This window comes from Aquarana catesbeiana, linkage group LG04 (genome assembly GCF_042186555.1).
Source record: "Aquarana catesbeiana isolate 2022-GZ linkage group LG04, ASM4218655v1, whole genome shotgun sequence".
NCBI lineage: Eukaryota > Metazoa > Chordata > Amphibia > Anura > Ranidae > Aquarana > Aquarana catesbeiana.
Window position 1 is genome coordinate 26,875,458 of NC_133327.1, and position 72,089 is coordinate 26,947,546.

Here is a 72,089-nt window from a genome sequence, read left to right on the forward strand (position 1 = left end):
AGCAGGAGGGAAGAAAAAGTAGGTATGGAGAAGAGAAAGAGTAGACAAGGGCAGGCCCTGAGGTATGGAGGGGGGGGAGAATCAAGGAGACCCTACAAGGGACCTCCTAAGACTTATGCTTAGGCCAGTCAAGGGAATAATAACATTTCATCAGCTTGGAGGTAACAAGGGGGGCCCCAGATCCTGCCCCCTATGTGAATGAGTATGGGGTACATTGTACCCCTACTTATTTACCAAAAACAAGCATCAAAAATAAATGAAGACAGGAGGCAATTTTTGAAAATTCCTTTATTAAAAAAAATTAAAAAACAATGTTCCCCGATGTAGATCCATCTTCAATCAAACACCCACCACACCGCCGGACCCGAAAAAAAGAAGCCAGTGATGGAGGCAAACTGCCGAATGCCTGCTCCGCCGTTTGTTAGTTCTTAAAAAGGTATAGGCGGGGCCATCTGACAACATTACCCGGTGGCACCACCCCTTGTGATGTCACCGACCCAGCATGCACTGGGGCGATGATGTCACAAGGAGGGCGGGGCTATCAGGTCGCCCCACTCCTTACCTATTTAAGAACTCTCATACGGCATTCACCGGTTACCCTTCGTCATGGGTGGAGCTTTTTTTTTTCAGGTCCATCGTTGTGGTGGGTGTCATGATTGACGATGGATCTACATTGGGGGACAATTTTTTTTATTTTTTTAAATAAAGGAATTGTCAAAAACTGCTTCCTGTCTTTATTTTTGACACTTTTTTTTGGTGAATGAGTATGGGGTACAATGTACCCCATACTCATTCACATAGTGAGGGGGCCAGGATCTGGAGGCCCCTTTGTTAAAGGCCCCCTGCCCGCAGACCCCCCCAACCACCGCCCAGGGTTTTCAGGAAGAGACCATTTTCCCCATCAACATATTGAGGACATGTCTCCTGGTATGGTTCGGTTGGGGTGCTCACTTGTACCCCCCCTTTCCTGACCTGCTGGGCTGCATGCTCAGATAAGGGTCTGGTATGGATTTTGGGGGGACACCACAATAATTTTTGTGTGGGGTTACCCTTAAAATCCACACTGTTCAGGAGTCATCCGGTCACACCGTAGCACGGGACAGCCACAGGTCACTATTGAAAAACAAGTTTCCTCTTTTTCCCAAATTATTCAAGGATTTCCGATCTGCAAAGTTTTTCACCTATTTGGATCTACTCAGGGTTTTTAACTTAATTAGAATCTAAGAGGGGATGAATGGAAGATGGAGTTTCTGACACAGCTTAGGCATTTCGAGTACCTTGCAATATTCTTCAGGCTTTGTATCGCCTCCGTTACTTTATACCATTTTGTGAATTACTGTACATCTTTAGAGACTTCATTGAAGTCCTCATAGTTGTGTACTTGGATGGCATCATTTTCCCATTGTCCTTGGAGGTACATAGGAATCATGTACAGAAAGTCCTAAGCCAATATAGCCAATACGTTCTGACACATATGGTATATCTACTTCCAAAGGTAACACACTCCAGTTTATTTGGAATTGGAGATACCAGAATTTCATATGTGTACTTGGTCGTGCCAGCCAGATTTTGTTGGACAGGCTGGTGTTCACATGAGCCGAATGTTGGCCCGGTTTCTCTGTGTGTTCCAGGCTTAAAGCTCCATGGAGTCTACTTAACTAGTCCTCACCTGGCCTATAGCAAAATGATGGCCGGACAGGACATTCTTCGATCTGAGTGGACATCATATGAGGTCGACGGATCACACCTCGCTCACTGATTAGTGTCCCGGCCCGTTGCTGGTACAATGTGACCACGGTGACCAATCACAGCAGATTACATGACAATTGTAAACAATGGAGGGCTTCCTTTCATGCCATCCATTGTGTACAATTGTGTTGCTAGATGTGATTTATTACAGTGATCACATGGTACAGACAGGGCCAATTACAGCCCATCTGTACCAAGTGATTAGTTGTGATAAATCACATCTTACCACAACAAAAATCACTGAATTAGGCCCTTTTAACCCGGGCGGATAGAATTCAGCATTTAGCTGCGGATAGATCAAGTTATCTACTGCAGCTAAACTCACACAATGCTTTCCTATGGCCCCATTCACACACTGCATTTAAAATGGAACGATTTTGTTACGTGGGGTTTGGTGCAGTTAGAAAAAATAAATTTGACTGCGTCCTGGACCGATTTATTGCAGCTATCTGCACATAACTGCAAGTAATCGCAGTGTACTGATTCTCCTGCAGATAGCAGCGGCAACAAGGAAAGAAATACAACAGGAAGCACATCAGAAATGGCAAGAATGTTCCAACGCAGCTAAACACAGCTAAACACAGCCGCATGTAAACACAGCTAATCGCAATGTACAACTGCAAGTGAACGCTGTGCCAGGATTCTCTGAACTTCAAAATAAAAAAACATGCTTTTAACAGTGGAAGAACAGCCGCCCGTGTGAAAGGGGCCTTAATCAGTTTCATTCAGTAAAAATGGTTGCTTATACCAGTGAAATCCATTGGTACTATAAACAGTCATTATGTGTAAAAAAAACAAAAACAAATCCTGATCACTTACCCTGAGTAGTACAGTATTACTATTGTTACACTGTATTGCTCTGGTCAAAGTGTTAAAAAAAACATAAACAATTTTAAAAATAAAGAAAACAATAATAAAGAAAACAAATTAAAAACACTGGAAAAAAAAATTCAGTATTTTTTTTTATTTTTTTACATACTGTCACCAGTCAGGGTTCCCCACACCTGTTATATGATAACGTTGTACTGCACTAGTGACAGTATGTAAAACAAAAAAAAAAAAAATTGTGATTTAAAAAAAAAAATTACAACTTCAAAAAACTCATACTTGGACTTTCTACTTTCCAAAAAGGAGTAATTTGGGGATATTTGTACTGTCCTGGTGTTTTTGAGACTCATGGATATCTATGTCCATAAAGACATGGTGGAGCGAGTTTGGGGTGGAGGAACTTCACTGACCTCAACCCGACAGAACACCTTTGAGATGAATTAGACTGCGAGCCAGGCCTTCTCGTCCAACATCAGTGCACAAATGCACTTCTGGAAGAATGGTCAAACATTCCCATAGACACACTCCTAAACCTTGTGGACAGTCCTCCCAGAAGAGTTGAAGCTGTTATAGCTGCAAAGGGTGGGCCAACTCAATATTGAACCCTACGGACTAATGCCCCATACACACGGTCGGATTTTCCGACTGAAAATGTGTGATAGGACCTTGTTGTCGGAAATTCCGACAGTGTGTAGGCTCCATCACACATTTTCCATCGGATTTTCCGACACACAAAGTTTGAGAGCAGGATATAAAATTTTCCGACAACAAAATCCTTGGTCGGAAATTCCGATCGTGTGTACACAAATCCAACGGACAAAGTGCCATGCATGCTCAGAATAAATAAAGAGATGAAAGCTATTGGCCACTGCCCCGTTTATAGTTCCGACGTACGTGTTTTACGTCACCGCGCTTAGAACGATCGGATTTTCCAACAACTTTGAGTGACCGTGTGTATGCAAGACAAGTTTGAGCCAAATCCTAGGATTTTGTGGTCGGAATATCCAAACAAAGTCCGACCGTGTGTACGGGGCATAAGACTGGGATGCCATTACAGTTCATGTGCGTGTAAAGGCAGGCGTCCCAATACTTTTCACAATACAGTGTATAAAGTGCTATGTCCCATAAGAAGGTATCCTGTGTTTCCCATATCCAATTTCTCAGTTGTTCTGGTAGTGGATTTCCTGTGCTGGAAGATAAGAATTAAAAAAAAAAAACTGTTGCACAATAATTATGTTGACACAACAAAAAACAGTAGCGCTGTCTCATCAGAAACTGTAAATGTATGTAACTGTTCTTGTAAATTTACCTAGTATTAAAGGAAGATTCCCTATGGTAGAAAGCTATTCTTTCTTAGGTATGTTGTAGTAGTAGCAAAAATGATGATAATAATAATAATAATAATAATAATAACACTAATAATGATAATAATACTAATACTAAGAACACTAATAATGATAATAATAATACGAATAACACTAATAAAGATAATAATAATACTAATAACACTTACAGCATAATACTAATAACACTAATAATGATAATACTAATACTAATAACACTAATAATCATAATAATATAACAGATAACACTAATAATCATAATAATAATACTAAAAACACTTAAAGCATAATACTAATAATTATAATAATAATAGTAATTGTAAGAATAATAATATTAATAATAATGCTAAAAATAAAACTACCTTATTTGGAACGATCACATTACAGCAATTGCTGATTCAGTACTCTTTGATTGTCCTAAATATTTTTCTGTACATTCTGTCTAAACACGTCGTTTAGGAATCCAGATCATTCTTTGTAAATCAGATGATTCTCTATATGTATCTTCAGTAGATGAACATACACAAGACACTAATCACACAATTTGTTTAGTTTTTAAATTGACGCACTCACCAACAATTACTTCTTTAATTTTTTTATGTTGTGCTGTTTCTACTGACAGTAGCAACATAAATGTATATTTTGATCTAAGTTTTTATTTATGGTCTCAAACCTTTTTTTTTGTACTATTGGGTAATGTGTATACTTGTTAACCACTTCAGCCCCGGAAGGATTTACCCCCTTCCTGACCAGAGTGTTTTTTGCGATTCGGCACTGCGTCGCTTTAATTGACAATTGCGCGGTCATGCTCCGAAACAAAATTGACCTCCTTTTTTTCCCACAAATAGAGCTTTCTTTTGGTGGTATTTGATCATCTCTGCGATTTTTATTTTTTGCGCCATAAACAAAATAAGAGCGACAATTTTGAAAAAAACTCATTATTTTTTACTTTTTGCTATAATAATTATCCCCAAAAAATATATAAAAAAACATTTTTTTCTTCAGTTTAGGCCGATACATATTCTTCTACATATTTTTGGTAAAAATAAAATCGCAATAAGCGTTTATTGATTTGTTTGCGCAAAAGTTATAGCGTTTACAAAATAGGGGATAGTTTTATTAATATTTTTTTTTTTTACTAGTAATGGTGGCGATCAGCTATTTTTATTGTGACTGCGACATTATGGCGGACATGTCGGACATTTTTTACACATTTTTGGACCATTGTCATTTATACAGCAATCAGTGCTATAAAAATGCACTGATTACTGTGTAAATGACACTGGCAGTGACTGGGGTTAACCACTAGGGGGCGGGGTTAAGTGTGTCCTAGGGGAGTGATTTCTAACTGTCAGGGGGATGGGCTAGTGTGTGACGTCACTGATCTCTGCTCCAATGACAGGGAGCAGAGATCAGTGACACTGTCACTAGGCAGAACGGGGAGATGCTGTTTACAACGGCATCTCTCCGTTCGTCCTCTCCGTGAGGCGATCGCGGGTACCCCCCGCGGCGATCGAGTCCGCGGGACCCGCGACCCGACTCACGGAGACCGCGGTAGGCGCGCGTGCACACGGCGGCAAATTCAAAGTAACGTACGGGTACGTTACTTTGCGCAGCCGTGCCATTCTGCCGACGTAAAAGTACAGGAGCTGGTCGGGAACCGGTTAAAGACAGTCCATTTCAGATAAGGTTCACATGCAGTGTCTGCTGTGTAAATAAAAGGAAAGCTGGCATTCATTTTTTTTTTCAATCTGACAGCAGAGTATTTTATATTAGTAATATGGCAGGCAGTGCTGGGACAAGGTCCCCCAGCACCCAGGGCAAACTTTTCAAACTGCGCCCCCCCCCCCCCCAATCATCTTGCCTACACATGATCATTATACCTACAATTGGAGTGCAGAAGTCAGGATTGGATAAATTACAAAGTGCAAGGAGCACAAAGAAATGTGAGTGCAGGAGTCAGGAACAGGGTTATTTTTAAAATAATAAATTGGGTCCTGCTTCTAGAGGATGCGGCTTTCACTGTGCTGGCTATTGGGTGAGGCTTATAGGGATGCGCGGTGCAAGGGTTCAGTAGCAAGTGATGCAGATTTCAGGGGTCAGTAGTGATGCAGAGTTCAGACCTTTATGACTGTGGAAGGGGGTTATTCAGAAGATCCAGGGCAATCTTTAATATTGATTGGACCTTGGGCAAAACTTTTCTTGGGGCCCCCCCCTCGATGCAGTTTCACTCTCCACCTGCTCTGAGACATACAATAAATAGCAGCTAGACTCAAAATCAGCTTACTGAATCAGATCAGGCAGCGATTGCGATTGGTTGCCAGAGGTTACAGTGTATCATTACCGCTCACTCACTGGTTGCTAGAGGTTACAGCACACATTACGGCTCACTGATTAGTTGTTAGAGGTTACAGCAAATGATTTCTGCTTGTTGATTGGTTGCTAGATGTTACTGTGGATATGACCTCAGGGGGGCATGATACATATCAATGCTGCCAGCCGAGGCTATTTACATATGAATGCCGGTAATTTACATGTAAACACAGAGTCTGTCAGGTGAGTCATCTGTATACAACAGTAGGGCAAAGCTGGGCAGCATTAGTAGCAGCACTTCACACTGAGTTATTGGGACACAGCATGGGACTCAAACCTCGAGGGACGAGGGAATTTGTATCAGGATAGTTGGCAATTTGAAGCAGCTGCTTTGGGCCCCACAAAAATGGCAGGGCCCAGGGCAGCTGCCCCTTTTGCCCTGCCTTAAAGACGGCCCTGAGAAGATCCAAATGTTTTTAGGGTCGGGAGGGTCTACTTTAAAGTACTTTTGCTGTTTTTGTTCAGAATATCTACAATACTTTAGTGTGCATGAACTGGGGAGTGGTTCAGAAATATTAACCTGAAAAACAAAAATGTAATATATTGCAGCTTACCAATCATTAGATGTGGTGGCTGCATTTGTTTTCTTTTTTTTTTTAGGCTTTAGGCCTCCACTCTGGATAAAGGAGCACAGGGGGCACAGCAGACAGCAGCACTATCAGTCTGGGGGGAGGGGAGTGTTCATTTATCTAACAGATTTAAATACACTAACAAATTGAAGTAAAACTCCAGTTCACACTTTATAATTTACTGTAACATATTTTTTCCCCCTTTTTAGTAAAAAAATTTTACCTAAATATATACTGACCATTGTAAGCACCCCCCTGTCAGTGGTAAATGGTTTGTCTCATCTCTGTATCTGCAAGTGAGCTTGTTCTTTTGAAAAACAGCAGACTTGCTGGCTGGATCACCAGATAAAAACAAAAGCAAGCCTAAAAAAAGAAAACAAATGCAGCCATCACATCTAGGAATTGGTAACCTGCAATATAATAAATGTTTGTTTGTGGGTTTAATGCCGCTTTAATGTCTATTCCACGCTTGTGACCATGTTGCTGGTGATAGGTTTGCTATTGAGAGCAGAGAAAGTCATCCCCTGACATTGCTACCATGCTGACAGGCTAGTCCTGCTGCTGGCTAGTTGACACCAACAACTGGATCATAAGGCCCCTTTCGCACTGGGGCGGTGGGGGCGTCGGCGGTAAAACGGCGCTATTTTTAGCGCCGCTTTACCGTCGTTTTAACCCCCACTGGTGGCCGAAAAAGGGTTAAAACTGTTCGCATAGCGCCGCTATAGCCGCGGTATAGCCGCGTTGCCCAATTGATTTCAATGGGAAGGAACAATGAAGGAGCGGTGAATATACCGCTCCTTCACCGCTCCAAAGATGCTGTTTGCAGGAGTTTTTCTTCTCTCCTGCCAGCGCACCGCTTCAGTGTGAAAGCCCTCGGGCTTTCACACTGGAGAAACAGTAGCGGCAGTTTTAGGTTGGTTTGCAGGCGCTATTTTTATCGCAATAACGCCTGCAAACCGCCCCAGTGTGAAAGGGGCCTTATTGTGACATAATGTACTTCAAGTCTGGTTTGCTAGGAGTTGGGTAATCCTGACAGTTTTATCTGTTACTATATTCCTGATAGTTCCTAGGCCAAGTTAGAACATACTGTTCATCACAAGCCTATGGAAAACAGGATCTACCATACCACACTTCAACACACCTCTACTTTCTGCTCACCTATTCCAAGTGGACCTGGAAAAGAGAACAAAGAGATCACACTCTGACATGGGGGACTCTGATTCCCAACGAGGTTTATGGCAAATAATGTGTTTGTACAGCTGGAATCTCCCAGCGCTGCCCCAGTCTGCACATACACAGAGCTCTGTACTTAGACCTCAGGACTTCTCCTCCATCTCTGCTGACAATGTGGGGGGGCTGTCAGAGCAGCTCTGTACCTTTTCCTGTGCTTGCACTGAGCTGTAATTTAGAGGCAGGGGATGAATGTAGCAGAGCAGCATAGAGCGGTGTGAAAGCCTGACTATTCTACACTTTATTCTACACTTTATTTTTTAAACTTTATTGCTATCACAAGGGGGTGAACAAGCATGGACAGATGAAAGATACTTATTATTATGGAGGCACTGAGGGTCTAGCTGTATCCTTGGCCACACTAGCTGAGCTGTGACCCCGAAAGTGACGTAATACATGTTGTGCTTCCAGGGTCATTAGTCACAGGAGGGATCAGGGAACATGTGATCACTTTCAGAGCCCCATAGAAGTGATCGAGCAGATCTAGATCCCTTTTATTGGAAAGCCCTTCACTGGCTCCTAAAGCCACCACCAAGCTCACAGCTTGATTTAGCTTCTTGTCTACCATGCCATTTTTAAATGTACCTTGGTATATAAGTGGAAAAGATATTTACCTTTACTTTTTGTCCTGCTAACAATGTTTTACCAGACACAAAGTAAGGGAAAGTCTGCAACAAGGACTCAGATAGCAATTGAAAGGTTTTTCTTTAGTAGAATAGGCTGGAATTGTTTATGCATATTTTTCCTCACCTATTTCTGATTAAATCGTTGTGAAATCTGGAGACAGCACCCCAAAATTAGGGATGGACACTTTTTCTCTGAGGACAACATTCTAAAATCAGGTATGCCTGGTCATCCTATTGTAAGCTGGGTAAAGTGGAAAGCAATGACATCAAGTCACTGGCCTTGCTTGATACAGAAAAACAATTGATTCTGTAGGTTGGGGCTATATGCGCTGTTATATAAATACACTAGTATAATCAATTAACATTTGATGTGCCCTATCCATTCCTTTTAGTCACAGTGCCTTGCAAAAGTATCCCCCCCCCCCTTGGCTTTTTACGTATTTTGTTACATTACAGCCTTTGGTTCAATTTTTTTCTGAATTATATGTGATGGATCAGAACACAATAGTCTAAGTTGGTGAAGTAAAAATAGAAAAATATACTCACAAAACTATTAAATAAAAATAAAAAACTGATAATTGGCATGTGCGTATGTATTCACCCCCTTTGTTATGAAGCCCACAAAAAGCTGCAACCAATTACCTTCAGAAGTCACATAATTAGTGAAAAGATGTCCACCTGTGTGCAATCTAAGTGTCACATGATCTGTCATTACACATACACACCTTTTTGAAAGGCCCCAGAGGCTGCAACATCTAAGCAAGAGGCACCACTAACCAAGCACTGCCATGAAGACCAAGGAACTCTCCAAACAAGTAAGGGAAAATGTTGTTGAGAAGTACAAGTCAGGGTTAGGTTGTAAAAAAATATCCAAATCTTTGATGATTCCTAGGAGCACCATCAAATCTATCATAACCAAATGGAAAGAACATGGCACAACAGCAAACCTGCCAAGAGTCAGTCACACACCAAAACTCACAGACCGGACAAGGAGGGCATTAATCAGAGAGGCAGCACAGAGACCTAAGGTAACCCTGGAGGAGCTGCAGAGTTCCACAGCAGAGACTGGAGTATCTGTACATAGGACGACAATAAGCCGTACGCTCCATAGAGTTGGGCTTTATGGCAGAGTGGTCAGAAGAAAGCTATTACTTTCAGCAAAAAACAAAATGGCACGTTTTGAGATTGCGAAAAGGCATGTGGGAGACTCCCAAAATGTATGGAGGAAGGTGCTCTGGTCTGATGAGACTAAAGTTGAACTTTTTGCCCATCAAAGAAAACGCTATATCTGGCGCAAACCCAACACATCACATCACCCAAAGAACACCATCCCTACAGTGAAACATGGTGGTGGCAGCATCATGGTGTGGGGATGTTTTTCAGCAGTCGAGACTGGGAAACTGGTCAGAGTTAAGGGAAAGATGGATGGTGCTAATTACAGGGATATTCTTGAGCAAAACCTGTACCACTCTGTGTGTGATTTGAGGCTAGGATGGAGGTTCATCTTCCAGCAGGACAATGACCCCAAACACACTGCTAAAGCAACACTTGAGTGGTTTAAGGGGAAACATGTAAATGTGTTGGAATGGCCTAGTCAAAGCCCAGACCTCAATCCAATAGAAAATCTGTGGTCAGACTTAAAGATTGCTGTTCACAAGCGCAAACCATCCAACTTGAAAGAGCTGGAGCAGTTTTGCAAGGAGGAATGGGCAAAAATCTCAGTGGTAAGATGTGGCAAGCTCAAAGAGACTTATCCAAAGCGACTTGGAGCTGTGATAGCCACAAAAGGTATTGACTTTAGAGGGGTGAATAGTTATGCACATTGACTTTTTCTGGTAGTTTGTCCTATTTGTTGTTTGCTTCACAATAAAAAAAAAAAAGTTGTGAGGCAACAAAACACAAAAAATGACAAGGGGGGGTGAATACTTTTGCAGGGCACTGTATGTAAAATCTCTCCAGCAGGGACTCAGAAAAAAAGCACATTTTTAATAGAATTGATGGGTTTGGACTTTCAAAGATAAAGGTTTTGATTGTTTTCTGTATGTATACCTTTAGGTGTATCCACAGCATCATAAGAATGATATTTCTACAGTCTGCTGCCCTCTTGTGGACCTTCTTTGGAGTTACTGCCGAATGTAAGAACCAAGTATAATATACAGTACAGCTATCATTATAGTGACTTTGTCACTACCACAAAGTCATAAGAAAGACCTTTTCTTACCTTTCTGATGGCCCATGTCTTGATACACTTCATTGTTACCTCTCCCCGGCTTCTGTAGGTATTCAACCCTTCTGTGTAAGTTGAATACTTATGCAATGGGCCTGTCTATTACTCTTTGTTGAGAAAGTTGTTCTTATTGTTACTTGTGGGATATTTATTAGTTTATCAAGTATGTTAGAGGGATACAGGTGCTATATTGGTATATTTATTTAACGGTAACTTGTGGGCTTAGTGTTGTAACTTTGTCTTTTTTTTGTTGCTATTTGTTTACATTTATCTTTTTTTTTAATATTTATGTCTCTGTGCTATTCTGTAATTGTAAAGAAAAAAATCTCTAAATAAAATTTGTAAATAAATACTAATGCGCAAACCACCAAAAGCAAGATAAAATCAAATCTAAATACAGTAGCTGCCAACAAAATAGGTGTTCACACACATAAACATATTAATATAAAAGAGAATGTGGCACTTACTAAATCTCAAGGGTAAACTACAACTAATTAAAGCAGCTAAAGATAAATAAATAACCACTGAAAGTGACTGTGCAAAAAATGTGCAAATAGTGCAAAAATAACAGCTATGGTAAACAATGTGCAAGCTAATGATACAATCTCGCAAACAGCAAATATAAGTGCATATAAGAATTATGCAGTGATTGTGCAAAATAGGCCAAATAAAGTTAAAAATAACAATTCAGGACTTTCAATAGTGCAAGCAAATTCTTGTGCAAGTAAAAACAAAGTCCAATGTGTAACAAAACAGTCTTTTAAGAAGTGCAATAAATCCAAATAAAGTGCTGAATCCCAATGTGCATGACTGTTCATCCAATATATCAAAGTGCATGTGCCACACTCCAATTAGCGTACTCCATCCAATGTGAGTGATACCGTTTCCCCCAGCCTCTCACCTCATATATCAAGTAAACAAGCCAAACTTGGACGATCCACACTGACTGATCAGTTTCTGGCAGATCGATTCCCCGGTCACTCAGGAACAGTCAAGCTCTCGGGCTGGCAGTGCTCAGTAACATAAAAAAGCAAGAGGAGGGCTCCATGGTGTAGTATTTAAACAACACTTTAATAAAAAAATTAGTAGTAAATTACAGTAGAAGTAACGAACAAACAGCATATAAACAGGACAGACTTCTGATCTTGGCCGCGACCGGAAGTGACGTCACCATGGCTCTTTACTCTGATGTGTTGCGTCACTGTCCACGTGACTTTTTGAAAGGGTTTAGAGCCGTGAGTGTGGAGGTGACTTATATAGTGAATCGCTGTCATGGAAAACAACATTACAATAACCTACTAGAATAATTATCCAAATTCCTAAATGTTCCTATACCTCACTATCTAAAGAAAGAATCTAAGTATTTTCTTAAAAATATAATTAAAATTCATCACTGAAGGACAAAATTTACATAAGAACATGGTCTCTATTGAGAAATCACTCACGGTGCTCCATCTAGTGGACAGTTATATAATAACATTCCTCGAAACAGGAGGAACAGCAGGGGCTTCACATGAATAAATATCTGGCGACATCTAGTGGATAATTACAAGGATGCGATCCAAACTAAAGAATGATACTCTGTGCAAGATAAATGATCATGATTCCTTTTAACTATAGGGAATCCAATTTAATGGCCAGTTAAAAATTACTCCTCAACAACTGGGAAAAAAAACACAGCGGGGCCATCTAATGGTTAAATAAGTAACTGCCAATTGTGACAACAATAATTGTAATAGGTTAAAATTATGTTAAAATGCAATGCATTGGGTCGAAGGATGCATCCCTCAGTACAGGAAATGCATCATAGTAATGGACAATAAATAGATAAAAATATTTAAAATATATAAAGCCCCAGCATCTATTAAACATCAATTTAAAAATATATGAAACAAAGAGAATAAAAATCAATAATTGGAGATAAAACAATTTAGGTCAAATTCCACATCGTGTCCTAGTGGTACTAAAGTAAGGCGCTCATGTATCCATTGAGATTCTGCCTGGCTAAGTTTTATGATTTTATTATACCCCCTCCAGTGAGGTTTATACTTTTCTATCCCCCATACTAGCAGGGAGGAGAGGTCTCTGTTGTGACACTGATCATAATGCCTGGAAAGACTATGCTTTGAAAATCCATTTTTTATGTTTTGTGTATGTTCTCTAATGCCCTGTACACACGGTTGGATTTTCCGACGGAAAAAGTACGATCGGATTGTGTTGTCAGAAATTCCATCGTGTGTGGGCTCCATCGGACTTTTTCCGTCGGAATTTCCGACACACAAAGTTTGAGAGCAGGATATAAAATTTTCCGACAACAAAATCCGATCGGTTAAATTCAGATCGTGTGTACACAAATCCGACGCACAAAGTGCCACACATGGTCAGAATAAATTAAGAGACGAAACCTTTTGGCTACTGCCCCGTTTATAGTCCCGACGTACGTGTTTTATGTCACCGCGTTAAGAACGATCGGATTTTCCGACAACTTTGTGCAACCAAGTGTATGCAAGAAAAGTTTGAGCCAACATCCGTCGGAAAAAAAACATGGATTTTGTTGTCGGAATATCCGATCAGTGTCCGATCGTGTGTACAGGGCATTAGTCTTTTCCAAAGCTCACTTTTAGTTCTTCCAACATATTGTATCCGACAAGGACATTCAAGAAGATAGACCACCCCTTCCGTCTTACATGAGATGAAATCTTTAATCTGATACTCCCGGTGACTGTTGATCTCAAACTCATTTTTTTCTTTTTGCTCTCTTTCGTGTGTCTACAGGTGTAACAGGTTTTGCAGGGGTAACATCCTTTCCCTTCAAAAAATGTAAAATTCCTTTGGGCGGGTGGTTCCAACACATTTTTCCCAATAAGATCTCTGAGGGTTGGGGCCCTCCGATAAATAAATTTAGTTTTTTCAGGTTACACGACTCCCAGATGTCGGTCGGCTTTTATGATGTTCCAGTACTTTTTGCATATTTTCTCGATCTGTTTGTGCTGGATATTATAATCCATTACCAGTGGGACACCATTCATACATTCTTTAATCTTAACTGAATCTTGTATCAGTGTTTCCCTATCTACGGCGGAAACATCCTTTATTTTTTCTTTGGTGAAACTTTGTTGGTACAAAGTTTGCACAAACCTTTCACCAATGAATTCTACTTGTTCGAGGAACACCTCCTTCTTTGTGCAATTTCTCCTTAGCCTAATCAGTTGGCCTTTGGGTATATTATCCAACCATGGAGCGTAATGACAGCTATCTAATGGGAGGTAGCTATTCCTGTCCACCGACTTGAAATGTGTTTGTGTCACCAAACTTCCATTCTCTTTTGAAATCTCCAAATCTAGAAAATTAATTTTCTCATCACTTATTTCCCAAGGTTAATTTGATATTTTTATTGTTCGTGTTCAGATCAAAACCAAAATCTATCAGACTTTCTCTGTCCCCTGCCCAGATTACGATGATATCGTCAATAAATCGTTTGAATTGCAGGAGTTGCTGTGGTTTGTTATATAGGGCCTCCTCCCATTCTGCCATATATAGATTGGCCACAGTGGGTGCGTATTTAGCACCCATTGCTATACCACAGATCTGTTTGTAGTAATTTTTCTCATACCAAAGATAATCGTGGTCCAAACTGTATTTCAGGCAATTGACGAGAAATTTCCTTTGCTTACGCTTCAGTCCACTGAGTTCTCTTAGAGCCCATTCGGTTGCCTGTATTGCCTCTTCTAGATTAATGATCGTATATATCGACTAGGGATGAGCCCGATGTTCGAGATGAATGTAAGTTTGACTCGAACATTGGGTGTTCGCTGAATAGCGAACAATTTGGGGTGTTCACAGCAAATTTGAAAGCCTGCGGAACACTCTTTAAAAGTCTATGGGAGAAATCAAAAGTGCTAATTTTAAAGGCTTATATGCATGGTATTGTCATAAAAAGTGTTTGGGGACCTGGCTCCTGCCCCAGGGGACATGTATCAATGCAAAAAAAAGTTTCAAAAATGGACGTTTTTTCAGGAGCAGTGATTTTAATATTGCTTAAAGTGAAACAATAAAAGTGAAATATTCCTTTAAATTTCGTACCTGGGGGTGTCTATAGTATGCCTGCAAAGTGGTGCATGTTTCCCGTGTTTACAACAATCCCCACACAAAATGACATTTCTAAAAGGAAAAAAAGTCATTTAAAAGTACTTGCAGATATAATGAATTTTCGGTCCCGTCAATACACATAAAAGTCATTAAAAAAAACGGCATGGGATTCCCCCACAGTCTATTACCAGGCCCTTTGGGTCTGGTATGAATATTAAGTGGAACCCCGTACCAAAATAAAAAAAAAAAAAAAAAAATTGCGTGGGGGTCCCCCCAAATTCCATACCAGGCCCTTCAGGTCTGGTATGGATATTAAGGGGAACCCCGTGCCAATTTTTAAAAAAAAAATGGCGTAGGGTCCCCCCAAAAATCCATACCAGACTCTTATCCGAGCATGCAACCTGGCAGGCCGCAGGAAAAGATGGGGGGATGAGAGAGCTCCCCCCCTCCTGAATTGTACCAGGCCACATGCCCTCACCATGGGGAGGGTGCTTTGGGGTAGCCTCCCCAAAGCACCTTGTCCCCATGTTGATAGGGAAAAGGGCCTTATCCCCACAACCCTTGCCCGGTGGTTGTGGGGATCTGCGGGCAGGGGGCTTATCGAAATCTGGAAGCCCCCTTTTACAAGGGGACCTGAGATCCCGGCCTCCCCCCCAAATGTACCCCTACCATTTCACAAAAAAAGTGTGAAAATGGTAAAAATGACATGACACGGCTTGAGGACAAGTCCTTTATTAAAAAATGAAAAAAAAAAAAATGTCCAACGAAGTCCTCTTCTTCTTCTCTTGCTAAGCCGATGGACCGAAAAAGAAAAAAAAAAAACCTGCACCGCCACCGATCCACCTTCATGGGAGGCACCCGCCATAATGACCGTCCTCTCAGGTGACAGCTCTTTTATAACTAAGGGTGGGGCCACATAGTGACGTCACCAGATGACTCTGGCCCCCTCTGACGCATGGGGACATCCCTATGGCTTCCCCGTAGCGTCAGAGGGGGCGGGGCCACTCGGTGACGTAACCAGGTGACCCCACCCCCCTCTGACACCACTTTACAGGCATACTATAGACACCTCCCAGGTATGAAATTTAAAGGAATATTTCACTTTTATTGTTTCACTTTAAGCATTATTAAAATCACTGCTCCCGAAAAAACTGAAGTTTTAAAACTTAGTTTTGCATTGATACATGTCCCCTGGGGCAGGACCTAGGTCCCCAAACACTTTTTATAACAATAACTTGCATATAAGCCTTTAAAATTAGCACTTTTGGTTATTCATGTTCGTGTCCCATAGACTTTAACGATGTTCGCACAAATTATTTTCCTGTTCCCATGTTCTGCTGAGAACCGAACCGGGGGGTTTAACAATGCAACATCGGCTGTAGTAAGATACACAGCTCTATCATCCAGTTTAATGTTGTCAAGCAGTTGGAACAAATGTTTCGTGTCTCTAAGATATGAGTTAGTTTTCCTTACTATTGGCTGCAAAAAACAGTCAATGTACTCCCCAATTCTTGCTCTCACTGAGTTTATTCCATTCACAATCAGTCTTCCCGGGGGGTTTTCTTTGTTCTTGGGAATCTTGGGGAGGGTATATATAATGGGGATCTTACATCCCACAGGCTGAAGATATCTCCCTTCTTTCATGTTTAGCAGACCTTTTGCCATACCCTTTTCTATCAGGTTAGCCAGTTCGTCTTTATACCTCACTATTGGGTTGCCAAGTAATTTTAGTTAAGTATCTTCATCACATAATTGGTGATCAAGTTCTTCCTTGTAAGCTTGTTTCGATTGTATTACTATGGACCCTCCTTTGTCTGCTTGTCTTACTACGACATCTTTTCTCTCTTCCAATTTTTTGATGCCATGTTTTTGTCGCCGGGATCGTATACCTTCTTTATCTTCAGATCATGTAGATCTTTTAAGACCATCCTTCTAAAAACTTCAATATGTCCCTCATTGCCGATTGGGGGGTTGAACAGAGATTTATTTCTCAGGTTACTGAACTGGAGCTCATTCTCCACAATGTTATTTCTCCTTATGTTTTCTCCAGGTTTCTTCCTCATATATTTCTTTATATGTAGACTCCTGGCAAATTTATTAATGTCTACATACGCATTGAATTTGTTCAGGTTCCTTTTAGGGGTGAATTTCAGTCCTTTATCCAATACTTTAATTTCCTCTTTCGTAAGTTCTACCCCACTAATGTTAATAATCCTTTCTCCTATCACTCTCTTCTTCTTCTGTTTCTTGACACCTGCTCTGCATCCTCGCCTCTGTTTACATTTCTTCCTGATCTGCTCTCTGACATTCTTCTCGTGTTCCTTTTTTCTCTTCCCTGTCTTGAATTTTCTGGGGATCCTGATATCTCTCTTCTTCCTTTCTCATTTTCCTTCCAGGTTTATGATCCGGGCTCCATCTGGTTGATCTCCTGGGTCCACTCTCTTGTAGATAACACCTTGGAGAGTCTCGGTGTCTCATCTCTAAAAAAAAGGCCACAGAGTTCTGTATCGCATTTATCTTTCATTTATCTTTCATATTGATGAGGCCGTTTCGGAGTTCTTCAACTTTCATATTGGTCTCTAGGTATTCTTCATCGTTTCTTTTCAGGTGTTCATATCGATTATATCTGGGGACATTATACTGATTTTCATATCCTCCTCGTTCTTGTCTTTCATCATGGTCTATCCTTCCTTCTTCCATTTTCAAACTGATAGTTTTCATCCCTAGTTGTACGATTTCTCCATGGTGGTGTAGGGGATCTTCTTCCACAGACAGGCTGTTGAAACGGTCTAGGTGAGTTATAGGAATTATTATTGTACCAATTGTTTTTCCAAAAGGGTTTTTTTCCAATTATTGTTCCCATTCCATCTTTGTTTTTGATTTGGAGTGTTAAAGTTATTATGATTTCCATCTGTGCCATTATTAGGTTGATTCTTCACTCTATTCATATCGTCTTTTGTTCTCACTTCCTGCTCTGGAGAACTATTATTGGATTTTAGCACAGGTTCTTCCAATGTATTCTGCCACTTAAAAACAAGGTCATCTTCATAATCTTTCATATCTCTTTGATATTTCTTTTTTTCCCCGAAGCTGTTTCTTTATCTTTTTGTTCCATATCTCTATGTAGTTGGTTTGACAGAGCAATGAATTCAGGGAGTTCTTTTGATGTTTCCACATTAGCTTTTAGTTCAGAGATAGTTTGATCAAATGCCCTAATGCCCTGCTCTAAATAAAATTTGATTAAAAAAAAAGTATACTTGTTCCCCAAACTGCACCCAGTGGCACTGATTTACTAAAGGAAAGTAAGCTGTTAATTTTGCAAGGGAGCTTTCCCTGAGGTTAGTGAATGATATGAAGGTCGGCTGGCTCCTATCATCTAAATATTTATTTTCTCTAGACTGGAATGGATGACTGTACTGGTTGGGCTGTACTAAGGGGTTAGGATGGGGGGGGGTTTGTACCAGGAGGTGCCTCCCCTCAGGGGGAATCTGTATTGGGTGGGGGGTCTCATCTCAGGGGGTCTGTATGGGGTGGAAATACTGTGCTGAAGGTTTAGGCTGGGAGGGGGGACTATACTTAAGGGGGTCTGTGCTAAGGGGTTAGGATGGGAGGGTGGTTTGTACTTGGTGGTCTGTACTGAAGGATTAGAATGAGCGAAAAGTTGTACCGAGGGGGGGGGGCTGTACTGAGGGTTAGGATAGGAGGGGGGTCTGTATTGAAGGGTTATAATGGTAGGGGGGTTTGTACAAGGGGTCTATACTAAGGGGTTAGGATGAAAGGGGAGTTGTACTGGGGGCTGTACTAAATGGTCAGGATGGGAGGGGGATTTTTACTGGGGGGGTCTGTACTGAGGGGTTAGAATGAAAGGGGAGTTGTATTGGGTGCTGTATTGAGAGGTTAGGTTATTAGGGGGGTCTGTACTGAGGGGTTGGGATAGGAAGGGGGTCTGTACTGAGGGGTTAGGATAGGAAGGGGGTCTGTATTGAGGGGATAGGATGGGAGGGAAGATCTGTACTAAGGGGTCTGTATTGACAGGTTAGCACCCTTCTATTTTTATCTAATTTACACTTTAGCGGCTCACTAAATAAGGACCAGAACCTAACACCACATTATCATTCACTAATATTTTAGGCACAGTGTTTGCGCCCCCATTTCTTCTTCTGTACTGAGGGGTTAGGATATGAGGGGGGTCTGTATTGAGAGGATAGGATGGGAGGGAAGATCTGTACTGAGGGGGTATGTATTGAGGGGTTAGGATGGGAAGGTGCTTTACTGGAAGGAGGGTCTGTACTTAGGGGATAGTAGGGATGGGAGGGTCATCCTGGGGAGGTGTACTGTGGGGTTAAGATAGAAGGGGAGTCATATTGCACTGGGGTCTGTACACTACATAGGTTAGGATAGGAGGGTTTTTCCTGAGGAGGGTCCATACTGAAGAGTTAGGCTGGAAGGGGGATCTGTACTGAGGGGGGGGTCTGGAATGGTGATAGACTAGGAGTTGGGGTCTGGACTTTGGTTGGTATGTACTGAAGAGTTAGGTTTGGAAGGGAGTCGGTACTAAGGTGGTGGGCTGGATGGGGGGATTCTGGGCTGTGGGGGAGGACCTGTACTGGGGGGCATTGGGGCTTTTGTTTGAGATTTGTACTGTGGGGGGGGGGTATGGGCATTGGGGGAATTGTACTGGCAGGAGGGGGGTAATTTTTGGGTGTATTATGTGCAGTGGCCTGTAAGTTACACTTTCCTGAGCCCTAAACTCTGAGCAATATGCGTTCCTGGGAGTGTGGGTACAAGTACTGTGATGTGTGCTGTGTATACAGTGAGTAGGCTCAGATTTAACCATAGTTTTTTAAGAACATCTTATTGTGCAATTTGACCCCATTTCTGGTGCTTTACTCCTTTACTTATTTTTTGTGTCTGTGCAGGAGGAGTTGTAAAAAAAGATCAACCCCAGGTGCCAGATATACTAGGTATGCCACTGCATGATTGGTATTCTTTACAAAGTGACATTTCGCCACATTCACTAAGCTCTAGGGGAAACTTCCCTTGCAAAGTTTTAATTTCCCTTGTAAAGAGAACAACCTATTTCTTTTAGTAAATCAACCCTAGGGTTTCCTCCCATTGACTCCTACCCCCTGTAGTCATGTATGAGCAGGCAGGAACCTCTGCTTGGGTATGGAGAAGCAGGTGTCTGTCATTCTGTCTATCTTACTATGATTGTATACTGAATAATATTTGTATCTGTTCGCTTATGTTCTCAGATATAAATGCTGCCCTCCAAGGTCAGGCAACTCAGTCTACTATTTTACGAAGTTCAAACAGCGGTTATCAGTCAGCAGCAATAAATACAATAGATGGTAACCAGGACTCTGACTTTTCCCACGGTTCCTGCTCCCATACACTTAATGACCCATCTCCTTGGTGGAGGGTAGACCTGCTGACAGCTTACAGAATCAATCACATCAACATTACTAACAGAGGGGACTGCTGTGCTGAAAGACTGAACAGTGCTGAAATTCTCATTGGAAACTCTCTGTCCAACAATGGAAATGATAATCCCAGGTGAGGTTGGGTTTAGCCTACTTTCTTCCACATATATGAAACGGTGAAATCCTTCACCACACTAAGAAAAAAACTCCTAGAGGCAAAAATCTCAGAATTCCACTGAGTACAGCTAAACTCCTTATCACAAATGAAATGCCATTTGGAATCACAAGCTAATAAGAAAGTTCTGTATTTTTTGCCAGAAAATTCAAACAGTATATATATATATATATATATATATATATATATATATATATATATATATATATTAGCAGAGGCCTCAGAGAATAAAATAGTGAGTTTTGCAGTTTTTTTTATGTCACATGGTATTTGCACAGCGGTTTTTCAAACAAACATATTTTTGGAAAAAAACCTTCACAGCCACTGTCATTTATACAGTGACAGTACATAGCACGGATCACTGTATTATAGAGATGAGCTGAACACCCCTCGGTTTGGTTCGCAGCACAACATGCGAACAGGCAAAAAATTTGTACGAACACGCAAACACCATTAAAGTCTATGGGACGGAAACGTGAAAAATAAAAAGTGCTAATTTTAAAGGCTTAAGTTATTGCCATAAAAAGTGTTTGGGACCCGGGTCCTGCCCCAGGGGACATGTATCAATGCAAAAAGAAGTTTTAAAAACGGACGATTTTTTGGGAGCAGTGATTTTAATAATGCTTAATGTGAAACAATAAAAATGAAATATTCCTTTAAATATCATGCCTGGGGGTTCTCCTTAGTCTGTCTGTAAAGAGGCACATCTTTCCCATGTTTATAACTAGGGATGGGCGAATGGTTCTGTCCGAGCATATGTTGGAGCCGAACTTTGGTTGTTCGGATGTTCTGCGAACACCGAACAATATGCCGTGTTCGGGGCAAATTCGAAAGCTGCTGGAACACCGTTAAAGTCTATGGGACATTGACATGAAAAATCAAAAGTGTTCATTTTAAATGCTTATATGCAAGTTATTGTCATAAAAAGCGTTTGGGGACCTGGGTCCTGCCGCAGGAAAATTTTTTTTAAAAAAACTACAGGAGCAGTGATTTTTTTAATGCTTAAAGTGAAACAATAAAAATGAAATATTCCTTTAAATATTGTGCCTGGAGGGTGTCTATAGTATGCCTGTAAAGTGGCGCATTTTTCCTGTGTTTAGAACAGCACCACAGCAAAATGATATTTCCAAAGGAAAAATTGTCATTTAAAACTGATCGCGGCTGTAATGAATTGTCGGGTCACGGCAATATAGATAAAACTCATTGAAAAAAAGAGCATGGGATCCCCCCCAGTCCATCACCAGGCCCTTTGGGTCTGGTATGAATATTAACGGGAACTCTGAACCAAATTTTTAAAAAAAAATTGCGTGGAGGTCCCCCTAAAATCCATAGCAGGCCCTTCGGGTCTAATATGGCAATTAAGGGGAACCCTGCGCCAAATTAAAAAAAAATGGCGTAGGGGTCCCCCTCAAATTCCAATCCATACCAGACCCTTATCCAAGCGTGCAACTTGGCAGGCCGCAGAGGGGGGGATGAGAGAGTGCCCCCCCAAACCGTACCAGGCCACATGCTCTCAACATGGGGAGAGTGCTTTGAGGTAGCCCCCCAAAGTACCTTTTCCCCATGTTGATGGGGACAAGGGCCTCATCCCCACAACCCTTGCTGGTGGTTGTGGGGGTATGCGGGTGGGAGGCTTATCAGAATCTGGAAGCCCCCTTTAACAAGGGGACCCTCAGATCCCGGCCTCCCCCACTGTGTGAAATGGTAACGAGTACAAATGTACCAATACCATTTCACAAAAAAGTGTTGAAATGATAAAAACAACAAGACACAGCTTGGGGACAAGTCCTTTATTTAAAAAAAAAAAATGTCCCATGATCTCCATTCAACTTCTTCTATCTCCCCACGACAGACCGAAAAAAAAAAAAAAAGCAGAGACCGATCCACCTCAATGGGAGGCTCCCGCTGTGTGACTCTTCTTAGGGGCTTTGAGAGGAAAGGAAGTCCTCCTCTTCCTCCCGCTGTTCTGCATCAAGTGCCTTGTCCATGATTCCACAAAGCGTGTGCTCCAGCAGGAAGACTAGAGAGACAGTGTCACTGATGCATAAATTGTCGCTGCTCACCATCCTTGTGGCCTCCTCATATGGTGACAGGACAGTGCATGCATCCTTGATCAGCAGTCACTGGCGTGGCAAAAATAAGCCAAGCTCTCCTGACCCTGTCCTGGTGCCATACTCGCACAGGTACTCATTGTTGGCCCTCTGCTGTATGTGCAGCTGCTGCAGCATTGCCAACGTTGAGTTCCACCTGGTGGGCATGTCACAAATGAGGCGGTTGGTGGGCAGGCTGCATTCCCTTTGAATGCCAGCCAGCCAAGCACTGGCACTGTATGACCGGCGGAAATGACCACAGACTTTTATGGTCTGCCTCAGGAGATCCTGTAAGCCTGGGTACCTGCTCAAGCACTGCTGCACCACCAAATTCAGGATGTATGCCAAACAAGGAACATGGTTCAAGTGTCCCTGTCAGAGAACGGAGAGAAGGTTGGTGCCATTGCCACATACAGCCATTCCTGGCTGAAGCTGGCGTGGCGTCAACCACCTCTGAGCCTGCCCCTGCAGAGCTGACAGAATCTCTGGCCCAGTGTGGCTCCTGTCCCTTAGGCAGACCAACTCAAGCACCGCATGGCATCTTTTAGCGTAGCCCCTTGAATGCTTACGGAGCACCGCTGGTGGCGGAACAAGCTCCAACAACACTGAACGCTGTCCTGCATCCTTTCCAGCTGCCAGAAGAGTTACCCAGTGTGCTGTGAAGGAAAGGTAACGTCCCTGCCCATGCCTGCTGGACCACGAGTCAGCGGTAATAGGAAGCTTACTGCTGACCACCCTGTCCAACAAGGTCAAAACATCACCTTCCACATGCCGGTAGATAGCCGGAATGGCCTTCCCTGAAAAGAAATGGCGTTTTGGAACCTGCCACTGAGGTACAGCATATTCCACAAATTCACGAAAGGGGGAGAATCTACCAGCTGAAAAGGCAGCAGTTGCAGTGCTAGCAATTTGGCCAAGCTAGCATTTAGACGATGAGCTTGTGGATGGCTGGGACCGAATTTCTTTTTACGGTTCAGCAACTGGGGTAGGGAAATTTGCCTGCTAAAATCACCAATTGGTGGTGCACTACTAGCAGATTGGCTGTAAGTACTTGGGACACCTATTGCTATACCTTCATTCCTCCCAGTGCAAGTTTTTGAGAGGACTGGAGGTATAGTGGGGTTGGAGATCCCAGATGAGGAGCAAGGAGAAGTCCGCCTTTTTCTTTGATGTGGATCTTCCAAGTGCTGTTGCCAATGGACTGCATGGCAGGTCGTCATATGTCTGGTCAAGCATGAGGTGCCTGTGGTTGATCTGCGGACTCCTCCGTACATGATGGTGGGGCTACAGAAGGAGTGACTGTGGACAAGGGGCTGGTGGAATAGGCCGCTTATGCAGCTGCGTTGGAAAACAAACTACTCTGAGCCTGGGTGACAGAGGATGAGGAGGATGAGGACAGCTTTGTTATCCACTCCACCAAAAGTGTAAACGTCTGCCTCTCCTTGGTGGCCTTCTGGACATGATGTATTTTTTGTTTTGCAACACCACACTACACTGTATTAGATACTGTGTACACCGCCTGCACTGTATTAGAAACTGTACTGCAGCTGCCCTGTATTGTGTACTGTGTACACCACCAGAAGTGTAGTAAAAACTGTACACACTGTATTAGATACTGTGTACACCTCCTGCACTGTATTAGAAACTGTACAATGGCTGCACTGTATTTTATACTGTGCACACCACCAGAAGTGTAGTAGAAACTGTACACACTGTATTAGATACTGTGTACACTGCCTACGCTGTATTAGAAACTGTACTACGGCTGCACTGTATTGTGTACACCACCAGAAGTGTAATAGAAACTGTACACACTGTATTAGATAGTGATACTGTGTACACTGCCTGCACAGTAATAGAAACTGTACAATGGCTGCACTGTATTTTATACTGTGTACACCACCAGCAGTGTAGTAGAAACTGTACACACTGTATTAGATACTGTTTACACCACCAGAAAAGTAGTAGAAACTGTACACACTGTATTAGATACTGTGTACACCACATACACTGTATTAGAAACTGTACAATGGCTGCACTGTATTTTATACTGTGTACCCTGCCAGAAGTGTAGTAGAAACTATACACACTGTATTAGATACTGTTTACACCGCCTGCACTGTATTAGAAACTGTACTACGGCTGCACTGTATTGTGTACTGTGTACACCACTAGAAGTTTAGTAGAAACTGTACACACTGTATTAGATACTGTGTACACCGCCTGAAGTGTATTAGAAACAGTACACCACAGAATGCACTGTAGATATAGGCTACACTGGATGCAGAGTATATATATATATATATATATATATATATATATATATATATATATATATATATATATATATATATATATACATGAGACTGTGTATATATATATATTAATACACCGCTTGAAGTGTATTAGAAACAATACACCACAGAATGCATTGTAGATATAGGCTACACTGTATGCAGAGTATATATATGCGAGACTATATATATATATATATATATATATATATATATATATATATATATATTAATAGACTGCCTGCACTGACTGAATATTGAGTAAACACTAAATATATAGTCTATGCTAAATGCAGAGTAAATATATATATATATATATATATATACACGGCCGCCATGTAAGCAGCCTTATATAGTGTGGGGCATGGACTTAGTTCCCCTGAGCCACGATTGGCCAAAGGCACCCTGCCTTTGGCCAATTATGGCTCTCTCAGCAGAGCGCATTGTGATTGCTAAAAGCATGCAGGTCAGTTGCATGCTTTGGCCAATCATCATACAGAAATGCACTGCGATCCCCAAACAAACCCTGGTTTTAAACCACTTTCTCCTAGATGGACCTCATACTGTATGATGTCGCCAGGGTTAAATGGTCACACCGGGATAATGCCTGCAGCTATAGGCATCATCCTTGTATCAACATTTTCAGCAGCTGATGCTGTTTCTTGTAAACCGGCTTCAGTTGTATTACATAGAGAGAGAGGAACTTATGTTGTTCCTCCCTCGCTGTGAGGTCAGTAACTGAAAGCGACAAGGATTTTGTCAATTCCGGTTTCGGTTCTTGCGTTTGCTGACCAGTTATCAGCCAACGATGCAGCCAAAAAATTGGGTATGATATTGTGTTTGTGTTCGCTAAAATTCATTAAAGTGTATTTTTTCCCAAAAATTTGTGTTTGAAAAACTACTGCCCGAGTACCGTGTAACATAACAAATTGCAACACCCACCATTTTATTTTCTAGGGCCTCTGCTTTAAAAAATATACAGTATATAATGTTTTGGGGTTCTTAAGTAGTTAAGGAGCAAGTTGGCACGAGAGTCTAATAGACAAAATATATATTGTTCCGCGCCAGAGGATGGGGGCGCTGTGCACATTGTGTGTTCCCAGGAGAAGGGGGAGGAAGTGCACGTCTCTGGTCTGATAGGAAATCTGAGACTAGCTTCACTTCATAAGTCATTGTGACCTGGAAGACCACTAGGGCGGAGGAGACCAAGGAGATAGCCATGAGGACTTCAGTTTCAGGTACAGTCTCGCAGAGACATATACTCTTTACTTTTCGGCTCTTCTCGCAGTCAACTGAAAACGCAAACCAAAATCATTCAGTACAACAAAGCTTGGTGGACCACATATAGGATATTAAACTTGATTTGCTGAACCTACTGCGGAAAGAAAACCTGGACCTGGTCCTATCCCATCATTGGACAACACCTAGATTCCACCGCAAGTGGGACCTTTATATCGATGGAGTGTTAGTTCTAAGCGATCCCCGGACTCTACCCAGGCCCCCCAAACAAACCCCTATTTCCAGCTAAGAGCTTCAATAAGGCCTCATTATCGTACTATCATACAATGAAGACTGCCCTTCTGAACTCTTCATATGTTTTTCTTTTTATACTCCTATAAGCTTAAACATAATGTTTCATTCATTACCATGGGTATACTAGCACCACATTTTTTTGTGATCACCTAATGTTTAATTGCTTGTTTTACGGTTGCTTGATATACCTGAGCCAAGTGATAGCTCAAATCCTGTAAAACATAGCTTGGGTTACCTTCCCTCTACAATCCCCCTCCCATCTCTTACTTCCCTCCCATCTTTCTTCCACCCCCCCCCCCCTCGCCACCTCCTCCTCCTCTCCCTCTCTCCCCCCTTCCTAGTTAACTACATACAGTCTAATGGTCTAATGTCTTGTCACAGTAATTATTATTATCATCATTACCTAAGTAATGATAATTTCCCTTCTACAGGTGTGCAATGGTGATCTCAATCCCAGCTGGAGGAACAGAGTTCTTCATGTGTAATGACATGGTTGGCCGATACGTCAATGTCATTTTACGAGGAAAATCAGATTATCTTCATCTGTGTGAAGTTCAGGTCTTTGGACATTACTTTGAAAATTAAGTCTAATAAATTTTTATTGAAGAGAAGGTTTAAATGAATAGTCACGGGAGGTAAAGGAAAATAAAAAATGAGTTATCGTATTAGGCAGAAAAAATGCACAGGTAGGGAAGGCAAAAATCAATATACAGTATAAAAATATAAAGCATATATACAATAAAAATATTAAAATATATGAAATAAAAATATTAAAAAGATAAAAGCTTTTGGAACACTAGGCCCCTTCTTTCTGTACTTTTTTCTTTCGGTACCTCTAATCCATACCTGAAGAAGAATCCTAGTTTTCAAAGAGTTTTTTTTAACATTTTTAGTGAGCCACCAATAGGTATAACTTTGACAAAAATGTTTGCCTTCCCTACCTATGTAATATGAGTTTTAAGGGCTTTGTTTAACCACTTCAACTTTGTTTAACCATTAAGCCCCCTTAATGACCAGGCCATTTTTTGTGATACGGCACTGCATCGATTTAACTGACAATTGTGCGGTCGTACGACGCTGTACCCAAACAAAATTGACGTGCTTTTTTTCTCACAAATAGAGCTTTCTTTTGGTGGTATTTTATCACCTCTTACCAAAAAAGTGAACATTTTGAAAAAAATATATATATTTTTTACTTTTTGCTATAATAAATATCCAAAAAAAAAAAGTAAAAAAAACTAATTTCTTTATCAGTTTAGTCCAATATGTATTCTTCTACATATTTTTGGTAAAAAAAAATCGCAGTAAGCGTATATTGATTGGTTTGCGCAAAAGTTATAGCGTATACAAAATAGGGGATAGATTTATCGCATTTTTATTATTTTTTTTAGTAATGGCGGCGATCAGTGGTTTTTAGCGGGACTGCAACATTGCGGCAGACAGATCGGACACCCAACTGACATTTTTGACACTTTTTTGGGAACCATTGAAATTATTACAGTAATCAGTGCTAAAAATATGCACTGTTATTGTACTAATGACACTGGCAGGGAAGGGGTTAACATCAGGGGCGATCAAGGGGTTAAATATGTTCCCTCACTGTGTGTTCTAACTGTATGGGGGACTGTGTGACTGGGGAAACACACAGATCCATCTTCCTGCTTAGCAGAAAGACAGGATCTGTGTGATCTCCCCTGTCAGAATGGAGATTTGCCTTGTGTACACGGGCAGATCCCCGTTCTGTCACTGCGGGGAACAATCGCAGGTCGCCGGCGGACATAGAGTCCGCCGAACCCAATGATTGGCTCCCCCGCTGGCCAATGGAAGCGTGCACACGCCCACTAATTGCCGCGTAAGAGCTGACGTACACCTACGGCGAATTGCAGGATCGAGCCACATTGCCGCAGTATATCTGTGACGGCTGCTCCTTAAGCGGTTAATCATTTCACTAATGCTGCAATTGCTGTTTGTACCTGTAGTAGGGCCTAGAAACAATAGTGCACATTTTTTTTTATCCTACCTAAAACACACTTACACTGACGCTAACTGACACTGATACTAATTATTATTATTATTTTTTTTTAATCCTACCTAAAATACACTGACATTTGACCATGACCTTTGACCCTGATTTTGACCTTTGACCCTGACCTTGACCCTAACTCTAATCCTGACACTGACCTAGATGAAATCCTGATCTAGCTATTATACCTATTTTTTCTGTTATTTTCTTCCTTTTTTTTACAGACACTTTTACTTGTTTTTACAATTTTCTCCTCTAGCAAGGAGATAAAGGAGATGTAAATAAAATGTATCTCTCTCTCCATTCAAACCTCTCCATCCACAATGCAATTTTGATCCAATTTTTTATGTGCGATTATAGTATAACTAGCTTGTGATTTGATGCGATTTTGGCACGATTTTGATGCAAGTTTTACATCTCTGCCCTGGGGTAGCATGCCTGGGCGGAGGGTAAAAAAAAAAAGCACTGCAATCGCTTTCAGAATCACAAATAGCATGCAGAATTGATTTCTGTGAGTTTGCATTGAAGTCTATGGGGCCAAAATCGCACTGGAGTCTCACCAAAGTAGTACAGGTACCTTTTCCAAAATTATTACGTGCTGAGTTGCATTGATGTGAACAGGCACCATTAAGTTAATGGGGGTTATTTACTAAAACTGGAGAGTGCAAGATGTGGTGCAGCTCTACATTGAAACCAATCAGCTCCCAGGTTTTATTGTCAAAGTTTAATTGAATAAGCTGAAGTTAGAGGCTGATTGGCTACCATACACAGCTGCACCAGATTATGAGTGCTCCAGTTTTAGTAAATCTCCACCAATGTGATTATCCTTGTCATGAGATTCTGTATGACTCAAGTCACATCTGAAATCACACTAGTGTAAATCAAGCCTCCGAGTATAAAAAAAACACAGGGGTGGGCTGAACAATGACTGATCACAGTCAGAGGCCATCACAGTGATCAGGTGATCAGGTGCTTCTCCCGGCTCCCAATCATTAGTACAAAATGCAGTGCTCAAGGTGCATATGTACACACATATGAGGCCTCAAGGAAGAAGATCCACTTCAGTGAGGTTGCATATACACTATATTACCAAACGTATTGGGATGCCTGCCTTTACACGCACAGGAATTTTAATAGCATCCCACTCTTAGTCCTTGAGAACAGTTTGGGGAAGGCCCCTTCCTCTTCCTGTGCCTCTGGGTTAATACCGAGTCATTAAATCTGGGTCAATCCCTGGTGCCTCCCCTGTTTTTAGGACATTGGAGAATGTTCTGGAACTAGAGGACGGGTTTAGGAAGGGCTGCCATGAATATTTATGGGCCCTTAGTAGGGATGAGCTTCGAGTTCGAGTCGAACTCATGTTCGACTCGAACATTGGCTGTTCGCAAGTTCGTCAAACAACGAACAATTTGGGGTGTTCGCGGCAAATTCGAATGCCGCGGAACACCCTTTAAAAGTCTATGGGAGAAATCAAAAGTGCTAATTTTAAAGGCTAATATGCAAGTTATCGTCATAAAAAGTGTTTGGGGACCCGGGTCCTGCCCCAGGGGACATGGATCAATGCAAAAAAAAGTTTTAAAAACGGCCGTTTTTTCAGGAGCAGTGATTTTAATAATGCTTAAAGTCAAACAATAAAAGTGTAATATCCCTTTAAATTTCGTACCTGGGGGGTGTCTATAGTATGCCTATAAAGGGGCGCATGTTTCCCGTGTTTAGAACAGTCTGACAGCAAAATGACATTTTGAAGGAAAAAACTTATTTAAAACTACCCGCGGCTATTGCATTGCCGACAATACACATAGAAGTTCATTGATAAAAACGGCATGGGAATTCCCCAAAGGGGAACCCCGAACCAAAAAAAAAATGACGTGGGAGTCCCCCTAAATTCCATACCAGGCCCTTCAGGTCTGGTATGGATATTAAGGGGAACCCCGGCCAAAATTAAAAAAAAAAAAAAATGACGTGGGGTTCCCCCTAAATTCCATCCCAGACCCTTCAGGTCTGGTATGGATTTTAAGGGGAACCCCGCGCCAAAAAAAAAAAAAAAAACGGCGTGGGGTCCCCCCAAAAATCCATACCAGACCCTTATCCGAGCATGCAACCTGGCAGGCCGCAGGAAAAGAGGGGGGGCGAGAGTGCGGCCCCCCCCTCCTGAACCGTACCAGGCCACATGCCCTCAACATTGGGAGGGAACTTTGGGGTAGCCCCCCAAAACACCTTGTCCCCATGTTGATGAGGACAAGGGCCTCATCCCCACAACCCTGGCCGGTGGTTGTGGGGGTCTGCGGGCGGGGGGCTTATCGGAATCTGGAAGCCCCCTTTAACAAGGGGACCCCCAGATCCCGGCCCCCCCCCGTGTGAAATGGTAAGGGGGTACAAAAGTACCCCTACCATTTCACTAAAAAACTGTCAAAAATGTTAAAAATGACAAGAGACAGTTTTTGACAATTCCTTTATTTAAATACTTCTTCTTTCTTCTATCTTCCTTCATCTTCTGGTTCTTCTGGTTCTTCTGGCTCTTCTGGTTCTTCCTCCGGCGTTCTCGTCCAGCATCTCCTCCGCGGCGTCTTCTATCTTCTTCTCCTCGGGCCGCTCCGCACCCATGGCATGGGGGGAGGCTCCCGCTCTTCTCTTCTTCTTCATCTTCTTCTCTTCTTCTCTTCTTCTCTTCTTCATTTTCTTCTCCGGGCCGCTCCGCATCCATGCTGGCATGAAGGGACTCTCCCGCTGTGTGACGGCGCTCCTCGTCTGACAGTTCTTAAATAATGGGGGGCGGGGCCACCCAGTGACCCCGCCCCCCTCTGACGCACGGGACATGACGGGACTTCCCTGTGGCATTCCCCGTGACGTCACAGGGAAGTCCCGTCAAGTCACCGTGCGTCAGAGGGGGGCGGGGTCACCGGGTGGCCCCGCCCCCCGTTATTTAAGAACTGTCAGACGAGGAGCGCCGTCACACAGCGGGAGAGTCCCTTCATGCCAGCATGGATGCGGAGCGGCCCGGAGAAGAAAATGAAGAAGAGAAGAAGAGAAGAAGAGAAGAAGATGAAGAAGAAGAGAAGAGCGGGAGCCTCCCCCCATGCCATGGGTGCGGAGCGGCCCGAGGAGAAGAAGATAGAAGACGCCGCGGAGGAGATGCTGGACGAGAACGCCGGAGGAAGAACCAGAAGAGCCAGAAGAACCAGAAGAACCAGAAGATGAAGGAAGATAGAAGAAAGAAGAAGTATTTAAATAAAGGAATTGTCAAAAACTGTCTCTTGTCATTTTTAACATTTTTGACAGTTTTTTAGTGAAATGGTAGGGGTACTTTTGTACCCCCTTACCATTTCACACGGGGGGGGGGCCGGGATCTGGGGGTCCCCTTGTTAAAGGGGGCTTCCAGATTCCGATAAGCCCCCCGCCCGCAGACCCCCACAACCACCGGCCAGGGTTGTGGGGATGAGGCCCTTGTCCTCATCAACATGGGGACAAGGTGTTTTGGGGGGCTACCCCAAAGCACCCTCCCAATGTTGAGGGCATGTGGCCTGGTACGGTTCAGGAGGGGGGGGCCGCACTCTCGTCCCCCCCTCTTTTCCTGCGGCCTGCCAGGTTGCCTGCTCGGATAAGTGTCTGGTATGGATTTTTGGGGGGACCCCACGCCGTTTTTTTTTTTTTTTTTGGCGCGGGGTTCCCCTTAAAATCCATACCAGACCTGAAGGGTCTGGTATGGAATTTAGGGGGAACCCCACGTCATTTTTTTTTTTTTAATTTTGGCCGGGGTTCCCCTTAATATCCATACCAGACCTGAAGGGCCTGGTATGGAATTTAGGGGGACTCCCACGTCATTTTTTTTTTTTTAATTTTGGTTCGGGGTTCCCCTTTGGGGAATTCCCATGCCGTTTTTATCAATGAACTTCTATGTGTATTGTCGGCAATGCAATAGCCGCGGGTAGTTTTAAATGAGTTTTTTCCTTCAAAATGTCATTTTGCTGTCAGACTGTTCTAAACACAGGAAACATGCGTCCCTTTATAGGCATACTATAGACACCCCCCAGGTATGAAATTTAAAGGGATATTACACTTTTATTGTTTGACTTTAAGCATTATTAAAATCACTGCTCCTGAAAAAACGTCCGTTTTTAAAACTTTTTTTTGCATTGATCCATGTCCCCTGGGGCAGGACCCAGGTCCCCAAACACTTTTTATGACAATAACTTGCATATTAGCCTTTAAAATTAGCACTTTTGATTATTCTTGTTCGTGTCCCATAGACTTTAACGGTGTTCGCCTGTTCGAACAAACTTTTTTCCTGTTCGCATGTTCTGGTGCGAACCGAACAGGGGGGTGTTCGGCTCATCCCTAGCCCTTAGTCAATCCCCAGGGGTAGGCCTGACAGGGGACTGAGAAACTCATAAATAAACATGGGCTATGCCAGCAGAGAAGTCGGGTGGAGATTGTAGAAGCAGTGCTGAGGGGGGCTGTCGGTGGCCCTTGCGGGATCCCTTACGGGGAGGGTTGAGCCTCAGTTAAGGCTGGCCTGCAAGGATCCCACCACAAGAGGCATTTGGAGGGATTCAAGCTGGAGAGAGCAAAAAGAGATAGTGAGTAGACCAGCACAGTGTAGGGACAGACAAGGGGAGAGACTGCCAGCTGTAGTAGTGCTCTTTGGAAGACAGCGGTGTGCCAAGTCTTTATCAAAACTTGCCCTGGGAAATCTCAATGTGCATGTCAGTCAGGAGGACTGGAAACAGGAAGACAGCCAGGTGTGACTGGTGGCAGCCAGGTGGGCTAGCATCTTCTGCAAGCAGTGGAACTGGGATCATTGGCCACAGGGAAGCAGAAGGAAAGGTTATATGCTGTTTCACTTGTAGCGGTACCCCCCATAGGGGCTGCTAAGTGTTGTGGCCCACCTGTCACCCTGTCTAGCCTGGCGTTCACCTCTCAGACACTCTAAGACAGAAAAACAGTCCATGTGTTTTTATATTTTATTGAGGGATTTGAACTTATGGGATGCTCAATGGAATTTCGCAGAACTTGCTGGGACAAATTAAATACAGCCCAGTATATACTCTCCATTTCTCCTCCTGCACATCACCTTCTCCCTAACGTTCAGGTCTTTCTCCTCCAGCACATTGCTTCCTCTCTAATGTTTCCAGGTACAGCTAGCACAAAGTGATTAGGCCTAAAACTGGCTCAGCCAGCCTTAGTGATTGCCTTTTGCAGGCAGGGACCGCGGGGCCCTATAGTGTAGCAGAAATATAAAGTTAATGTTAGCTGTCCTACATGGGGCTATTGAGTCCAGTCAGCCATCTTCAGGCCCTGCCAGCCCTCCTGGCTGCAGCTTTCCCCTCTCCACTGCCCATGACACCACAGTCCACTCCTCCGGTTCTGCACCCATCCCAGACTGCATTCTCCCAGTTCTCTCAGGCATGCCTCCCCAGTTCTTTCAGGCCCTGCGCATATCACTCACCAGCCCTCCTGGTTGCAACCAGTTGTTCCTCTCCCTGGAGACTTTCCTGATAGTGCTCTCCTGCTGTCCTCTCTTGCTCCTCCTGTGCCTTCTATCCTGGACACCCCTGTGGTTTGTATGAGGGTCCAGTCCACACCCGAGCCCAGGCCCAGGTTCAAGGTCCCCCCCCCAGACTTGGGAGCTTCCTCAAAGGCCCCGACGGCTAGCACTCCATCTCTAGCTCTTCCACCCGAATAACTCCTCCCCAGCTGGGCTGACCCTGGGTATTTAAGGAGGCCTGCCCCCTGCCAACCCAGGTTAGGGATTGGTCAGGGCTCCTCAGAACACCCCAGGCAGCTCCACTTCTCCTCTCCTCCTCTCTTTCTAGATCTTTCTAGAAAGAAGAGGGAGGTCTCAGTGATGCTGCCTGTGAGTCACCAGCTGCTACCCTGAGCCATTCCCAGCCCAGACCAAACCAAAACAAACAGGCCTGGCTGCCAGCGAGGCCGCCTAAATTTACCTAACCTACAAAAACTCTCTCTAGCACCTACCTACCGAGAGGTTGCCACACACTCCATATGTGCTACTTTTCAATTGACTGAGAGTTCCTGCCTATAATGGGCTGTTGCTGAACTGAAAAGAAGCCTGTGCAAAAGGTGAACGAAGTTTGTGCAGGTGGAAGGCTGAAGAGGAGTCTGTAACTAGGGAGGAAGTGTCCCTGAAGTTAAAGTTGTCATACTGGGCATCCTATAATCCCTTACCCCATCCAAGTTATTATCCCCTAATAAAACAACAAAACAAAGCCAATAGACTGATTTCTGTGTTCGGGTGAAAGAAGGAAAGGCTGAGTAACTGCCTGTGCAGCAGTGGGGAGTCTTTTCACAATTTGCACAATTTGCAATTTACATGTGTAATTTGATTACATTACACATGTAATCTAGTTTCTTGTTGGCAGGGGCAGTTAGCTTGCCAGCCACTAGAGGGCTCTGTTGCCATTATAGCATGGGAAGGGGAAAGATGTAATTAGGTGTTAGCTTCCCTTTTAGAAAAGTCCCTCCTTAGTGAATGCAGGTAGTGCCCTTATAAATAGCAGTGTAGGTGGGGCCCAGGGAAGATGGGGCATGAGTGAGATACTGCACTTTTCTAAAGATGTAGTTTCCTGCAGTGCTGATTTAAAATGCCCTTGTGCAGGGCAGGAGTCCCAGGCGAGATGGTACAGAACATGGGGGAATAGCTATAGAACCCTGTTTCCCCCTGACCTTCCTCTGCACGTCCTGCAGCAGGGTGCCTAAGGCCTTGGAGGCCTGGAAAGAGTCCTCCTATGTGAGTAATAGTGGGAATGAGCGTGCTATCTGGGAGCATGCCTGGCTGAGCAGAACTATAGAAGAGACACCGAGAGAGACTGGTATACTAATGAAAGCAACTTGATACCCCTGACCCTCAGCTGCAGATCCTGTCACAAGGTGATGGAAGCTAATGTTATGGATTTACTATATATGGGAAAGTGGTCCCAATTCTGTGGTGCTCCCAAGGAGAGGAATATAGATGTAGAGGGAAGATGGCTTAAAATTATTATTATTATTATTATACAGGATTTATATAGCGCCAACAGTTTACGTATCGCTTTACCACTTGAGGGTAGACAGTACAAATACTTTAATACAGTAGGAATCAGAGGGCCCTGCTCCTTAGAGCTTACAATCTAGGAGGGAAGGTCAAGAGATACAAGAGGTAATAACTGTGGGGGATGTGCTGATTGAGAAGATAAATGTACAGTTGTTAAAATATGTGTACTTGTAAGCCGCTCTAAAGTGACAGCTACAGAATGTCTAACAGTTACATGTGGCAGTCTATGCCGAAGATTCTGCTGGTATGTGAATGTGATATGTTAAGGGAGTTGTGGAGTAACAGTAAACTTCAGAAAATGCATTTCTATGTAAACATTCCATTATTCTTTAATATTAAAGCCTCTGGCCAGGGATTTTGTGAGTGGGCCTCAGGTCAGGAGTATGACACAATATGGTGGAAGGTTCGTAGCCTCCCTGGCGGTTTTCCCGAGTGTGGCTCGGGGTTAAAATTCAGTCCCGTTAGCGGGAACCCCGAGCCACACTCGGGATAGCATTGCAGGATCCTGGGGCGGCGTTACTTACCTTGTCCCTGGGATCCTGCGATGTCACCCGCAGTGTCCGAGGGCTCCGTCCTCCTCCGAAGCCTCTCCGTGCCAGGCTCCGTTCCCTGCGAGCGGCGCGACGCACGGGGGCGGAGCCTGGCGGCAAATTAAAAAAAAAGTAAAAATCATAACACATACAGTACTATAATCTTACAGATTACAGTAATGTATGAAATGATGTCACATCCCTTTTGTCCCCAATGCTTTGGCCCATGCCCTGCATGCAATTTTATATTATATATACTGTTCTTTCTGCCTGGAAACTGGAGATTGTCCATAGCAACCAAAAAGTGTCCCTTTACGTCAAAAGTGGCTTAAGACCAGCTAGAAAACAGCGATAGTAAATTAGAACACTTGCAGAATTGAGCGATAGTGAATTGTGGGGAAATTTATTTTATTACTATTTTTTAAAATTTTTTTTATTATTTATTTTTATTTATTATATTATAATTTATGTTTTTGTGTTTCAAACTTTATCATACCCGGGATATCTACTAGACTCTGGTTTGGACAGATTTAAGTGTGTTATTGTTAAGATTTACAGACCTACAATATAAAACGCCAAATTTCCATGCAAAATAATTGTACCGCTTTCAGCACCTAAAATCTGAAATAATCATACCGCCAGGGAGGTTAACAACAGGTGTGAGGCTGTCCTATCCGATAAGAAGACTTGTAAAATTTGGCATAAACACCTGCCCAATAGGAGTGCCCCTTACAAGTTGGCCAACTCAAAGTAGAATTCCAGATTTAATTTAACTTAAAATGTTTGTTTGGGCCAACATGGCCCAAACAAACTGTTTCTGTTTCAAAATGATGTGACCATTGTGTGTACTGTAATGGACTGTGGTAACATTGGCTACAAACAAGAGTAGAGCTTCTGGAGCTTCTGCTTCTGGAATTAAAGATAGTTGGGCTGAGTGCTTCTCCACTATTTAGGAGAAATCTTGTATTCATATGAATAAATTCAAGGTATTTTCTGATTGGCTGAGGTTGAGAGGCTGGCAGACGATGTCACGATTTCCACCTTGGACAATCAGCCACTTTTTTGTTTCTTGCTAAATTGCTCAGTATGCTGTTTATACAGCCATGGGTGCAACAGCCACTCTCTTAGATTACACTGTTGAGTACTAGTTTTGCTACTGGATGGTACTGTTGTGTTTCATGTATTGTTTTATCCCATGGAACTACATGATTGTGATGTAATTTCCTGTCTCTGTGTTCCTGCTGTTTTCCAATGAAACTAAAAAGGCTTTTTGTTAGGGTTTACATACACTTTAAATAGAACTTAAAAGAGACTCTGTCACCAGACCATTCATTTCAACAATAACCATTCTCCCTAGCCCAATTCCTACTCCACCTCTCTCCCTTATCACAAATCACTAGCGATACACATGATGAACGCAGCAAAACAATGTATCCCCGTACACTGGAATTCAACACATGCCCCCACAACTCGAGAATGGTTTACTAGAATCCGAAAAATATCAGAAATGGAAGAACTACTGTATTTATTGGTGTATAACACTCACTTTTTCACCATGAAAATCGGGTGCAAATAGCGCGTGCGTGTTATACGCCAATACTTCAATTTTAGCTGCCTCTGAGGGGACAGGGAGGGTGGCGGGATGAGTGCTGTCAGATTGAATACAGTGAGAATCTCCTGTTTACTTGGCGGCCTCTGTAATAGAAAGTCCCGTCTCCAGGGCCGCCATTGGACCACTGTTCTGTCTATCATAGGAGATTCTCACTGTATGTAATCTGTCGGCGCTTGTCCCGCCCCCTCCCTGTCCCCTCTAGGCTGCAGATGGGCATCGATCAGGCTGCACTGATGGCAGTGGTGAGGCTGCTGCATTGATGGCAGTGGTGAGGCTGCATTGATGTAGACTAATGAGGCTGCATTGATGGCACTTGTGAGGCTGCAGATGGGCATTGATCAGGCTGCATTGATGGGAATGGTGAGGCTGCAGATGGGCACTGACCCTTATTTTGCTTCAAAGTTCCTTATTAAAAATTTTAGTTTTTTTCCTGAAACTTCCCTCTTAAAATTAAAGTGCGTGTTATACACCGATAAATACGGTAACTCATATTGCCCACGATAATCCTACCAAATTCACCAGAAAATGGAGCTGTTGATTTCACTTTCAGTCGACACCTGAATACCACAATCTCAATAACCCATCGAACTAAAACAATCAAACACACACGCTTGAAGCAGTATCCTATATATATGGACCGCCAAATCCTTATCAAAATTATTATTCATTTCATCCCCCCTTAGGATTAATATTGCTAAACGTGTCTTCAAAATACACAAACAAAACTGAGTTGGGAAGTCATAGAGGACCCTACAATTTCCGTCCCCCCTCCCCTTTTTACTACCCCAGCTCCCCTTCTCTCCTCCTTCCCGCCCCCTTAATTTGACCTCCTCCCCATTTTCCTTATCCTCATCCCCCACCCCTTTGGAGATACCTAACCCAATTACATACCTGCTATTCATACATTCATACTCTGCCACATCCATTACCATCTAACACTTCAACTGTGCGCGCACCAAACACGATAGACATACCCTACATTTATCACCCCTCCTCTCCCTAGAGGGGTGGACACCGGGTCGGAAAAGGATACCTAACAAACTAGTCCTTTTATTTACAACACAAATAGCTTACAGTAGTCCCTATTCTTGTATTCAACGTCACGCTAGGAATTAAACTCATGAGACATGCAAGCACTAATGGAAACACGAAATGGAACCAGGACCTGTATAACTGGGTATTCCATCTGAATTATCTTCACGGTATATTGGTGCCACATGTATTTTCACTGTTTACTTGTATGTGGAGCTTGCTGTAAACGCTACTCTTATATATAAATAATGGATGCTGTAGGATAAAACACAGGGACAGGAGATGTCGTCTCTCTCCCCCAGTAAATACTATCACAGTAAATACCCAATTGGGGTGTTTGGGGTTGATAGACAGAACTCTCAGCTCTACCCATAGCACCCATACGGTATATCACTGCTGGAATTGTTTACACATGTTCGTATTCTACTATGTCATATATACCTGTATAGTGAACTTCGCAATAATGAATCTAGATGTATGACAATGTTCATTACCTATATATGTTATCTGTAAAACTTCAATAAAAACTACTGGAAAAAAAAACCAATAACCTTCCCTTAAGAATATATGGCATTTAATATCTTTGATGCTTGCTGTTGTTGGAAAGCTGCTGCAGATGTGAATTTTGCCATTTAAAATGTTCCTGGACAGATGGCTGAGCCCTTCTTGTTTTATTAAAAAGGACAGGAAAGCAATGAGGCTGTACCAGGAATTGACCAGTCAGATTTTCCAGAAATAAGAATTTATGGAAAGGTAATATACTGTAAGTAATTATGTACGGTACTACATATTTTACAGTTAGTGACAGGGTTTCTTTAATAAGATTACTAAATACCACGCATAGTATTTATTTGCATACATACTAATATACTACAATTGCATGAGGGGCAATATATCATTTTTTGCTGCTCACTAAAAACTAAGGTGTGTGTATCATCTTTACTATAGGTTCACAGTCTACACTAAGGTGACCAGGTGTCTTCAGTTTCCAGGGACTGGAAAGACTGGAGACTGGAGACTGTCCCCTAATAGAAAGTGCCCCTGGATGTATCCTCAGTTGTATATTGTGTCCTTGACTGCATCCCTGGCTGGTGGCCCCATTGACATTCAGGAGCCACTTGGCCAGGCTCTAGTTGCTAAGAATTGGATCTCTAACCCTCTCCTCCCCGTCTCTTCCTGGCAGGAAAGGAGGGGGGGCACAGGGCCCGTGCCTCTCTTCTGCACCCTCGGGTGTTGCGATGCTGTGGCGTTGCTTGAGCGGGCGCGTCATGCCGCAGGCGTGCGCGTGACGTCACAGCGTCACGTAATTACGGCGGAAGTGACGGCTGTGCCGCGACATTCATCTTCCTGAACGCCGGGGGAAGCACATGTGGAGTGCCTTATTTGGCACTATCCCTGCCGGAGGAGGGGAGGTGGGGGCGGCCTGCGTGCACCTGCAGCCCAATTAGGCATCCAATTAGTGGCCAGCACTCTGTACATAATGATCAAGCAGTTTGTGGGGATCTTCATTTAGTTCCTAACCTTCCATCAGACTGAACCACTGACCTAAAGTCTGGAGACAGGTAATTATCAGTATTTGTATACATTGATGAGTTGGATTAGACGTGACATATCCTGCATTGTGGGTCCGTTCCACGTCACTTCTTTTTATTGTGATAGTTACATCATTTCGGATAATTTATATCCTATTTTACCTACCCTTAATACACATTTTACCATTGTGGCACCTCACGTTTGTGCTCTTTCTTTGTCTCACCCCTGTTCCATTTCCCTCCTTTTTTGACCTTCCACCACTCCCATCCAGCACTCATACATCCTCACCAACACACCATCACACACTTCCATCTTGCACTCAGCCACCGTTGCATTGTTTTCTTTGCTGTTGTTTCTGCTTTTCATTGCATCTTGTTGTTTTTTATTTTGGCCCCTTGCACTGCACCACTTATCTCCCCACCCTTATGCTTCCCTTTTACTCACATTTATCACTTCACCTGCACTATCCTTACACCTCACTGTTTTTTCTCCCTATTACACTTCTTCTTTTTTTTCCATTTTTTCTCTGGACCCTTTCCTCTTGGTTCCTTTCTTTCACTCCCCATTCCTTTTTCCCATTCCCCCCTTACCCATTCCCCTCTCCTTCCCATCTATCCTCTCCAAACCCCCCCTTCCTTCCCCCCCCCCTTTTTTTTTGTCCCTTCCCCTTTATCCCCACTAGTCAGTCCGTTCCCCTCTTCCCCCACATGTTCTCCTCACATTCGTCTCTTTCCCCACATTCTCTGCCGTTTAATTTACGGCAATTATATAGATACCACCCTTTATTTACCACCCACTTTGACATACTGACATTCACATGTAGTTATATCTACCTTTCTTAATATCCCCATTTTTACCATCACCACCATAGGAATATTCATACATTGCTGACCCCAAAAATACAGACAACATCAAACAATTATAAACAGAGGTTTTTAAAAATATTGATAATGACATATATAATTTTCTATCTGTGCTAAACCTAATGCACTGATGGCACTGTTGTCTGTCATTTGATGCTTTGACTGCAGGTCCCACTCGCCTACCCCCACGCCCTTCCCCGGTCTTGGGAATTATCCACTTGATGTGACTCTTTGTAAGACACGCATGGGCGATCAGCCCTCTTTTCCCCCTGTTGACGTGGTGGACGGCCTGGGACCTCTGCCGGGACCCGGTGGGGGAGATCTCAGAGATTTTTAGGCTCAGGAGAAATTGTTTAAACACAATGTGATTGGTAATTATACTGATTAACATATATGTATTATATTATATTTTAATTTTTATGGTCATATCCATGAATTTCAATACGTAAATTTTGTTACAGCGCCTGAATCCTCTGAAGATGACCCAACGGGGTCGAAACACGTCAGATTTACCATCCTATCATAGCGCTTGAACATTGTATAATTTTGGGCCAGTTTTATTTGTGTTATCTCCTGTAGCACAGCTCTTATTTTAACCATCATGGTCATTTCCTGTGATCATGTTGGCATTGAAGTCCAACAAAATAAAAACCTTTTCAAGTTACAGCTTACGATTTTCATAATTTCTTGCTGCCTAGAAAACCCCACGGGGGATATTTCCTTTTTCTTCTTGACACTAATCGGGGTGGGCAGCACCCCATATCTTCTCAACACCTGTCCCTCCCCTTTTCCCACCACTTGATTGGACAGTGCAGCCCCAGGCGAAGGTGGGAGGCGCCAATGTGGTTGGCAGCATCAGTGGTTAGGAACTTTATCTCCCTCTCTAGATGCACATGAACCAGGGCAGAGGAGAGAGCAGCAACAGAACCTGGGAATGAACTCCAAGTTCACTATCAACTACTGGAGAACCCCAAGCCCAAGGACAGGCTGAGTGCAGATTGCAATGGTGGTGGACAACTGAGACTTGGGGAAAGTTATGGTGGAGTCTGTGTGTACTGTCTGTTTTCCACTATTTACTGTCTTCTTCTGTACTGACTGTCCCTACCGTCAACTACTCCCTCTATGCTGCCTGCCCCCACTATCAACTGCCCCCTCTGTCCTAGCTTTCCCCACCATCCCCACCCCGCCCCCTCTCAAAAAGTCCATTCCCACCATCAACTGCCCCCCCTCTGTTTTTCCTGTACCCACCTCCAACTTCCCTTCTCTGCACTGCATGTCCCCATCATCAACTGCTCCATTTGTACTGCCTTTCCCCACTATCAATTGCCCCCTTTTTACTGCCTGTCCCAGCATTCAACTGCTCCCCCTGTACTACCTGTACCCATCATCAACTGCCTCTATCTATACTGCCTGCCTCCAACATCAACTGCCACCCTCTGTACTGCCTGTCCCCACAATCAGCTTCCTCCCTCAGTATTGACTGCTTTCCCCATCAACTGCTTTCCTCTGTGCTGCCCATACTTGCCATCAACTGCACCCCTGTATTGCCTCTGCCCACCCTCAACTTCCCTCCTCTGTACTACCTGTTGTCACCATCAACTTCCTCTCTAGACTCCCTGTTGGCACTATCAAGTACTTCTTCTATACTGCCTGTCCCCACAACAAACTGCTCCTCTTTACTGCTTTTCCCCATCAATCACCTGCTTTGTACTGTCCGTCCCCACCATCACCTGACCCCCTCTGTACTAGCAGTCCCTACCATCAACTAACCCCTCTGTACTGCCTGTCCCCACCATCATTTGCCTCCCTTTGTACTGCCTGTTTTTTTTCTTTCATTGCATTGACGCCAACACAATGGCATTTTTTGCTCCCTCTGACACCAATGTAGGGGCATTTTTCCCTTCCCAAGACACCACTTTTTTTTAAGTCCACGGTGGTGTAAAAATCTAAAATGGAAAAACTATTAAGTGAACAAAAAGCATGCGACGCACACACTAAAAAGTGCACATAAGGGTGTGCTTTAGTCCACCCCCTGAAGGAGTAGGACCTCTGCCCTGATCTCCCAGGGTACAAGGCTTCTGACAGGGTTAACAGGTTACCATGGTCTGCCTAGCCAGAAGGCCTGGCAGACCCCATTCTTCTAGGCCAGCCGTAGCCCACAATCGAAAACTTGGTGGAGGAGCTCTCCCGAAGAGAGACCCCCCCAGAGGCAGGGGAGGAAAGAACCTGATGGCGGCACATCCTCCCCCTAGACATCAGGGCAAGCCCGGGGACTCACACCCGTCATCCAGTGAGAAAACACACACAAAAGTGAAAGTGAGACAAATGTGGGAGAAAAATAAATAGTAAAGAAAAAAAAATTGTGCACTGGCCGGGCACTGAGGCACCACTGATGCAGGACATTTTTTTGCTTCCACTGACACCAAATCACAGAAATTTTTTACCACTCCGATGCTGGGGAAATTCTTCCTTCCCCGCTTTTATTATTGCGAGTACAAGAACTGAGCCATATGTGTGCATTGTATATAGCAAATAGGCAGAAGTTTTATTTAACCATCTCCCTTTAAGCCATGCCTCAGGTCTTTTATAATTCTGATCATGCTCACATTTTGCCACGCTGTTTTACTTTTTGACTGTAAAGCCAGGCAGATTACACTCATGAGTATTGTTAACATTTACATATTGTTTATAATATTTTAATATTTTCAATATTGATTGAAAGGGGGGAGGGGGTTGTCATTTTGTGGGTATGCCTGTATATGTGGTCAGTAGTATGTCCTGGGGTTTATTTTCAAAACCTGGTTACTTTTAATTTTTTTTGTAACATTTTTTTATTAATATTTTCTGCATAGTACAACAAAAACAGATGACACAAAAGAAGGAAAACAAAACCGCGCCACACAGAACGGGTTTCCAAAAACAGGTATCAGTTAGAAAAACATCCGAAAACACACAAGGGTTCCTCCACAGGGGCGAAGCAGGTGCCATTAATTTCTGAACACAATCCCAGGCCTTAATGGTGGCTCGCATTGTGCCCATCAGTGGAAATTTAGCCCCAGAGCCTCTGTACACGAGGATACGCAGACTCTCATAGGAACCCAGTACTGCTGCTTCCAAGATCGTGGCAAAATCTCAATCGTCCCCAAGAAGCCATCTACGTGCAAAAATGTCCTGGCCAGTGAAGAAATATTTATAAAGATCAGGGAGAGCTAGCCCCCCTTGTCCCCAGGGCTCCTGAAGTGCTTTAAGGCCTATTCTGGGAGGGGAGTTTCCCCATACGAACAAACCAAAAATGCCATGTGCCCGACGGAAAAAGGAGTGTGGAATCAAAATAGGGGAGTTACGTAAAAAATATTTAAAAAAATGGAAGTATCTTCATTTTTAGAAGGTTTATATGATTCCTTCATATCTCAATTTTCCTTTTAAGGAGGTCCAACAGAGGCTGCAGATTCAGACCAAGGTAATCCGCTACCCTTGTAGATATGCAAACCCCTAAATAAGTAAATTGCATGAACCACTACAGTGGCAGCCCAGGGTCTGCCGTGGCCCTTGTACCAGAGTCAAGTGGTAGAAAAATGAATTTGTCCCAATTTACTTTTAGGTCTGAAAATTTCACAAAGTTATCAAAAATGCTAAGGGCTGCTCGAAGGGACAGGCCCAGATCCTTCAAAAACAGCAGCATATCATCCGCTAAATATTCCTTAATGTTCCCAACTTCCAAGGCCCCCACCTCAGGAGAGGAATGCAGCACCACTGCCAATGGTTCAATCATTAAGGAAAACACTATGGAATACCCACCACAAAGAAGGGGGCCATGGAAGACCCAATTTTTAATGCCATCCAAGGCTTACTGTCTAATAAGGACACCCACTTACAATAATGTGACCCGAAACCCATACATTCTAACACCACTTTAATATAACCCCAATCAACAGAATCGAAGGCTTTGGCCATATCCAGTGAGACCACCATACTAGTTCCAGTTATTTTGTGAGAAAACCTGGTTACTTTTTTCTACACACCTAGAACATTTTCAGAAAACAGCAAGGGAAACTGGGTGGACCTGAGTAATTAAACTCAGCTTCTTTTTTTACTTTTCACTAACTTCACTAACTACTTCATGCCGTGCATTTAACCCCTTCGTGATGGAGGTAAAAGAAATCCTAACACCTGAACAGAATTTCACAACTTAGACATGTGTTAGTAAAACTGTACATGTCATCACAACAACCTATTGTATCCAGGTGAATTAGAACTTGATTTTTTTAAGACAAATTGGGCTTTCATTTGGTGGTGACTAGCAATAGATGTCTCCTGTTTTTTCTTTTTGTGTTTTTTCAAAGCAAACTAGCCCAATTTTTTTCTTGTTATTACCATAACCTACTGCCAAAGAACAAATACATTCTTATGCTCCTGAGAATCACAGTGATACCACATATGTGTATGTTAGTTATTGTTTGTACTTGTAGTAGGGCCCAGAAACAATGGCGCACTTTATGTATTTTTTTAGCCTACCTAAAATTCACTGACCCTGACATTTGACCCCAACCTTTGACCCTGGCATTGACTTTTGACCCTGATCTTGATCCTAACTTTAACCCTGACACTGAACTAGATAAAACCCTGAACAAGCTCTTTCTTTCCTTCCATCTTTCCATTCAGGCCTCGTTCGTACTACTGCAATTCAATTTTGATCCAATGTAATTTGTGATTATGTAGTGTGACTTTCTTGCGACTTCATGCAGTTTTGATATAACTTTTATTCAACTTTAATGTGTCTGCGTTGGGGGAGTAAGGATGTGCCTGGAAGGAAGTTTGAGAAGTTACCAAAACCCCACCAAAATCACTTGTAAAATTGCACGCAGAAGCAATTTCTATGAGTTTGCATTGAAGTCCATGGGGCCAAAGTGGAGTCACACCAAAGTAGTACAGGAATAGTTTCCAAAATCGCACCATGCTGAATGGGCGCCATTTCATATAATGTGATTTGATTCTGTGCGACTCACATCTGAAATCACACTAGTGTGAATCAAGCCTCAGAAAAGAAAAAAACACAGGGGTGGGCTGAACAATGACTGATCACTGTGATAACCAATCAGAGGCTATGACAGTGATCACGAGATTGGGAACTGGGCTTCCCAGTTCCAGATTGTTAGTACGAGGCCCAGGGCTTGTGGTGCTATGTATGCATATATGAGGTCTTACAGAAGAAGACCCGCTTCATATGCAGTCACATTTACAGTATTTGCACAGTCAGGGGCAAGCGGTTAATTAAGAAGTAGGGAATGTGTATTTCTGCTGTGACGTTTATAAACAGCACTGCAGAAATAAGCCATGGGTTCCCACTGTGCCTGGCAATGCCTGTGATCTGTGCCATCACCCGATGATGCACAGAGCCAATGTGATTGGCTCTGTACCTTAGACCATTGTGATGATCAATTAAGTGATTAAGTGATTAAGTGCAAACACTATAGAGGAAGGAAAAGTAGTGAGCATAAAGATTTGTGAAAGGATCAGCAACAGATGATGGTTCATGATGATGGGTTTTCATTTATTATGGGATTGTTTTTTAACCCTTTACTTTTTCTCCCCTTCTCTTCTGTACACCATGCCTCTTAAATACCTTGGACTGTTTACTTTCCAAAAAGGGCTCATGGGGGGGGGGGGGGGGGGTATTTGTATTGTCCTGACATTTTAGGATCTCGAGAAATGAGATAGGCCATCAGTACATCAGGATTGATCCATTTTTAAATATATACACCATAGTTTGGAGACTATAAAAAAGACTACATAATATACACCTATTTGTTTTTTTTTTCCACCAAAGAAAGGTAGCAAAATACTTTTTGACCTACTTTTTTTAAGGAAGATTGTTTTTTGCAAAGTTTTATAACAAAATCTAAGAAAAACAACTTTTTTTTTTTAAATGTTCAGTCTTTTTCTTTTATGTAGTAAAAAAATAAAACAACCTTGTGGTGATTAAATACCACCAGAGGAAAGCTTTATCTGTCTCAAAAAATAATATAAAATTCATTTGGGCACAGCGTTTCATGACTAAGTAATTGTAATTCAAAGTGCGATAGCGCTGAAAATGGCCTGGGCTGGAAGGAGGTGACAGTCTGGTCTTGAAGATGGTTATGCACACATACACCAAGAAGATTCACCTGCAGTAAAAGTTTGGTGAATGTCAGAGAATGCCCTACAGCTAGACTCTCTGGAGACTCTCTGGAGCAACAAGACTGTATTGCTGGGATATAAAAGGTTTAGGTGAAGTTCTGTAGTCCTGCAGAGGGAGATGGGATGGGCTGACAACACTGCTTACCATTTCAGAGCAGCAAAGGAACTGTTTTTTTGTTTTTTGTTTTTTTATTATTATTATTTTTTTTAATCACATTTTTATTAATTTCCGCTTATACAAAATATTAATACTTTATTCACAATCACTTTCACAAAATTCTTCCCTTTTTTCCTCTCCCTCCCACCGTTATCCCTCTTTCTCCTTTAACATATAATACATCTATTTTATTTTCCTCTGTACCCTTCACTTCTCCTCTCAGACTCCCACCAACATTGAATATTTCCTTGTACTCTTAACCACTTCAGCCCCGGAAGGATTTACCCCCTTCCTGACCAGAGCACTTTTTGCGATAAGGCACTGCGTCACTTTAACTTACAATTGCGCGGTCATGCGACATGGTACCCAAACAAAATTTACGTCTTTTTTTTCCCCACAAATAGAGCTTTCTTTTGGTGGTATTTGATCACCTCTGCAGTTTTTATTTTTGCGCTATAAACAAAAAAAAAGCGACAATTTTGAAAAAAAAGCAATATTTTTTACTTTTTACTATAATAAATATCCCCCCAAAAAATAAAAAAACTAATTTCTTTCTCAGTTTAGGCCGATATGTATTCTTCTACATATTTTTGGTAAAAAAAAATCGCAATAAGCGTATATTGATTGGTTTGCGCAAAAGTTATAGTGTCTACAAAATAGGGGATAGATTTATGGCATTTTTATTATTATTTTTTTTATTAGTAATGGCAGCGATCTGTGATTTTTATCGTCACTGCGACATTATGGCGGACACATCGGACACTTTTGACACTATTTTGGGACCATTGTCATTTATACAGCGATCAGTGCTATAAAAATGCACTGATTACTGTGTAAATTAAATTGGCAGGGAAGGAGTTAAACACTAGGGGGCGATCAAGGGGTTAAGTGTGTCCTAGGGAGTGATTCTAACTGTGGGGGGGGATGGTCTTACTAGAACATGACAGAGATCACTGCTCCCGATGAGAAGGAGCAGTACATCCCTGTCTTGTTGCTAGGCAGAACAGGGAAATGCCTTGTTTACATAGGCATCTCCCCATTCTGCAGCTCCGTGATACGATCGCGGGCCACCGGCGGACATCGAGTCCGGGGGCGTGGTCACAGAGCACGCGGCAGGCGTGCACATGCCCCCACAATGCCACGATTTAAAGGGGACGTACCTGTACACCCATTTGCCCAGCCGTGCCATTGTGCTGATGTACATCGTCGTCGGCACTGGTCGGCATGTGGTTAAACTGTATCCAACCACTCCATATATTTACACATTTTTCTATTTTATCCTCTCCATAATGATACCATTCTTCCATGTTGTAGATAAATTCTACCCTTTTAACCCGATCTCTTATCGTTAGGCTTTCTGGTGATTGCCAATATTTTGGAATCCAGTATTCTGCTGCATTTATTAGGTGATATATTAGATGATTATCACTGATTTCTGTATTTGCGGCATTTTATACAGTCAAAACAAGGGAAAATGTGCATGTATTGTGCAGAAGAACTGTGTATCATTTTTTTTTAATAATGTTGACCTGACATACACATTAAAGCATAATGCCCCATACACACGATCGGAAATGCCGCCAGCAAAACTCCGATGAGAGCTTTTGGTCGGAAAATGCGACCATGTGTATGCTTCATCGGACTTTTGCTGGCGGAATTCCAGCCAGCAAAATATTGAGAGTAGGTTCTCTATTTTGCGGTCTGAAAAAGTTCCTATCCGAAAATGCGATCGTCTGTATGCAATTCCGACGCGCATAAAATCACGCATGCTCGGAAACAATTCGACGCATGCTCGGAAGCATTGAACTTCATTTTCTCAGCTTGCCCTAGTGTTGTACGTCACAGCGTTCTTGACGGTCGAAAGTTCAGAGAACTATTGTGTGACCGTGTGTATGCAAGACAAGCTTGAGCGGAATTCCGTCGGAAAAACCATCCAAGATTTTTCTGACGGAAATTCCGCTCGTGTGTACGCAGCATAAGGGAAATAAATAATTTCACAATAGATAAATCCAAATAAATCCTTTTTTTAAAGGAATCAGCGGATTGGTCAGTCTCTGGCTGTGAATAGATGTGTTACATGTAGCATTTTACTGAGAAGCAATATAATTTTCAGCAAGTGTTCAATCTGCACAAATGAATGCAGCACACTTGAATATGCCCAAGAACTGCAGTACTGGAATCTCATATCAAACCAAAATGATGTCTTTACACAATGTACTCTAGTTGCACTAAATAATAAATGCAGTATTATATCCGAAAAGTACTTTACAGCTTTAAATTTGAAATACAAACTTGAAATCCATATCATCTTATCTTAAACATTTAGAAATAGAAAGTTCTCGTTTTTCTGCAGATGTGACGGTTATTTTCTACACTTCCTGATGACTGAAGACATAACCATAGTTGCTGTTTCTAATATGATCTATGTCCTTATACAGAACGTACCGTTTTTTTCATTGATAATTATGACATACATGTAAAAGAAATCAACTTAATAAAAATATTGTTATTAATGGGTTTCTGTGTATTGTCTTGATAAGGTTGGAAATAATAGGTTGGAGTTCTACTTAAGTTGTTTTTCATTTTATGTATAATATGTGCGTGTCAGTTGTAAGACGTAGCTTAAGTCTTTCCAGATGTGTCCAGCGTCATGTATGTTGAAATTATACTGCTTGTTACCTTATATGGAAATTTGCTGAAATATGCGATCCTGTAACCAGTCTATAAAAAGCCCCAATAAAGAGCCGACAAGTTCAGTTGATAGTACGGGACCTTTAAGGCTCGGAGTTGATATACAGAAACTTTCTGATTCTGTGTCTTACTTCTTTAATAGAGCTAAATTTGGCAAAGCAATATAAACTAGAAGCAGTTAAGTTGAAAACTGCACTTATCATTTCTGGCGCCCGGAAGTAGGGACACACCGATGAAACTTCAAGAGGTGGATGAATTGGACTGACGGAACAAAAGCACAGGCATTCCGGGAACCACAGATTGAAAAACCTGGCCAGGTAAGAAAAAGCTTTATTTTTCTTATATTCTGTGCTCCCCTGATTTGTGCCTATCCGTTCTGTCAGTTATGGTTCTCCTGGTTTTAAAACACCAGCCTCTGTAGTGGTGAGTCTAGAATTACTGCATATTGTGGTTTATATTGCTGGAATTAATTGTTGTTTTGTTTTCTGTCTGTCTTGTTGAGAAAGTGAATGAGCCTTGCCTAGGTTGGTATGAATTGAAAGAATATCATCCCAATGAGCAGTAGAATGCGTCCTTAACCTCGCAAGAGGACTTTGGGGGTCTGCCGCTTAAGTTTGATATTCAATTTAATTCATAAACCATAGACGGGTTGAAAGTATAAGCCCTGTCTGCTCCATAAAGCAGGGATAAGAGTGTATGAGAGGGATCCCAGATACAGGGGGAATGAGGTCTCCATAAGCCCGGAGATCTAGTCGGTTACCTGGTCACTTAAAGGAATGCTTGTATATGTTGTAGCTGTCAGTCTGGTCATAATATTTGTCAGTTGGCTAGCATATAAAGTAATTCGATTTCAGAAATCTCATCCTGGAGAGGTTTTTAGTATTCTGGCACCCTAGGAGGAAGGCAACGAGGAACTAGTGTAGCTTTTTTAGTATTTTGTATTGTACACTAAGTGTCCCACACGCTACCTAGGCACGGACTGTCAGAATGGGCCAGCAGAACACGAAACCCCGTCAGGGAATTGTGGCGCATTATACGGTACCACAGATAATTAAAAACATCTATGGGAAAGATGAAGCGCGGGACTTAAAGGATGTCCTTCGTAAATTTAAGGTGAAAGGAGCAGCGGGTTTAAACCCGGATGTATGGAGTGAAATAAAAAGGGACAGACAAGGAGAGGTGTTAGAGAAGCAATGGATGCGTCAGGTTCAATGCTTAATTAAGGTCTCAAATAGAGCGAAAGAAGAGGGGTGGAAATATAATCCAGATTGTGATGGTTGGGATATGAAAGATAGAAGAACAAAAAATGTTGAAATTTTAAATAATCTTAGTTCAACCATCCCACCCCCATATACTGACATAGAGCAAAATTCGCATAAGCCAGGGTTATATCCTGTACTTGAGGGGAGAGGATGGGTTTGTCAGGTTTGTGGAACACAGAATCCAGAATGGGCAATAGAATGTGTGCATTGTGGGGCACAAAAACCTCATTCAGAAACTGTAGCCCCCGTACGCACTGATACACGCATTGTACAGGTAAATAATCCAGAATTTGGACAAGCAGCCCATCCAAACGCCCCACCTACTATTACTCGTAGGATGCAAATAAGGACTTGGAAACCTTGGTCAGCAGACACTCTTATGGCATTAATACAGAGCGCCCCAGACCCGGTAGCAAAGCCAGCTGCTTTCTGTAGATTTGTGACACAGTTAATGAATACACATGAAGCAACCTGGCAGGATGGGGAGGATTTATGCAGACACAAAATGACTCTGACCCTGTTTAACCAGTTTATGACTGAAATAGGTCCGCACCGACCTGCAGACCGAGCTGACGGGGATGGCAATCTAGAGGCAGGACATGTCAGACACATAGACTCAAGGGCCCCTTTTATTGTTAGATTAGAAGCTTTCTGTCAGACAAAACAACAGGAGAGGGGGTCCATATCACCCATGAAACAAATGCCAGGACAGACTGTATCAGAATTTTACTTATCTATGGAAAGTATGATGGCAGATGAGGGATTGGATTTGGCTCTGCCAGTCACGATCCGAGCCTTCAATAGACAGTTTATGGAAGGATTAAATCCACAGATAAGTGAAAGACTGAAAGCCTGCACACCAGAATGGAGGGCAATTAGAGATAGAGGGTCGTTGTTACAGAAGGCACAAGGCATAGAGGCGGACTTGGCAGAAACCAAAGGGAGGAAACATCATGCAATCAATGCGATTGTGGGTCCCCAAGAGCAAGGTAGAGGTTCCTCTCGCAAACCCCTTATCTGTTACTACTGTAACAAGATTGGTCACATCAGACGCCACTGCAGGAAAAGAATAAGGGATGAAGGAGATGAAGGTGTTGATTCTCCAGTTAATCAGAGAAGAAACCAGCCCAGGGGCAACAACAATAATGGTGACATAAGGCGACAGGGAGATGATCCACGGGCATGACTCGCCCCGGTTTTAGAAAGATCCAAAACAAAGATGCTTAAGACCACTATAACGGTTGGTAATAAGAAAATTTCTTGTTTAGTTGACACAGGAGCTTCACGCTCGTTACTTTCTGATTCTGAACTACTCCCTGAGCAAGAATCACCTGACACTATATTGATAACTGGATATGATGGCATTTTAGCCGACGCCCCGCTGACAAAACCTCTAAAAGTTAAAATAGGGAACCACATGTTCCTTTCACGTTTTCTGGTATCTAGAGGAGCCCCCACTAATTTGCTAGGAGCTGACATTTTGCAGAAAATAGGAGCTAACATTACCTATCACCCAGATGGTACTGTCACCTTAGCTATAGGGGATAATCAAGAACACATGGAGATGTGTAACCTGATACAATACCTGGAGGAGGAATCGGAACTGTCCGGTCCATCTCCTCCAGATTTGGATCAGATCTTGTCATCCCTTCCGGAAGAACTATGGGAGAAACATCCAGCTGATGTTGGACTTTTGCCCATACCTCCGGTTACCCTACAGCTGATTCCAGGAGCAGTGCTTCCCCAACAAAAACAGTATCCACTCAGTGCACCCCAAGAGGCAGCCATAGAAATGCAGGTCCAATCCTTGTTAAAAAGTGGAGCTCTAAAAGAGGTAAAATCACCGGCGAATACTCCTTTGTATCCGGTTAAAAAGAAAACAGTAGCCGGTAGTCCGGTTTAGTACAGAATGGTCCAAGACCTCAGAGCAGTCAACAAAATACTAGCCCCGATGACACCTTTAGTACCCAATCCACATACGTTATTGTCACAAATACCATCAACCAGTATGTACTTTACGGTTATAGATTTGGCCAACGCTTTCTTTTCCGTCCCGCTTGCGGAAGAATGCCAACCATGGTTCGCATTTTCCCTCAAAAATCGACAACTAACCTGGACACGCCTACCTCAGGGTATGGCGCATTCACCTACCTTGTATTCGCAAGCATTGCAAACGGTGTTGGGAGAATGGGTACCACCAGAGTCCTGTGTGTTGTTACAATATGTGGATGATTTATTGTTATGCTGCCCAGACAAGGAAACTTGTTTGGCTATCACCCTTAATTTGTTGCGATTTTTGGCAGAAAAAGGTTGCAAGGTTAATAAGAAAAAGTTGCAAGTGTGTCAGAAAAAAGTTATCTTTTTGGGACATTGTATATCACAGGGTACAAGACATCTCACTGAGGAGAGGGTTCAAGTGATAAAGGGAATGTTACCCCCACGGAATTTCAAACAATTGCGTATGTTTTTAGGTATTGTGTCATATTGTAGACAATGGATACCACATGCTAGCGCTTTGATGCAGCCATTATACGATTGTTTGAAAATTGTACCGTATGTGCTTACAGAAGTAGCTTATGAGTCGTTTGTCACTTTGAAAAGGTTATTGATTTCTGCCCCGGCTATTGGTATTCCAGATTACACCAAGACATTTCATTTGTACATTGCTGAAATCACTGGACACGCCACAGGTGTTTTGACACAGGCACATGTAAAACAAAGACCCGTTGCTTACTTTTCAGCAGCATTAGATCCAGTGTCCAGAGGTTCACCGTCCTGTGTACGGGCGGTAGCAGCGGTGTCGATAATCCTAGATAAGTCATCAGAGATTGTTCTAGACAATCCGGTTGTAGTGCATACCACACATGACATACATGCAATCTTGTCTCAAGTACAGCCCAAACACATTTCCATGGCTAGGCAATTAAGGTTACAGTGTACTTTACTCTTACCTCCAAATGTCACTTTTCAGCGCTGTACAACCTTAAATTTGGCCACCTTTTTGCCTCTTCAGTCACCAGATTTGGCAAGGGGGAATAATAGTGCTAATAAGGAAGGAGATGAGGAAACTGACACCCTTCTGTTTAAAGAGGTAGATGAGCACGATTGTTTTCAGCTCATGGAACAGGAAACAATGGGATTCCCACATGTTACAGATACACCGATTTTAAACGCTGAGCACACTTTGTACATAGATGGCAGCAGGTTTGCTGATGACAAGGGTAAATATCACACAGGGTATGCCGTAGTGACTGATACACAGGTGATTGACGCACAGCCCTTACCAGCCCACATGTCAGCACAAGAAGCAGAATTAAAAGCTTTAGAACAAGCCCTAGAATACTTAAAAGGACGAGAAGGGAATATTTACACTGACTCTGCCTACGCTTATGGTGTAGCGCACGATTATGGCCATATATGGAAGGCTAGAGGTTATCTGACAGCAGCAGGTACACCTGTAAAACATGGAGAAGGGATTAAGAGAGTCCTGAACAATCTTCAAAAGGTTAAACGAGTGGCCATTATGAAGATCGCGGCACACACGAGCGCAAAAACAATTGAGGCAAAAGGAAATGCATTTGCAGATTTGACTGCAAAACAGGCAGCTCTAGGGGAAGGAAGCCCTGAGACCTTAGCAGCGGTAGAGGTGAGTATCCCAGAACCAACATGGCAGCAGCTGAGTAAATTACAGGAGCAAGTAGGGGAGAGCGAGAAAGATAAGTGGGTCAGAATGGGAGCAGCACCAGACCTTGACAATGTATGGAGGGAAGGAGGCAAAGTATGCCTGCCTGCCTCTCTGTACCCAGCAATGGCAGCGGCAGTTCACCTACCCACACACGTCAGTTCCAATTCCATGTATAGGATTGTGAACCAAGGATGGCTCGCCCCTGGATTCAGTAGTACTGCAAGAAACTACTGTGCAGCCTGCCAAATCTGTCTCCTGAATAACCCAGGACAGAGAGTAAAAACCCCACGGAAACACCAGGTTCGGGCCCAATACCCCTTCCAGAGACTGCAAATTGACTACATACAAATGCCTAAGAGCGGCCCCTTTGAATTTGTCCTCGTGTGTATCGATTTATTCTCGGGTTGGCCCGAAAGCTATCCAGTAAAATCAGCCACAGCAAAAGCCACAGCCAAGAAACTGATCACTGAGTTAATACCTAGGTTTGGTCTTCCTGAAACTATAGAATCAGATAGGGGGACACACTTTACAGGAGAAATCATGCAGAATGTGATGACCATGTTAGGGGTTCAACAAAGTTTCCACACCCCTTATCATCCACAGAGTTCAGGATCAGTGGAAAGAGTAAATGGGACAATAAAGTTGAAAATACAAAAAGCCATGCAAGAGTTAAACAAGCCATGGCCAGAATGCCTGCCTTTGGCTTTGTTCTCTATAAGATACACTCCAACAGGGAAAACAGGATTATCCCCATATGAAATACTTTTTGGGAATGCACCTAGATTAGGTCTATACTTTCCACAGAGTATGCAATTGCAATGTGATAGTTTGACTGCATATGTGATACAATTACAACAACGTCTAACTAAGATCCACAAAAGTGTGTATTCTTCTCTTCCAGACCCTAACTCAATAGCAGGTACACATACACTGCTACCAGGAGATTATGTATATGTTAAGAAACACACAAGAAAGACATTGGAACCTAGATTTGAAGGTCCTTATCAAGTGCTTTTGACCACAGCCACTTCAGTGAAATTAGAAGGAAAAGCAGCCTGGATCCACGCATCACACTGCAAAAAGAGTCTTGAACCAAGAGAAACAGAATGAAGATCCTTCTAACTATGATAATAGTGCTTGAATGTTTTCAAATGTTTGTTTATACATGGACTCCGGGTATCAATGTAACAGTTCATGAAAATAGTACTGATCTTAGATGGGTAAATCAGGATAAGAGTATAACACAATATCCTTACTACGAATGGTATACGGTAGGAAATTTCACGGTGTCAGGACAGGAGGGTCCTTTTTATATGATGCAGAATATGGAATCACCAGTAGTGTGGATAAAAGCTAAATCACAAGCACAAGTAAACATAACTTTCCATTGGAGGGACAATTTAACATGGCCCTTTAATAACACACCACATAAATGTCATAAGTTAGGTCCATCAGAAACATGGAGAGAAGTAAAAGACAAATTACTACAGTTACTTAGAACTCCGAATTCAAAAGAATACGAGATAGCACAGAAGGGAAAAGGTCCTAGACCAGCAAGGGGAAGTGGGCAATTCAATCTAATAGGTCCTCTTAGTACCAATCAATCTGCAACTTATATTTGTACAGCATGGTATTTTGTACCAGTAAGGAAATGGGAAAACACAACAGGAGGATATATACAATGGCAACATTATGGTTTCAATATAAAAATAGAAGACGCTCTACCCACCATCTTCGAATCCTCTGTATTAACTCCTATTCCTAGATCTTGCATAAATGTTTCGGTATCACAACAGAAAACAAAAATCAAATTTAATGTAACTTTTCCCCAGCTACCAGAATGTAGGTATCGCCGAGAATGGTATGATACAGTTCTGGGAGCTGCAGGAACTGGAATGGGAATAATGAATGGGATACAGATGGAAATGATACAAAATAAGTGGAACCGTGCAGGAAGTCACATAGCTGATAGTTTAATAATTACAAGCAAATGGTTACCTACAACATTCGAAACACAAATTAGCCAGGTACAATTAACTAAATATCTCAATATTATGGTTAATCACACAGCACTAGCCAGTCTGGAGTTGTGGAAAGAAAATCAGGAGTTCATAAACATTACTCAATGTGCTTTTTCTACACTATCTTATCACATTCAAATTAATAGAGCTCGAGATGAGCTACGATTAGGGAATTATCGCACTTGGATGAACTATTTCAAGGGTTTAAATTTAGAAAGTACATGGTTTGAAGTACCAGGAAAAGAAGTTGAATGTGAGGAAAGATGGTGTGCTGGAAGGTTTGATGTATACAAAGTGGAGGAGGTCCAGGTAATGTGTAAGTTAATAGTGATGCCACTCCTGATAGGAAAGGATCTACCTGAATTTTGGTATCCTGAGATTTATGGACACTATGTAGATACACAAAACATGACTCATGATCTAAGTCTATGTGCTAAAACTAATAAGGGAATAGTCTGTGGAAGAAGTTCTCCAGTCTATGAACCTTGCTTATTGAAACATCAATCTAACATATGTAAGTTTCAGAGACTACCAGCAGGTGTAGGAAACAGATTTATGGAGATAGGACCACAACATATTTGTTTAGTCACAAATGATCAGGAAACTATGGAAAGTTTAAATAAAACGGCCCCTTTTTCAGGATGCGTAAAGAATGTTAAAATGCTTAAATGGCAAAATGACACTTTCCTTTTTGAACCAGATGCACATAGAATATTTAATCTAGAATGGACGGTAGATAATCTTACTGATACTACTCCTTTTATAATATCATTAGAGCCCTTACAGCAAATCTTAAATGAGTCCGAAATACTTAGAAAACACATAGAGACACAAGAACATACCCTTCAAAATAATCTAATATCTGCGGTTATAGATAAAGGGAAATTAATACATTTATCCTCACAAATAAGAGATGAAACAACACATCATTGGTATGATGTATTTGCTGGATGGTCACCCACTGCTACGGCAATTTTTAATTGGATGCTCAATCCGATACTTATTCTAATTTTAGTTTTTGTACTGCTTACCGTGATAAACTGTTGCTTATATAGGAAGATTAAGGCACGAACAGATAGAATGGAAAGAGAAAGGTATTAGGAACTCCAATGACAAAAAGGGTAACTTGACATCACCCCTTTTCTATTCTCTTTGCTTATAAGATGCAGGTATGGATTTGAGGGATGAGGGTAAATAAAGAAGACTTATCCTCCTCTGACAACCCGCGGTCAGGGATAGCACTCTTTGAAGTATCGGCTGTTCACTTGTTTGCAAGGACCCAGAATCGTGGAGGGGATGATGTCAAAGGGGGAAATTGATAAGGTTGGAAATAATAGGTTGGAGTTCTACTTAAGTTGTTTTTCATTTTATGTATAATATGTGCGTGTCAGTTGTAAGACGTAGCTTAAGTCTTTCCAGATGTGTCCAGCGTCATGTATGTTGAAATTATATTGCTTGTTACCTTATATGGAAATTTGCTGAAATATGCGATCCTGTAACCAGTCTATAAAAAGCCCCAATAAAGAGCCGACAAGTTCAGTTGATAGTACGGGACCTTTAAGGCTCGGAGTTGATATACAGAAACTTTCTGATTCTGTGTCTTACTTCTTTAATAGAGCTAAATTTGGCAAAGCAATATAAACTAGAAGCAGTTAAGTTGAAAACTGCACTTATCAGTCTGTAATTATATATGTACATGTAGGAGACCATATGCATGAACATGTGCTGATTATATATGTAGGCTTGTGGTCTTGCTTTGCAGCGTTACACACAGTGGTTGCACTCCACTGCTCTTTCTTACAATGCGAATCTGTGTGTTTGTTGGCAGGTGCAATTAGCTTGCCAGACAGCAGTGGGCCATGTTGCCATTATAGCATGGGCAAGGAAAATATGCAATTAGGTGTTAGCTACGCTTTTAGAAAAGTCCCTCCTTAGTGCATGTAGTTAGTGCCCTTATAAATGCCAGTGTAGGTGGGGCCCAAGGTAGATGGGGCATGGGAGTGAGATACCCCAAAGCTGCTAAAAATGTAGTCTCCCGCAGTGCTGATTTAAAATGCCCATGTTCAGGGCTAAAGACCCAAGTGAGGTGGTACAGAACATGGGGGAATAGCTGTAGTCACCCTGTTTCCCCTGACCTTCCTCTGCAGGCCCTGGACTAGGGTGCCATAAGGCCTCTTATGCAGTGGCGTTTGGTGGAGCAAACAACCTCCCCTGGGCCGCCGGTGGAGCGGCACTACCCCCCCCCCCCCGCTGCACTAACACAGCCCACCCCACCACCACCCACTGTCCTTACCTTGGATGTGGGCAGTGAGAGCGTAGCAAGCTCAGGGAAAGCTGCTCCGGTGAACTGTGTCCTCTCCTGGAGCAGCTTCCATGGTGTCTCCTCCTCCCGGCGCTAGGCGTCCAATAGAATCGCCTGACGTTTTGGTCCATCAGAAAACAGGTTCCATACCTGCTTCCCAATCCTGATTGGCGGGGAGGAGGATCAGTGTTGCAACAGCAAATTTTCAACACACCTGGGTGGGCTCCAGACGCAATGCTCTGCGTCCTGAGTCCACCCTATTTTGAAGCCTATTAGAGTATATGGCTCTAATCAGGTTCTTCAAAAAAACCCTGGTCACTCTAATTCATATGCCCGGTGACCCTAAAGGGGCCAGGCACATGAATAGGGGGCGGCAGCGGTGGCTGTGGATAGATTCACTCTACATGATTGTGATGTCATTTCCTGTTTCTGTGTTCCTGCTGTTTTCCATTGAAGTTAAAAAGGCTCAGCCATGGGAGCAAATAAGCAGATTTCATTGTTAAGGTTTGCATATATTAAGCAAATGTATGAAGTTTTAAATAGAGGTATGGCGCTTCCTTATAAAGTATGTACTTGATATTAATGTGACCGATATGAACTATACCATACACAAACAGTGATAAATAATCATATAAGTGCCCCCATAACTGGTAAAATATATGTGATACGAAACGTGAAGAAGACCCTAATTAGGTACCATATACCTATATGCCCAGGTAGTTTCCAAAAAGTACCACTAAGTGTGGCTGCTGATACACTATGCAGCTAATATGATGATTCCAACATATATATATGCAAAAAATATAAAAATTAATATAATATAACAGTGCAATCAAATCCAAAAAATTGTTATGTACCCAATGTGTAATAGCTTATATGGATAGAAAAAATGTTCTGTCACAAGTAATGCATCCCAAACTGCAAATAGCAGAAAATTATATGTATATAAATATGCAAAAAAGTTGTATACCAGTGCAATCAAATCCAAAAAATATGTATCCAAATGATCTACACAATGTGTCTCAACATAATTGAATAAAGAAAAAATAATAAAAAATAAAAAACACAAAAAACTGTCACACGTGATACGTCCCAGATTGCAATTAGCAGATGAAAAAAAGTTCCAAGAGCTTGGTGACTGTGGTGCCCTTATAGATGAAAAATCCGTGACTTCTGTGCTCCCCCTTTTGGCTTCCCACTCACCGACTCCCACTGCCCCTGCAGGGGTAACAGACACTTCAGGATCCCAATCCCGTCCTCTTGGCCGATATTCCGTGGTCACTGAGATAGGATGTCCTCTCTCCCAGGCGTTTCCAAATAGCCTCTTTGTACCACCTCCTTATACCACGTCCAAGACAGGGATCCCCAAAGAAATCCTCATAAAAAGAGATGCCACCTCATAGTTTAGTAATTAAATTAAAACTTTATTACCGTAAAAAAGCTCCCCACATGGGAAAGATTAAAAGCATGTAACACTACACTATGGGTGAAGCCGAAAGCCAGGAAGTAATTCACCGCAGCGTGCGGTCCAGCTGCGTTCCAGGCTCTCTCGCTCCGTACCCGGAAATGATGTAAGTGCGTAGCTCCTCCTTACGCGTTTCGTCATCGACGGTTTCAATAAACGTCGATGACGAAACGCGTAAGGCGGAGCTACGCACTTACGTCATTTCCGGGTACGGAGCGAGAGAGCCTGGAACGCAGCTGGACCGCACGCTGCGGTGAATTACTTCCTGGCTTTCGGCTTCACCCATAGTGTAGTGTTACATGCTTTTAATATTTATATACATATAATTTTCTGCTATTTGCAGTTTGGGATGCATTACTTGTGACAGAACATTTTTTCTATCCATATAAGCTATTACACATTGGGTACATAACAATTTTTTGGATTTGATTGCACTGTTATATTATATTAATTTTTATATTTTTTGCATATATATATGTTGGAATCATCATAATAGCTGCATAGTGTATCAGCAGCCACACTTAGTGGTACTTTTTGGAAACTACCTGGGCATATAGGTATATGGTACCTAATTAGGGTCTTCTTCACGTTTCGTATCACATATATTTTACCAGTTATGGGGGCACTTATATGATTATTTATCACTGTTTGTGTATGGTATAGTTCATATCGGTCACATTAATATCAAGTACATACTTTATAAGGAAGCGCCATACCTCTATTTAAAACTTCATATATATGTTAGTCCTCTTTGAGGGCTTAACTAAAGGTGGCAGCATACCTTTCTTTCTTTTTTCTTTTTCCTCTTCCCCCTTTTTTCTCTCTTTGGGGTTTTTTACCCCTTGCACCTTCTATTACTAACCCCCTTCCCCTCCCCCCTCCCCACCCCCTTGGTCTTTTTCCTCCTCCCTCTTGTTTCCATATCTTGTCCCCCTCTTTCTGTCCTAAGCGCAGAGGTTTTGTGTTTTTTGTATTAAGCAAATGTAGGCTATATACATACATTTTTTTTGTTTAATTAGTTTTTATTGAAAAACAAAGAAAGAGAATACAGTATACAGAGCATATACCGAGCAATATACATAACAAAACCGTAAGTGGTCCATATATCATAAATGACATGTTGTTAACACGACAGGAGACTGACTATTGCATAACATAGGTATTGTGTTATATGGTCTTAATTACTAATGTTGTCTGCCATCAAGTGATGTATGCAGCAGAGACTGCTCCAGAGGGGGCCACCAAAAAAAAAAAAAAAAAATCTGATCATGGTATAATCCTCAGTATAGAGAATAAGAAGGGATAGGGTAAAAAAGAGAGAGGAAAGGGAAAGAGGTGGAGTAATTACAGGGGGAAGAAGAGGGGGGGAAGAGAAAAAGGGTTGAGTTAAGGGGGGGGGGGAGGGGGGTCTGCCTCAGTCCACACTCCCTAGCATAGCAAGATTAACAAGGAACACAGTATTTATTTACCTTTCGACATAATCTCTGCATAGGCAGTGGTATATTTAAAGGTGAACCAGCAGGACCATATTTTCGTTACCAGATCTGATTTATTCCTAAGGGAGTGTGTGAGGTCTTCCATGTAGTATGTGTGATCTACTTCTAATAGCCATTGGCGTAGTGATGGAATGGTTGATTGTTTCCAAAAACGTGGAATGAGTGCTTTTACTGCGTTAAGCAAATGTGGCATTATTGATTTTTTATATGCTCCTGCTGGTGAGCCTGTACAATGAAGTAGCACCACCCATGGATCATTAGATATTTCAAAACCTTGGATCTCTTTTATCCAATATAAGATAGTTAGCCAGTACGGGCGAATAAATGGACAATACCACCAGACGTGGGCGTGTGTAGCTCTCTCGCCACATCCCCGCCAACATAGAGGTGATGTCTGTGGAAACGTCTTATGAAGCACCGCCGGAGTATAGTGCCATCTTGTAATCAATTTATAGTTCACCGCCACTGTTTTGGATGCCGTGGAGGATGTGTGGGCCATTAGCAGGATAGTAGATTTCTGTGCCTCTGATATCTCCTTATGGAGATCTTTTTCCCAACTGGCTAGGAAAGTAGGGTGTCCTGTGGTTGATAAAGACTGTAGTGCCTGATAGAAGTAGGAGGTAGGTTTCTCAACTGGTTGATCATCCAAAAGGCCCCTTCTATAAGCATGAGTTCTGATGTGGTCCGAAAAGGTTTTGGGAGGGAGTGAAAAAAAGCTTTCAGTTGGCGGTATTTCCAGTGTTCCAAGGGCGTGGTCGTTGTGTTAGGTGACAGTGTGGACATGGGTACTATGCCCACCTGAGTGGTGACCTGGTGAAGAAGAGGTGTGTTGCCCATGTTCCAAGTGTAGGATCTGGGTTCCATGTTTCCGGGTGGAAAATAGTCATGGCCAGTTAGTGGCATAAGAGGGGAATTGTATTGCCATTTATGTGTCTTACTTAGAGAGTCCCATACCATAAGAGTTGAAAGTGTGAGCAGTGAGGTATTTGCAGATAGAGTCCTGTGTTTCTTAGAAATCCAAACTTGGGTAAAGAGATTTGATTGGCTTAATGACATTTCGAGGTGAACCCATATTTTGGAGTCTTTATGATATTTCCAGTCAGAGATTCTATTCAGCATTATGGCCAAGAAATATTGCTTAACGTTAGGTAAAGCCAAGCCCCCTTGGCGTTTAGATCTGACCAGAAGGTCCCTGGCTAATCTGGGACGCCTTCTGTTCCATATATATTTGCTTATCAGTGATCTGATCAATATAAAGAATCCCGCAGGAATTCCAAAGGGTATCATCTGAAGCATGAATAGCAACCTGGGTAGAACGTTCATTTTTACAACACTAATCCTCCCTAACCAGGAGTGCGCCAATTGTGTCCATTTTTGTAAATCTGATCTGATTGTGTTAAGGAGGGGTATGAAGTTAGTGCGAAATAGAGATGTTAGTTTAGGAGTAAGGTATATACCTAAGTATTTCATTTTTTCTTTTTGCCAGCTAAAGGGGAAGGATTGTTTAAGTTGGGATACAGTATGGGTAGGTACAGGAATATTTAGTATTTCTGATTTGGTCATATTGATTTTAAAATTGGAAACGACACTGAATTGTGAGAAGGCTGACATGAGATTAGGGAAAGAAATTTGGGGCTGTTGTATATAGAACAAAATATCGTCAGCGTAAGCTGCATATTTGTGTTCAAAGTTATCTACGGTGATTCCATGAATACAAGGGTTATGTCTAACTGTCGAGAGAAAGGGTTCTAGGGATAGAGCAAATAAAATAGGTGAAAGAAGGCAGCCTTGGCGCGTGCCATTAAAGAGTGTGAATGGCTTACTCAAAGTGCCATTTATACGTATTTGTGCCGTGGGGAAGTTATATAAGGTGGATATGTGTGAAAGGAGGGAGGGGCCAATTCCCAGGTGAGACAGCGTCGCCATGAGATACTCCCAGTCCACCCTGTCAAACGCCTTTTCTGCATCTGTTGAAAGTAAAAGGGTGGGCTGGGAGGATCTTCCCGCATAGTCTATTAAAGACAGGGTACGGAGTGCATTATCACGGGCCTCTCTGCTGGGAATAAATCCAGTTTGGTCTGCAGAGACCCAACTTGGAATTAGAGGTAGGAGTCTATTCCCGATGACCTTGGCGTATAACTTAGCATCTAAGTTCAACAGGGAAATGGGGCGGTAGCTCCAAAAGCTGCTAGGATCCTTGCCAGGCTTAGGTATCACGGTGATGTGCGCATGCAGGGTTTCAGGTCTTAGGGTCTCACCCGCAGAGTTCGCATTTGCATATGAGGCCAGGCGGGGCAGTAGGATATCTGCGAATGTTCTATAGTAGAAAACTGTAAAGCCATCTGGCCCAGGTGCTTTGCCATTGGCCATGGCCTTCAATGCAACGCGAAGTTCCGAGGTAGTAAACTCCCCCTCCAAAGCAGCTAGTGTGTCTGGTGGAAGTTTGGGTAAGTTAGCCTGTAACATATAATCGCGTATTAAGGTCGCCCGCGTGTCACTGTCTTTCACCGTGTTTTGAACGTGGTACAAATGTTGATAGAATGTTTGGAATTCTTTGGCTATGTCCGACGTTTCATATATTAGGTTGTCGGATGAAGTTTTAATTTTGTCTATGAAGGAGGCGGTTTTTTTCTGTTGTAACGAGCGTGCTAATAGCCGCCCAGGTTTATTGCCCCATTCATGGTAACGTTGTGCCACTATGCGTGAATGTCGCTTTTGTTCTATGTGAAACAGGGCTTTGAGTTCCTCCCTCTTTAATGTTAGAGTATGGAGTACTGCTTGTGCTTGACTAGTTTTATGTTGCTTTTCAAGAACACTGATGTCTCGTATCAGCTCAGCTTGTTGGTGTGTGTGTGTGTTCCTTCTTCTTCCTAGAACCTAGTTCAATAAATTTACCTCGTATGTGGGCTTTGTGCGCCTCCCAAAGTACAACAGGTGATGTGTCTGGATGTGTGTTTTCTTTAAAGTAGAGGTTCAACTCTTCACTGATCAGTTTTTTGTCAATATCATCATTAATAAGAGTTTCATTAAGTTTCCAATTTGTAGTTCTATGGGGCATTGAGGGGATTTTTATTTTGAGTATAATCGGGGCATGGACGAAATGGGGGATGTTTCGATCTCGGCATTGATAGTGAGCGACAAGTGATGGTGGTCTATAAAGAAGAGGTCAATTCTAGAGTAGGTGTGGTGAACTTGTGAGAAATGGGTGTAGTCTCTCTCCTTTGGATGTATAATCCGCCAAACGTCCATCAACTGTGAGTTGAATAGCCGTTTGCGTATGTATAACAGGCGTTTTTGTGGGATGCAAGATTTATCTTGGGAAGTGTCTATGCTGGGCTCTAAATTAGTGTTAAAGTCCCCGGCGAGAAGAACACAACCACGTGCGAAGTCGTGTAGTTTTTTTAGAGGTTTTTTTGGATGCAATAAAACTTGCTTGGTGACGGTTAGGCGCATATAAGGTTGCTAGTGTACATAACATGCCACCCAGGTTGCCCCGTAGGAACAGAAAGCGTCCATTAGGGTCACTAAGCATAGATTCTAATGTAAATGATACTCCCCTGCGGAACCCAATAGCCACCTCCTTAGCTTTGTGAATCTCCGATAAACTATAATACCAGATAGGGTAGTGTGGAGAAAAAAGTTTTACAGAGGTGGTGTGTGTGAGGTGGGTCTCCTGCAGGAAGACAATGTCACCCCACAAACTATCCAACTCCCTATAGAGATTGTGTCTCTTACCTGTGGCGTGTAGGCCTCTCACATTCAAGGATAGTAAGTTCACTGTGGCAATGGGGATCCGCAGAGAAGTACTATAGATAACCTATTTCCAAGGAGTGGGACCTGAGGCAGAGAGGAGAAGAGGCAAGAGGGAGGCAGGGAGAAGAGGGAGGGGTGGGTAAAGAAAGAAGGACATCGAGTGAAGAGAAAGAGCATACAATTAGCATTTTGTGGTAGACTTTTCGCAGACCATGCTGAATCATGGTCAACATGTGCACGCATTTGACTGCTGTGCAGAGGAGGGGTAGCCGTGCAGACCAACATCCCTGTGTCCACCGCCCTCAGAGGGCCCAAGGCATGAAAACGCATGGGCCACCCAGCGCCCCACGTGGGGGGGGGGGGGGGGGACCGCCGCAGCCATTAGACAATGATCACCAAATACGGCGAATTGATCGTCCCATAGCCCCGACGCCGACCCAGCAAACAAATAGACCTCATAGGGACGTAGTACCATGTAAACATTGAGTATAAGGTTACATATTAAATACTGAAGAGAAGAAGCGTGAACTTAAAAACTTTTAATGTAAAATATAAAACATATAGCTCCTGGTACCTGGGGTGTATAACCCAAAATATGTCCGAGCACCTCTGTGTGATTAATAACCCACATGTAATCAATCGGGCTAATTATACCGCAATATGGTATGCATTAGGTGTAATGACAGAGGGGTTATATACTTGCGGACCAAAATGATCAGGAGCAGCAAGCCAAAGGAGTTGTAACGAAGAGAAAGCATGAACTTCCAGGGGCTTCGGTTAGCCTAGTTGAGGTGGAGTGCCATTTGCCAAGGAGCATGTTTGCGTTCAACTTTCTGCCATCTTGCTTCTGAGTTGCCGGGAAGGGGCGGGATGGTGTCCTGCCAACCCGGGAGTTCTGGTGGTGAAATGTTGACATCCATGCAGAATTTTTCTAGGTCTTCCGGGAACCGTAGAACTGATGTCTTCCCATCTCTGTGAGCAATCAAGGCAGCTGGAAATCCCCACCGATATGTAATAAGAATATTCCTGCGCTACCCAATTGGAAAAAGAAAAGAAAACAAGAACTCACAAAAATAGTAAAAACGCACGTATGCGACTGGACAGCTGCATGCACCGAAACAAGGGTCAGACATAAGCCCAAAATCAAACTGAGGTATAGGGGGGGAGGTGCTGCGCTAACCAGAAGAAAGCTGTAAATCTCTGTCTGTGGTCAATTAATAAAATGACATAAAATTGCATAATAAATCGCATAAATAAGTGTTGACACTAAAAAACATTCAAGTCTTAATAATCAGCATCATGTGTATGTGAAAAAAAGTGCATAAAAAATCCTTTTCAATTGGTATATACTAAATGACAAAAAAATTGCATGTTAAATCGCATAAATAAGTGTTGACACTAAAAACATATAAATCTAGATAATCATATGTTGGTGCACAAAGGGACATAAACACTACTTCATGTGAATAATTCTAAATAAAAATACATAGAATAAATCAGAAATAACCTTCAAAAACATATCCTTATAAATGGTGCAAAACGTACAAAGTGCCAGTGCTTAAAGGTGATCTAGATATCGCAAATAAAACACATCAATCCAACGCAATATGGATAATAAATAATATAAATAAATGTCCCAATAATAGTGATATAAAATATATTGTGCTGGCCTGCGAAACAAATGACCAATGACATGCCAGTAAGTGCAGCAAACTTAAAGTGCCAGTGTAAGAGTCATTGAAGGTGCAAAAGCAAGTTCTGGTGTATTCAATAAAACAACAGTGGGGTGTCTGGGATGCAATTCACTCAGTGTCCTCTTCGTGCATAAAACACTAATATAAGCAGTGGCCCCTTACCTAGCGGTGCTAGGACAACCGCATGAATTGTAGCTAAAACGCCAGGTCCTGAGCCTCAATCGCGTCCTTATATCCAGGCTTGCCGGTGTTGGGTTATCCTAATGGCAGCTGATTACAAGTGGCTATGGTCCTATCAGGGGTCCTGGACCAGCGCGGATCCTAGCTCAGCCTCAACATCTCAGGTATGTATGTACAGGAATATGCAGGACAAAGGTACTTGATAGTGAATGATGTATTAACCAGGTAATGCTTTATTAAAAATCTTTAAGTAGATGTACTCACATAAAAACAATGCAGAGCAAACCTCTCTACTACGAGCAGCGAACTCATTTGGTGTCTAGCAATGTGAAACAGCCTATTCCGTCCCTACGCGTGACATCACCGATCACGTGACTTCTTCATCCCCACCGATAGTTGATTGAAGCTGTGCGTAACTTCTCGGTTAAAGGTCGCAGGGCTCTGCGACGTTCCAGTGTGTCCCTTGCCAGATCAGGGAAAAAGGAGAGTAGTGCGCCATCAAAGTCCAGGGACTTGGCATCTCTGGCCTTCCGCATGATTAGTTCTTTCTCCTCAAAGTAATGAACTCTGCAGATCACTTCGCGGGGGGTGTCTGCCGCAAGGTTGCCGTGGGCGAAGAGCTCTGTGCACCCGGTCTATTTTTAAGGGGTGATCCGCCGCTTGTCCCAGTAGACCGTTAAAAATACCTCGCACAGATGGGAGGAGGTCTTCATCCCCCGTGGCTTCAGGAAGACCCCTGATGCGGATATTGTTCCGGCGATTACGGTTCTCCTGGTCCTCGATCTTGTATAGGGCCATCCTGTGAGCGATGGAGAGTGAGCGAGTGGATGTCTGCAGATTCCTGATGGTGACTGCGTGTCTGTCCAGGCGCTGCTCCAATTCCTCAACTCGGTCCAGTACTTGGGAGAGTATTTGGGAGAGGTCCGCATGAACTGTGGAAACCTCTTTTTTAATTGCTCGTTCCAGTCCCAGTAGCATAGATGCTAACTCCGTTTTGGTAGGAAGCCCACTTACTAAGGCTAAGCCCGCTTACTAAGGGATCGGCGCCGGAGCTCAGGGGAGAAGCGTCCTCACCGCTGCATGCCGAAACCACACCCCATATACATACATTTTTAATTAATATATAAATATCCTTTTTTTGCTGCTTAGCTTAAAAAAAAAAAGTGTGTGTGTAATCTTTACTATGGTTCCACAGTCTACGCTACCACACATGACCAGATGTGTTCAGTTTCCAAGGACATCCCCCAAATTGAGGAGTCTGACCCTTAATAAAGAGTGCCCCTGCATGTGTTCCCAGTTGTATATCATGTTCCTGACTGCATCCTGGACTAGCGACCATAAGAATTGGCGACCATAAGAATCTCTCACCCTCTCCTCCCCACAACTTGATTAGACAGTGCGGCACATGAGAGGATTGAAGACTGCAATATGGTTGGCTGCATCAGTGGTTAGGGACTTTATCCTCACTCTCTATACCCACATGAACCAGGGCAGGGGAGAGGGCAGCAACAGAGCCTCGGAATGGACTCCTAATCCACTACCATTTTGGAAGACCCAAGCCCAAGGACAGACTCGGTACAGGTGGCAATGATGATGGACAACTGAGACTTGGGGGAGAATGATGATGGAGTTTATGTGCACTGTCTGTTTTCCACTATTAACTGTCTTACTCTATACTGCCTGTCCCCATCATCAACTACTCCCTCTATACTGCCTGTCCGCACCATAAACTGCCCCTTTCTACTGCCTTCCTCAACCATCATTTACCTCCTCGGCACTGCCTGCCTCCACCATCAACTAACCCCCCCTTTGTTATAGTTTTATCCACCATCATCTTCTCCCTCTGTACTGCCTGTTCCCATTACCAACTGCAATTTTTGTACTGCCTGTTTCTATCATCAACTGCCCCCTCTGTATTGCCTGTTTCCACCATCAAATGCCCCCTTTGTACTGTCTTTCTCTACTATCAATTGCCCCATTTTTACTGCCTGCCCCAGGTATCAACTCCTATACTACCTGTCCCCATGAGTAACTGCCTCCATCTGTACTACCTGCCTCCACCATCAACTGCCCCCCTCTGTACTGCCTATCCCCACCATCAATTTCCTCCCTCTGTATTCACTGGTATCACCATCAAATGCCTACTGCTTTGCTGCCCATCCCCACCTTCATCTCCCCCCCTGTGCTGCCTGTGTCCAGCTTCAACTACCTCCCCTGTACTGCCTATGCCCAGCTTCAACTTCCCCCCCCCTGTACTGCCTGTGCCCAGCTTCAACTTCCCCCCATACTGCCCGTGCCCAGCTTCAACTCCCCCCCTGTACTGCCTGTGCCCAGCTTCAACTTCCCTCCTCTGTACTGCCTGTGCCCAGCTTCAACTCCCCCCTCCCTGTACTGCCTCTGTCCAGCTTCGACTTCCACCCCTGTACTGCCTGTGCCCAGCTTCATACCCCCCCTGTACTGCCTGTGCCCAGATTCAACTCCCCCCCCGTACTGCCTGTGCCCAGCTTCAACTCCCCCACATATTGCCTATGCCCAGCTTCAACTTCTCCCCGTACTGCCTGTGCCCAGCTTCAACTCCCCCCCTGTACTGCCTGTACCCAGCTTCAACTTCTCCCCCTGTACTGCCTGTGCCTAGCTTCAACTCCACCCCTGTACTGCCTGTGCCCAGCATCAACTTCCCCCCTGTACTGTCTGTGCCCAGCTTCAACTCCCCCCCATTTTGCCTGTGCCCAGCTTCAAATCCCCCCCTGTACTGCCTGTGCCCAGCTTCAACTCCCCCCCTGTACTGCCTGTGCCCAGCTTCAACTCCCCCCCTGTACTGCCTGTGCCCAGCTTCAACTTCCCTCCTGTACTGCCTGTGCCCAGCTTCAACTTCTCCCCGTACTGCCTGTGCCCAGCTTCAACTTCCCCCCGTACTGCCTGTGCCCAGCTTTACCTTCCCCCTTGTACTGCCTGTGCCCAGCTTTAACTTCCTCCCTGTGCTGCCTGTGCCCAGCTTCAACATCCCCCCGTACTGCCTGTGCCCAGCTTTACCTTCCCCCTGTACCCAGCTTCAACTCCCCCCCTCTACTGCCTGTGCCCAGCTTTAACTTCCTCCCTGTGCTGCCTGTGCCCAGCTTCAACATCCCCCCGTACTGCCTGTGCCCAGCTTTACCTTCCCCCCTGTACCTAGCTTCAACTCCCCCCTGTACTGCCTGTGCCCAGCTTTACCTTCCCCCTTGTACTGCCTGTGCCCAGCTTTAACTTCCTCCCTGTGCTGCCTGTGCCCAGCTTCAACATCCCCCCGTACTGCCTGTGCCCAGCTTTACCTTCCCCCTGTACCCAGCTTCAACTCCCCCCCTGTACTGCCTGTGCCCAGCTTTAACTTCCTCCCTGTGCTGCCTGTGCCCAGCTTCAACATCCCCCCGTACTGCCTGTGCCCAGCTTTACCTTCCCCCCTGTACTGCCTGTGCCCAGCTTTAACTTCCTCCCTGTGCTGCCTGTGCCCAGCTTCAACATCCCCCCGTACTGCCTGTGCCCAGCTTTACCTTCCCCCTGTACCCAGCTTCAACTCCCCCCCTGTACTGCCTGTGCCCAGCTTTAACTTCCTCCCTGTGCTGCCTGTGCCCAGCTTCAACATCCCCCCGTACTGCCTGTGCCCAGCTTTACCTTCCCCCCTGTACCCAGCTTCAACTCCCCCCTGTACTGCCTGTGCCCAGCTTTACCTTCCCCCCCGTACTGCCTGTGCCCAGCTTTAACTTCCCCCTGTGCTGCCTATGCCCAGCTTCAACTTCCCCCCCGTACTGCCTGTGCCCAGCTTTACCTTCCCCCCCTGTACTGCCTGTGCCCAGCTTAACCCCCTCCGTACTGCCTGTGCCCAACTTCAACTCCCCCCCTCTACTGCCTGTGCCCAGCTTCAACTTCCCCCCCTGTACTGCCTGTGCCCAGCTTCAACTTCCCCCCCTGTACTGCCTGTGCCCAGCTTCCACTTCTCCCCCTGTACTGCCTGTGCCCAGCTTCAACTCCACCCCTGT

The 72,089-nt window shown here is 43.2% G+C and overlaps 1 protein-coding gene across 1 annotated transcript; it reads left to right on the forward strand.

Moving 5' to 3' along the window:
• Positions 1-10,795: 10,795 nt before the first annotated feature.
• Positions 10,796-27,230, forward strand: LOC141139116 (fucolectin-1-like). The gene is made up of 3 exons (XM_073624935.1): positions 10,796-10,853; positions 20,290-20,590; positions 26,981-27,230. The coding sequence occupies exons 1-3, from the start codon at positions 10,796-10,798 to the stop codon at positions 27,132-27,134; spliced, it is 513 nt and encodes a 170-aa protein (XP_073481036.1). The 3' UTR covers positions 27,135-27,230.
• Positions 27,231-72,089: the final 44,859 nt, after the last annotated feature.

What these genes read in the sequence shown, in the direction of transcription:
- LOC141139116 (XM_073624935.1), top strand. Translation starts at nt 10,796, where the DNA reads ATGATATTTCTACAGTCTGCTGCCCTCTTGTGGACCTTCTTTGGAGTT. An exon ending in CTTTGGAGTTACTGCCGAAT is followed by an intron (nt 10,854 to 20,289) that starts GTAAGAACCAAG and finishes TTATGTTCTCAG; the next exon opens with ATATAAATGCTGCCCTCCAA. An exon ending in AATGGAAATGATAATCCCAG is followed by an intron (nt 20,591 to 26,980) that starts GTGAGGTTGGGT and finishes TCCCTTCTACAG; the next exon opens with GTGTGCAATGGTGATCTCAA.